Source organism: Bidens hawaiensis, unplaced genomic scaffold (genome assembly GCF_021521415.1).
Source record: "Bidens hawaiensis isolate Kalapana, Puna unplaced genomic scaffold, B.hawaiensis_p1.1 tig00036414_1, whole genome shotgun sequence".
Taxonomy (NCBI): Eukaryota; Viridiplantae; Streptophyta; class Magnoliopsida; order Asterales; family Asteraceae; genus Bidens; species Bidens hawaiensis.
The window spans coordinates 10,636-82,724 of NW_027505412.1; the positions used below are offsets into that span (position 1 = coordinate 10,636).

Consider the following 72,089-nt stretch of genomic DNA (forward strand, 5'->3'; position numbering starts at 1 on the left):
ACTTGTAATGGATTTATACTAGTTTAGATATGACTTGAAAAGGATAATAGTGTAGATTGTTGGTTACGGCCAACATTGTGTAAAAATATGGGGAAAGCTTTTAATGTTAGTTAATGACATTTAAGATTTCACATATACATACATGTGTGTTTTTAATTACATATAATAGTATAGTTAACACACCAACCGGAAATACCACAATGGAAATGGGAACAAATTACCATGGATTTTGTAACACACCTCCATAAAACTTTCCGAGGAAACGATGCAATATGGGTGATAGTTGACCGACTAACCAAATCCGCACACTTCCTTCCAATCCGAACCACTTACTCAACCGAAAAACTTGCTCACATTTACATAAATGAAATTGTATCCCAACACGGCGTACCCGTTTCAACTATTTCTGATCGTGATAGCCATTTCACCTCTCGTTTCAGGCAAGCCGTACAAGAAGCTTTGGGAACCCGAATTGACCTAAGCACCGCATATCATCCCCAAACCGACGGTCAATCCGAGCGAACCATTCAAACCTTAGAAGATTTGCTTCGCGCTTGTGTACTAGACTTCGGTGGGAACTAGGATCAACATCTTCCACTGGTTGAATTTTCGTACAATAATAGTTATCACAGTAGCATTCAAGCAGCACTATATAAAGCGCTGTACGGGCGGAAATGTAGATCACCCTTGTGCTGGACTGAGGTTGGAGATACCCAAATTACACGATCTGACTTGATTCAAGAAACCACAGACAAAATCCGTAAAATCACAAGCAAATTAAAAATCGCCCGAGATCAACAGAAAAGCTATGCTGATGTTAGTAGAAAGCCGTTATCCTTTAAAATAGGCGACAAAGTTTTTCTAAAAGTATCCCCGTGGAAAGGCGTTATTCGATTCGGTAAAATTGGTAAACTAGCTCCGCGATACATTGGACCGTATGAAGTAATTTCTAAGATCGGTCCTGTAGCCTACCGACTGAAATTACCTTTGGAGTTGAGTTCTATTTACGATGTCTTTCATGTTTCGAACCTGAAAAAGTGTCTAACCGACGAAACCGAAATCGTGCCATTAAAAGACTTAAACATAAACGAAAAACTGAATTTCGTTGAAGAACCGGTGGAAATATTAGAGGGAAAAATAAAACAATTAAGACACAACAAAATCTCTCTAGTCAAAATTCGGTGGAACTCAGTACGGGGACCCGAATTCACGTGGGAGCGGAAATCCGAATTCAAAAAGAAATACCCGCACCTGTTTCCAAATAAAGATAAAATTAAATAATCAAATTTCGGGGACGAAATTCTCTGACGGGGGGAGAATGTGACATTTGAGCCAAAAAGGTACACCTCGGTACGTATTTATCGATTAAGCAAATAAACGTTTTTTGCGCAACAAACGAACGATTAACCGAACGGGTCGGGTTATGACCCAGATATCCCGGGAGGGCCATCTATAAGTGATATACGTTTAATATGAGCTAAAATATTAGTAACATGGCCTTAGTTTGATAGCAAACAAGTTAAATGAAAACATGCTCGTTTAACTACCCGCTATAGATTTAAACGCGAAAGATAGTTACAAACCAAGCATTGTATCATCCGTTAAGCCGAAAAATATTTACCAAACACTTATTTGAAATGTTTTAACCGATCCATGAAAATATTTTCGATTTTTACAAACATATAGTATGCTTTTATAATTTTACACAAAACTAACCGAAAAACACTCGTTTTCGTGCTGTTTAACGCACCCGATAAGTTTTTCGCGCCAAAAACCGAACCCGAAATAAATTTGGGGTCGGAATTTCACGTAAGGGTACGAGAAATGAGGCAGATGAGCAAAAGGGGGGGCATGGACCCCACCTTTTGGGGCGGCCGTAATAGGGGAAACCCCCCCCCCCCCCAAGTTTCCTTTAAATATAAATTAAGTGTAAGATATTTTAAGATCATTTTCTTGTGGAAAAATCTGGACACAACCTGGTTCTTTCAAAACCTAGCAAGAACAAGATAAAAAGCTTCATTTTTGGCTAATTTTTAACTCGTTAAAGCTCGTTCAATCACTTGTAAACATAGTTTGATTACTAAAAACCATTCCTAACCATGTAAAAACCCTAAAAATGGTCCATAAACATGTTTGATCATACACATGGCAAGGAACCTGGTTTGATAGTTTTTTTCGCCATAAACACGGATTAAAGGGTTGAAAACGACATTTTTACGGTTCAAAAGTTCGTTTTTGTGCACTATCTGAAACCCTAAGTTAAAGGGCTGTTCTATTGATGAAACTTGCTTGGTTTGTGATATAGGACTTGTATCTAGACTACATAGAAGCACAAGAACTTGAAAAGTTTATTAGAAAGGCGGAAACGAATCAAAACCGCTAAGGTAATGCCAAAACACTCGCTTACGGGCTGTTTAGGTTAAGGTTGTGATGTGCATATTATTAGGCCTTGAAATTTTGCAGGGACATCAGGGACCATGTCATTGAGTCCCTGTTCAAATTTGGTAATTTTTCGACCATCCGAGAATATTTGGCGAATTTATTACCGAATTGGGACGTTTAATGGGGAAAAATAGTTAAAATGCTTCAAAAATTATGAAATTTTTCTGGGAACTCAGATTTAATGTATTTTAATCACATATGAATTTTGGGATCATTTGGAGAAGTTTAAGGGTGTTTTGTGCATATGCGTTCGTGTGAATTTTTATAGCCGAATTTGTGCCGAAAAGAATATTGCACGACCTTTTTACATTCTTGAATTGATATAGGTTGTTTTGGGACATAATTTGAGTATTCAGGAATTTGTTTGTGGAACTTTTGGAAATTGTTTGGGGTAAACGGACGATTTTCAGGTGAAATATAGCTGATAAAATGAATTTTTATAAATTAATAAATCAGTAAATAATTCCAGAAATATTTTTATAAAAATCTACATATTTTAATTGATAAGTTGCTAAATTTTCATAATTTAATGATTAACGGTTAATTAATTATGCTAATTTGAAGATTAAACAAATTCAGTTTTTATAAAAACCGGCAAGTTCGCGACTAACGAACCTGCGGGAATATCAAAACACCAAGAGTGATCAAAAATCATATTTTTGGATTAATTAAGTAAAAATGAATTTTTCTATGAGAAACCTGGACAATCCGGATAGATTGTGCGCGTTTCTTCTTAAATCAAACTGAATAAACGGAAACGGACCCCGTAGCTAATCTGGGACCCCAGTATGTGATCCTTTTTTATAACTTAATCATTTTATTAGCCAAGCTTATTTCCCCATAACTTTTTTCTGAATGCGTAAACGAACAACTTGGCCCAGCTGGGAAAACGAGAATCTGAGCCAAGTTTGGTTTTAAGTATTAGACATTGAACAACATCACAACCTAAGCCTATTGCCACTTTCTGGGCGTTCCAGCTATACCCAGATTAGTTGTACATCCCAGTTTAGTATTGAGATTATAATAATATTAAAATATTAATATTATTATAATATTGATTATAGGAAACCGTGATTGCAAGTTATACAAACCTCGAACCGACGTGCTACTGATTATCTACTAAACAGTGAGTTTCATGACCCCACTTCTAAACAGTTTTACGAACTTTTGGGGTGAAAAGCATGTTTGATTACATATACATACCTGAAACATGTATTGATGTGAATTATCTAAGTGCTAACACACGAAAGTCCCCACTAACACAGTGATTAACTTCGAGACGGTGGCTTGTGAATAGTACTATTGGTTTGACAAACCCAAACGGAGCCGGCATGTGTTGCTGAGACTTTACCCCGTTTACACATGACCATTAATATACAAACATGCTATGTAGTGTTAGACATAGCTACTTGGGGCATATTGTGGGCGGAAAGGGGGCCACAGTGGTTGATTGGGCGTGAGAAATGGATGCACGCAGCACAAATAGTCAAGGCTTCACTGTAGCTTAGCATAATTACATCATTTACATAAATACATACTTATATCATGATTACAAGTGTTAACTTGTGAATATTCATAACTGTTTTCTTGAAACTTTTGAAACTTACCAACTCTAGTAGTTGACCCGTTTTAAACTGCTTTTCAGGTGTACCTAAATCGGAATGACTTGGTGATCTGTTACTTGCCCAAGGTGTGTGGTTGATGCTATGTGAATAAAAGCAAGGGTGCTAGTAGTAAGATCGTATAGTTAACGAACTAGTTTTGTTTGTATCACCTAGACTGTGAAACAATGATAGAACAATGAAATGTAATACAATCTAAATTAGTTTGTAATGTTTCTTTATAAACAATGTTGTTGATACCAGAGGTGTCTGTTACATTCCCGTTTTACGCTTCCGCATTGTGCTAGTCGGGGTGTGACATAAATATATAAAACTTCAATTAATACAATATTTAAAGTTATATTCATAACTTTGTTAGTAATTATATAAATGGAAATAGTATTAAAATTAAATAGCTTATAAAAATTATAATTTTGAAAATTGTTGAGGTGAAATCCTATATAGATAGCATAGTTAAATGACATTATGTGTTGCTTTAATATAGTAGTTAGTTCCCTTAAAACCAAACGGTCTTAATTTACCATCCTTTCATATATTTTACGCATATAGTATAGATTTATGAAAGATATAAAATGTTGGTTTTAGTGTTGTTTCGATTTACTTATTTTGATTCCTCATACACATAAGTACATAACCATAACAATAACCATAACCAAACCATAATAGTAGTTATAGAAGAATCATAACCGAACAATCGATTTATATAAAAATCAAGTAATTTATGAATTAAGCTCTCACTATGACATAATAAATGCTTATGTTTAAAGTTTATTATACTTATAAACTTAACATGGATACTCATTAATAGTAGTTTGATCACTTATAAACCTTTAAAGAAAGTTAATGTATGGCAAATAGATATTTTAAAAATGATAACTGCTTACGGGTTAATATGAGATGCTAACTTTACAAAGCTTTAAATGTAGTAATAAATATTTTAACTAGGAAAATAATTGTTAAATATCATAAAAGGTAAAAATAATTATTTTCTATAATTTAGCTTGAGCCATTTCAACCCGTATTAAAAAGCAACCACTGCCTCAAACTCGGGTTATGACACAAGGCACCAAAACGCATATTTAACCTGAAGTTACATTTGATCTAACTGAACTTGTTAAAGCGGAATACTTTCCCAACCTAAATCCACACATGGTGATCACTGATCAAGAACTTGGGAGACTATTAAATTGCGCTCCAGCATAATGGCATCGACAAACACTAATGAAAGCAAGCTCCATTAGCGGTCCACTTATATAATTTTATTAGCATACAGGTATTACTGTTAGTTTACACCAAGGTACATTACGCGTGTCCGGTCAAAGAAGCCTGACCATGGTCAAACCATGCCCTTCTCTTACAGAGTATACGTATCTACAGATGTGAAAGTCGAATGTGTGAACCAAACCACACCCCAAGTATCCAAACGCTCATGGACCATGGGCTCAGGAAGCTTCAATGACCCACAAAAAACATACAATATTTCACCACAGATCTCTAAATTGGAAGGATTGTTTGCCTACAAAACTCTGTGACTTCTTTTTGGAGGTTAGGTTGTGAACTTGTATCTATAACACACAAGTATTTACGGTTTTAATCTGCACAAGATAGAAAGTAGTTTCAAAGAGTGTTTTGATATGCATTATGAAAGTGATTAGATAATAAGATGTTTGATTGTGTAGCGAATTCTGATTATTCTATCAGTTAATTGTTAAAATGAGAATGAAAATTTTGGTGAACTTAGTATAATTACACTATCCTAGTTTACAAGATAACATTATCAACAAAACAAAAGGCTTACAGTTTGTTTAAGCTGTTCCAGTAATCAATTTCTCCCGTTGATCGAGTTTCTTAACCTTCAGCAGGCCAAACAGAACTTGGAATCCAAAAAATGCACAAAAGAAATATGATATCATTGCGGGAACCTGAAAGAAGACATGAAGCATAATATACTTTAGCATCAAAAGTCCATCAACTTTATTGCTAAATGAATTTATCAGTCAAATAAACTTGGTGCTAACTCTGATCGAATTGAGGTATAAAATAGTTGCCAGGTTGACTAGGCTTCCAGCAGCCACCGCCTGCCATGCATTAAATTTAATTAGAAAAACTATATTATTTATATAATAAGATCATTTTTATTAAATAAAACTTACACTTCCGATTGTCTTCTGAACAACAGCAACGCGCTGAAACGACCTCTCGGACTCCAATGCTCGAACTCGTAACTTCAAATCACCTTGCTCCTATTTCAATATAATATACAAATTTGTAATACAGATAAGGTATGGAAAAATGAAAATGAGAAATGAATTTAATAGACCAAAATGATATTCACCAATCGTTCAATAACTGCAACGAGTTTCTCAACCCTGTCAGCTTGTCTAAATAAGTTATAAAATGCTTGTGCTTGTCTGTCCCATCTTTTTTTAATGTCCTGAAACACAAAGAAGACACCAAAATATGAAATTAGATTTTGAATACACAAAATGCAAAATATTATGAAAAATTGCTTAAAATTAAACCTTGATGACCACTTCAATACCAGCTTCACGAAACCTTAGCAATTCCAGAGCATAGCTAGAAATAAACAAAATATCATGTTACTGTCTTACTGATAACACTAACCACTTCAATAATATGGCCTCTCTCCCTATTAATTTAATAAGTAAATGGGTCAAAATTAACACTCACGGTTTAGCGATTTCAGTGATATCAAAACGTGGGTCGAGACCCTTCCCAATGCCATCTAACACTGTAAGATACAAGTAAACACAGTGAGTTATTCTTTAAATTGTAATTATTATGATATTATTAATACTTAGGTAGTCAGGTATCTAAGTTGAGAGTGCATTTCCCTCTGGTATTAGAAGCAATATTTACAAAAGTTTAGAACCCAATACCTGAAAAAGCTCTAACAACAAAGGTGAAAGTGGCAGGAAATCGAAACGGTTGATCTGCTGAAATAGCCAGTAAATCCTCCCCTAAAATAAATAGCTATTCAACATAATTGCAACTAAAGAAAAAAAATGCAATAACCGATATCACAGTACATGGAAAAAGCATTTTAAATCTGCTATACTAATACCATCAAATAAATCCGCCATTTGCCAAAAATCAAAATAACATAAAGTGAGATTAGTAGATAAAATAATCAATACCAATTGCAGCTAAACGCTCTTTTTTCTTCTCTAACTTTTCCTCTTTGGTCAACGGTTTCTTAAATCCAAGTTCTGCAGTTGCCAATTCCCTCTCTCTTCTTTGTGCCGCAAGGCGTTCTTCAAAGCTGTAAATATGTAGGTTATATTGACATGGGTGATAAAAAAATAACCGAAATATATATTTATATTTATATTACAGGCTTTGAGGATAACCTATTAAGGAAGAATTGTGCAGTTCTTCTGACAGCTGTCATGTCTCCAGTTGGCACAAGAACACCCATTTGAACCATTGCTTGAATAACCTGCATCATAAATCATAAAATTATTATAAATAAGTAATCGTCAATATCTATTTCTTACCAAAAATACAAAAATTTAATCAATGCACCAAAGAGAACAAATCAAAGAGAACCATCTACCTTATTTGGATCTTTCTCATAAACTCCATAAAAAACTTCCAGCAAACCTTCCCTTATGTTTGGGCTTATGCTGCAAGAACTCAAAGGCCAGTATTTTAAAGAAAATATTTTATGATGTTTTCTCATTTTATTAAAATTGCTTAATCATTACCTCCCCATCATTCCAAAATCATAAAATATAAGCCTTCCACCATTCACATCATCAACAGCTATATTACCAGGATGCTGAATCAAACAAGATGATTTTAACCATACACTGCATGCGCATTGTATGTATGCCACCAGAAATAAAAATCCAGAAGAATATACAGAAAACTTACAGGGTCAGCATGGAAGAAACCGTGAGACAGTATCTGTTCCAGATATGATTCAACAGCATACCTGCCCAGCCTGTGGAACATACATATTACCAAACATGTTTAGATGATCAAATCATGCTTAGATGTTCTCATTTTTAATTTTTGTTGTTTTCTGTTTACCTATACATATGATACCTATAATGCTACACTTAGCGTTTAATCTAACCAAGGCACATTTTAGTTTTGCCATAGCAAATATGCATAATAATGTTCTTTAAGCACTAAACTCACGTAAATTTTATTTACATTAAAACTCTTTTATACTTACTTTTTGCGATCAACACCTAATTGATCTAAAGCTTGTATCCTATTGATCTTGATTCCCGGGACATACTCCATTGTAAGAACCTACAGTTGGATCAACATAATAAGCTAAAGAAAATAATATTCGGGATCAATTCGTATATGTACAGAACTATTTACCTGTGGAGTTGTGTATTCCCAATATATATTCGGGACTTTTACATAGTTTAGATCCTTAAAGTTACTTGCAAACAACTCTGCATTTGCAGCTTCTTTTGTATAATCAATTTCCTGAAAGATACACAAATTAGCACTCATTAAAAATAAAAAGTATAGCACAACTGTCACCATTTTAAAATAATGTGGGGTAGAAAAGAGTCACCTGGTACAATACATTAGCACACTCATCATAAATAGCAACCCAATCCCTTTTTGCACCATCAGACTTCGGGTCAAGTTTCTGAAGATTTTCTGCTATTACCTGAAAAAGACAAAAAAAAATGTTAATACGTGATATTGATAACATAAATTTAAATTAAGAATCGACTAACCCTTAGATTTTTAAGATCAATATCGAAAAGATCCTTGAGGCCTGGTCTTTGTACTTTAACAACCAATTCTTGACCCTTTAATCTTGCTCGATGTACTTGACCTGCATTACATATAAGTCAAACCAAGACTATAGCTATATATTGGTTGATTAACATAAGTTTTTCAATGGCGTTGAAATAATCTCGTGATTACCGAGACTGGCAGCAGCTATTGGCTCAAAATCAAAGTAATCAAATAATTCACTAACAGGAGCTCCAAGTTCTTCTTCGACAATGGAAACAGCAGTTTCTGATGGAAATGGAGGAACTTGATCCTGTATGCAGAGTTCAAAGAGTTAGTTCATATGGAAAAATACTATATTTGGTTGATTCAAATAACTATTAGTAGGCAGAAAGTAGTGCTTGTGAAGTAAAACTATCTCATAATTCATATCTTTACAATTACATACTCAAGCAAAAAAATTAATCAAATTACTTAACATAAATCATCAATAACAACTGAGATTTGACAATCAATGAGATAATATACCTGAAGTTCTGATAATTGATCAACATATTCTTGGGCGAGAATGTCTACTCTTGTTGAGAACTGCTGCCCAATTTTGATGAATGTGGGCCCTAATCTCAAAATACTCTCTTTCAACCACTTGGCTAGAGTTTTCCGTCTTTGAATTTTCTTTTGCTCTGTCATCCCCCCTGCAGACAACCAAAGATTTAGCCAAAAATTAATAATAACAAAAAGCGAAACTATAAAAAACTTGCAAATCATAGGCCAAAAGCATAGAAATAGGTTTTTGACCAACTTCTCGATAACAATACCATATAATAATGTAGAATTCAAAACAACATCAAGAAAACTTTAATACTTGAAGAAATTAAAGAGCACAGGCCCTGCCTCAATAACAGTACATGCATCTTTGTGTACCATGATTAAGGTGCCCTTTAAAATCTTCAGATATCAAAGTGTCCTTGCGTTCTTTCCGAATCCCCATTGTTCAGGTGGTTTCTTTCCATTTTCATAAGAGAGAGAGATTGGAAGTGACTTGATGAATGATATGTGATATGTCAATTTATAAGGAAAAAATCCAAAGTTCATACTGTTATCATGATTTTTTCGAACAAATTTGTTGTCTAAATTCATTGTCCCAATTTTAAAGGTCGGATTGAATGTATATATCGTGTAAAAAAATTTATTTATGATATTTATTGGGCTTTATATAGGGACAAAAAGATTTAAGTATCGCTTAAATTTTTTGTTTCTTTTTGCTTGCATATTTTTACAATCTATTAATCATTTTTAACGGTCTGATTGAATTAATGGATGAGCTAATAAACCGTTTATCATGAATACTAAGAAACCCACAGTTAAGATGCAAATAGAAAAGTTCTTCATAACAATGAAAATTCTTATGCAGACTAAACATAAAGCGCTTGACTTAAGCAACATCAAGAGTGAAAAGTGAAACAAATCTTGATAAAGAAGGTATTTGTATTGCATAAATTTAAGAATGAGACACACGCACGCACGCGCGCGTGCACACACACACACACATATATATATAGGGGAGATTTCAAATGAGAACCCTTTAGTTTTAAGAACTCGAAAGAACTCAGTGTAACGATTTTTTTTTTTTGAATTTTTTTTTACACGTGCGTAATATATGTAGGTTACATACACGTAAAGATATTACAAAATTTTTTACGTACCGAGTCAACTTTTTACACATGTGTAACGGACGTAAAAGTTAGTGTAACCACTTACATCTTTATTCTCTCTCCTACTTTTACTTTTTTGGTAGATTTAATCTCAACCACATATTCTAATCCATTTAATTAAATGTGTGGCCTAGAATGGAGTTCTTAAGTTCTTAAAACTCAACATGGTTCTCAAAGATCCCCCCCCATATATATATAGGATTAGGTTCATTTCAGAAGTATTTTAACCAATCACATAATTTCTTTTTAATTTCTGATTATTTAAATACAATGGTACATTAGTAAATATAAAGTGTTTTGTTTTGTAACTCATACTCATTAATAGTTTAGTTAATGATAAATTACTAACTAATGGCAGTTACAAATTATTATTATTATTATTAGTACATAGAAATCAACACAGGTGTGCGTGTGTATTTGATAAAAAAAGGCTAATTTATATGAGAATAACAATAACAATAACAATAATAATATAATAGGAAGGCAACGGCTTGATTAATATTTTTACATAATCCATACCTTACGTTTTTAGGTGTAATAATCCGTAGCACATACAATTATAAAGTTTTTGTGAATATTGTATTCACATACACTTTATTTTGTAAAAAAATTAAAAAGGAAAGGAAAAAAAAGAGAAAACCTTGTTATTATTATGCATTTGATTTAAAATCATTTTATTCTAAAACATGGTTAATTATTATTATTTTTCTATTTGATCTCAATGTAAAAAAAAATTTTCCTCGATTTTAATCAACTAATGTAGTGTAGGTGTTATGTAATGTAGATATACCTACGTAATGTAGTGTAAGCATATTTTTGAATGTTGTGTATCTGTGTAGTCATAATTAATATAGTGTAGGCACACTTTCAAATGTTGTGTAGTCATAACTAATGTTGTGTAGACATGTAATGTATTGTAGGCGAAAATAATATAGTATATGTACACTTTCACATATTGTGTAGACATAACAAATATAGTGTAAGCACACTTTCAAATGTTATGTAGTCATTACAAATATAATGTACACGATTATTAAATTGCATGTCCCTACACAAAATCCTTACACAACCATACTTACACAACCAACATGCTTGGAAAACGATTAAATGAAAAATCACTACACAACCAACATATCTATATAACTTTTTAATGGCCTACACAATGTTTTTTTTTTCTTTTAATCAATTAATGTAGTATAGAATTATCTTTATAACGTAGCTACGTAATGTTGTGTAGGGATACTTTCAAATGTTGTATAGTCATAACTAATGTAGGGCATACATATCTAATTTAGCGTAGGAACATGTTTAAATGTTGTGTAGTCATAACTAATGTAGTACAGACATATCTAATATAGTGTAGGCAAAACTAATGTAGTGTAGACACACTTTCAAATATCGTGTAGTCATAAATAATGTAGTTTAGACATATCTAATGTGGTGTAGACAAAACTAATGTAGTGTAGGCACACTTTCAAATATTGTGTAGTCATAACTAAAACTAATGTTGTGTAGGAATCAGTTTGCTTATGCAATATAGTGTAGCCAAAACAAATGAAATGTAAACTTAACTAAATATATTGTATATAACCATATGAAAACGGATTAAATCCATAATATACATAATTTTAATGAAAAAAATAAAATCATATTAACCATCTAATGAGCATTGATTACTCATGTAAAGTAACCGCTGAACACATTAAAGTCTGGTTTAATGAGGCCTACAGACATATCTACCATTTTTAATTAAATATATGTCATAAATATATGTTTTTAATTACGAATTTGCCATTTTCATTGTAGACCATTGATTAAAAACAATCAATGGTTCAGATTCATTTCTCACACTTCTCGCTATAATATCACTTCTCGCAAGATCCATCCCCTAATATATATATATATATATATATAGAGAGAGAGAGAGAGAGAATAAGAAAAGTGATATCAAGAGGCACGATCTCAAGAGACTAAGAAACTGAATATACATAAGGAAACCAACACAGTTAAACGACTACGAGAGTGAAATACAAAAGTTTTCATCATGAAAAACTTCTCTTTAACATGCCCCCACAAGCGAAACGAGTGACAAGACAGTGAGTTTGGACTGAAGAGTGTTAAACAAGCGGATGCCAAACCTTAGGTCAGGAGATCAACAAGTTGAGCAACAGTAGAGACATGCTTAACATGAAGAGTGCGAGTGAGAACAATATTATAGATAAAGTGCAAGTTGATTTCAATATGACTAAACATATTCTGTCTAATATGAGTAAGGGCATGATATTCCGCCGTTGTACTAGACCAGTAGACGGAGCAACAATATGCTGCTTCTTGGACTGCAGCCAGTAAGATTTTGGTCCTAGGAACACACAGTAGCCGGTGGTAGATTGGCAGTCGTCAGGGCATCCAGCTAGCATCGACATATGCATGAATAGAATAACTGGGAGACCAATGAATGCACAATCCATATGTCAAAGTACACTTAAGAACAGAGAATATGCTAAACTGCAATCCAATGATGATCGGTAGGAATTTGCGAAAATTGTGAGATTTTACTGTTTATTCAGTACTCACAACATAGGCTATTTCATGACTACTCAAGGCGAGATACTGAGGACCGTCAACGATGCCACAATATAACAAGGGGTCATTGATAGAGTCTAGAACCTGGACTCAATCAAATGACTCGATTACTCAAATATAAGACCCAATTCGAGAGGGTTAGAACTCCGATGTAACCAATTCGAGATGGCAAGTCTCCAATTACAAGAACAATTTAGATAATAACTAGGTTAGTGTCATGTGTAACACACGGGTGAAAAATATAGAAAACGTCAGATGCACATATATGAATTGCATAATGAACATTATAATTTTATAAATTACAAGGTATTACATAATGAATATTAATGGATAGGTATTTGCATATTTCCTAAAATACATAGATTGGTAAGAATACTTTGTATGTGTATTTTAAAAGAAATCAAAATGGAAGGTTGTAAATCTATACCTATAAAGGAAAAGAGAAGGTTAGCATCAAATCATCATAGTTGAGTTGGTAAGCCACAAACATTTTAAAAGCAAGGTAGTGAATTCAACTCCCATCAACAACATAGTTTTCATTTTAACAATTTTAATTAAACCAAAATAGATAATAAACTGGAATTTGTTAAATTGGAAACTTGTACACTTGGCATCCTATGTGGAGGGCCTAGTTGAATGACATATGGACAATTGGTCTTCTTTTAATAGTATAGTTGGATTAGATTAGATTAGATAGTCTACTCTCTATTCTCACCCTAAACAACTTTATTTAAAGACATGAAATATTAATGACAGCCATCAATTTCTCCCTGATTAGAGCTGAATATAATTGCAATTAATTGGCCATTTGACTGAGTTATGACTGCAATTAATTGGCATTTGACTTGGTAATTTGGAAATGTACTATTTTGGCCAGAAAATCTACTTGAGGACAAGTCAAAAAGAAAGGAATTGTTGTGCCAAGCAATAAGCCATTCAATTATAGGCTGACTCGCTTTAGAGACCCGTTGTTGAACCAAAACATATTGCGGTTGATAATCGACTTTTGTGCATTTCAAATTTGTGTGTACAATTTTGTGTGTGCAAATCTGCGTTTCAAATTTGTTGTGTGACTTTCCCAGAAATATAGAACCCATATCTGAGTTCTATCATGTGCAAATCTGCACATTTGCGTGCACATTTTATTGTACAATTTGCACGTTTGCGTGTACATTTTATTAATCAAGTCATAACTCAGTCAAAATTGTACCTCTCGAGATGGTAATCAACCCAGAAAACGGGAATCTATGTTATTATTTCAATAAAATAAATCTCGTTTTCAGGGTTCTATCAGTCATCAAGAGGAATACAAGAGTGTCGTGAGAGCTGGCGACCCGAAGCCACAGGATTAGACAAGGGTTTGCATTAACTTAGGCTAATACGTTATAGTAGGTCAAGTAGATATTTGCATTGGAGGTGAAGAGTGTACTCTATGAAGGTGGCCTTGATTCCCAAAAGAGAACTTGGAAAATCCAAGTCTTTGAGAGCAATGGTGAGTGAAGATGACTAATCAGACCAGTGACAGGGTTGAAAGACCTTCCAGTGATAATAATATAATCAACATATGCAAGAACATATCATGTCATAGAGACATGACAATAAACAAATAAAGATGTGCCAGATATGCATTGAGAAAGCCAAATGCTTGAAGAGTTGAAGATAATTTAGATAACCAGGCTCGTTGGGATTGCTTGAGACCCTAGATAGACTTTAAAATACATGCTTAGATAAGTACAGTAAACGAAACCTGGGGGTGAGACATATAAACAGTTTTTGAGAGATCAACACTGAGAAATGCATTGTTAACATCATTCAGACGAATGCCCCAACCACGTTAGAAGGCAATCAAGGGAACTAGATGAATTGTCGTTGATTTTACAACTGAACTAAAGGTGTCGGTGTAATCAATTCCAAAGCCCCAGGTAATCAGTTGGGGTTTGTAACGACCGACCGATGGACCCCTTGGTGTCTCATTTAATGTGGTAAACCCACTTACATCCGACATTGTTAGCACATGATGAGCAGGGAGCTAAAATTCATGTACAAGCAGTTTGTAGAGCAACAACCTCAGAGTGCATGACATCACGCCATTCTTTGGACTTCTGTGCATGGGTAAAAAGCGTGTGGTTCGGTGGCGGGTCGTAAGGAAGCATGAAACAGTATGTGAAGAGGGAACTGTTTGAGCCTACATGCATTGTCACGAGTACAAGTAATCATGTGATAAGGGGGTGGGGTCAAGTCCCGGACCGATAATCAAACACGAACTAAACGAATAAGTCTCGTTTATTAATCTGAAACTATTACTCAAAAAACTGATTACAACTCCCAAACCCTAACTCGGTTTGACTCTTGATGAACCCTAACTTGGTTGCATCTAGATGAACCCCCTAACTCGGTTACATCTGGTGTGTCTCTAGATGAACCTAACTTGGTTGCATCTCACACTCACATTTTATAATGCCAAATCATTACACGGTTTATATAGACTAACCTAACTTGCTAGTCAAGACGGCAACCCCATAAACCCATTACATGTTAATGAATCTCACAGGCCCAATAGATCCAACCTGGTCACTTACACGTACGGGCCTATTAAGTTGGAAATTACGTCCAACAATCACCCCCCTAATTTCCAACTCGAAATAGGTTATCTTTGATTTAAATTTGCCTCCTTTTACATGTGTGACTTGACCTATGATCTTGACCATCTCGACTTTCACAACCCTCTTGGTCCCCATCATCTTGGTCTTCTTCTTATCGGTCTTGACGTCTATTGATCCACAGATGCGTTCTTTCCAACCTGGTCACCTACACGTACGGGCCTATTAAGTTGGAAATTACGTCCAACAATCACCCCCTAATTTAACAATCACCTCCTAATTTCCAACTCGAAATAGGTGGTCTTTGATGGACGTAATTTCCAACTTAATAGACCCGTACGAGTAGGTAACCAGGTTGGACCTATTAAGTTGGAAATTACGTCCAACATGGTAGTGGTGCTAGAGGAGTCACAGAGGATGGTGACAGTGTTGGCTGTGGAGTTGAAAGGGTCTCAGAAGAGAATGATGTAGTAGGCATGGGATTCGAGGTAGGAGGCACAAACAAAGGAAGAACAAAGGAAAGACGGTTGTAGAAGACACATTGATAGTGACAAGTGAAGAAATAGAAAAGCTGGTTTCATGAAATCTGACATGACGAGATGTATAGAAACGACCTGTGCTAGGATCATAACACAGATTGTCAGATACTCATGATGAGCGGGGGTATATCCAAGAAAGATGCAAGGCACAGATTTAAGAGAAAATTTGTCATGATGAATGTCTCCAAGATTAAGGCACTTGTTTAGGAGAAATAATTAATCTGCAAGCACGTGTTTCCTAGATTAATGTGCCCTCTTGGTTTGGGTTGTAGTTTATTTCTATAATATGGCTTGAAATTGCATTTTGTGCCCAAAAATTCCTTCTGAAGACAAGGAAAGATCCAACATGAAAATTGGACAGCTATGTTGTCAAATGTTATCTGTTTTTCAATGTTTTACCTAAGCATATAGATCAGAATTTATCAACCTCTAAAGTCAAACAAATTTCCTTTGAACTGAAGGGAGAAACACAGTATCACACTAACAGAGATCATCATCATCATCTAAGGCGGTAAGAGATGGACAAATAAACCACCATGCAACTGTAACTAACCTCGATATGCAAACTTCTGATTGATGAGCCAGACTTTAAAAAGAAACGTTAGAACAAAACCCCATATTTCGCAAGTCCTTTGAATGGTTGAATAAGTTTTGAATCTGTTCCACCTCCCACCAGGAGCAACAGATACCTACAAAAACATAAAGTCTCTATCAGGAGCAAGTACTACACACTAAAAAGAGGTTAAAATAGAATTTAACAATCATTCAACTTTGACAGATTACATTCCTAAAATAGCAGTAACACCACATTTGAATAACATCATCACCTCATAACCAAACCACCATTCTAAGCTCTTAACAATTAATCCACTCTGCTTATCAATGTATCTATATGCTTATTACCATTTAGCTTTTAAGCTATACATTAACAAATGATTCATTTTATTTCTTCCATGCTCGTTGCCACGCCATTATTGAGCTTATTCTACAAGTGCCCTAAACCCCAAATTTGTGCATGCTCAATTACTTCCTCAACTAAATCTTGAACTCTCTTAATTGTTAAATTAAACAATCAACAAGAAACTGTATAATATATAACATATACCTCAACCTTGCCCTTCCCACCGCGTTTAAACCACGCCTCTTCTTGACCGATCTCCTCGATTGTCTTCTTCTTATTCTTATTCTTCTCCACAACATTTCCCCCAATTCTCATTCCATTACCATTAACATACTTAATCAAGCTCCCATTCTCCACACCATTAAGATAACTAGCATTACCAGCAACATCTACCTTCCCATCCTCCTTGTCCACAATAATCACTTGTTCTTCTGTTGTAACCGCTCGAATTCGACCTCTAACAGCTACTTTTGCAGATAAACGATTCGCATTGCGTCTGTTGGAAGCGGAATTTGGGCGGAGGAAAGTGAGGTTGAGTGAAGCTGAGGCGGAGCAACATGATGCTGCTGCTGCCGCCATGAATAATAGATTAATTACATTGTTGCTGAATTAAGCCCTAAGATAGTGAAGATGTGGTCAAGGACATGACACGAGGACGATGGGTTGATTGGTTGGTTTGGAAATGGAATTTCAGTTGTTTCTTGGCGTTGAAAAGTCAAACCACTGTCAGCCTCAAGTCCATATACGACTCAGTCATCAGTTATTCTTTTATATGTTAAAATAAATAATAACACTGAAATATAAAAAATATGCTTAATATATAAAAAATACAATAAATGATAGAATAAATTACACAACATAATATGAAAATAAAATGTTAGAAAATTTATAAATCTCTAAATATTTCTTTATATACAATATTTGTAATTTAATTTGTAACTTTATCCATCATATTAAAATTAGTATCTTCACTTTATTTTTTGTTTCAATTCTAGATAATGAAACACATAACTAACCATGTGTTAAAACAGGTTGTCTTAAAAACAAACAAACCATTTAAAGTGATTGGCCTTAGCTTTTGTTAATCTTAATTGCAAAACAAACATTAAGTGAAAATTTCTTTCTTTGAAATTTAAATTAATTATTTTATCTAAATCAATGCTAAAATTCGTTACATATAAAATTTAATATTAATAACTAATACAATATCTTTATATAAAACTAAATAATATATTTATGTTGATATTAAATTTTTTAAACCAGGAAATAATTATTAAAAAGAATAAATAACAGATCAAATAAAAAAAAGAATAAGATATGAAACAATTAATAAGAAAAGGAAATATATATATATTTAATATGAGAGAGATATGGAAAAATTTTGTAATGATCACTCATGTGTGATAACATATGACATTAAGACCTGTGTAGAACACAAGTTATAATAAATATATTTATTTAAATAATAACACAATGTGAAATATAAAAAACATGTACAAAAGATATAATGATAATATATTATGGTATAATAAATTACATATTATATAATATGGAAATAAAAAGCTGTTGAAAATTTATAAATCTCTGATTTTTTTTGTATACAATATTTGTAATTTTAACGTCCAAATCAAAATTAGTAGTGTTGTTTTGTTTTTACTTTCAACTTTAGATAATAAAATGCATACCTTACCATCCATTAAAACAGGTTGTCTCAAAAACAAATCAACCATTCATAGTGATTAACATTAGTTTTTATTAATCTTTATTGCAAAACACACAAAAAGTGAAAATTTCTTTCAATGAAATTTGAAATTAACTATTCTATCTAAATTAACGTAAAAAATCGTTACTTATAAAAACTTAATATTAATAACTAATACAATATATTTATATAAAACTAAATAATGTATTTATGTTGGTATAAAAAATCACTTAATAGTTTTGTATTTTATTTTTTTATTTATATAATAAACAAAGTTTTCCAAGTGTCACATGTCATCACCATGATAATCCTTACAAAATTTTCTCTCATCTCTCCCATATTAAATGCATTTCTCTTTCTTATTTATAATTTTGTATTTCATTTTTTTAATCTTTCATTTTCTCTTTTTAATAATTCTTTCATGATTTAACAAAACTAATACCAACATAAATATATTATTTTGTTTTATATAGATATATTGCATTAGTTATTAATATTAGGTTTTTATAAGTAACCAATTTTCACGTTCATTTTGAATAATGATTCCAAAAATTAAGATTTTAAATATTTTATATTAGTTAATTAATATTGAGGTTTTATAAGAAATGATATTATTGAATGAAGAGGTTGCCACACCCTAGAGGTGTTACAGAGGCAAGGTTAATTTACAATTAAAATTTCAATAAACTTTAATTTATTAAATATATATGATATTTACTAAATTATAAGTTTTTTTTTCTTTCTAACCCTTAAAATACAAATTCGCTATTGATGTATTCTTAGTGTTTATGTTAATTTAAACGAGCGGGTGGGGTTTCTTTACCCGGTTAAAGTATCAAGCATGGTTCAACTCAAAACAGTTTATGATTAGAATGAGTTCCGGCGCATTGGTTTTAAAAAAATATATACATTACAACTTCTTTTTTTTATTGAGTTAAAAATCCACAAAAATATAAACACTAGACTACATGTTTTGGTTTTTCGGGTGGATGAGACAACTTCTTATCTTGGGAATATAGATGCTAGATATTAGCACACTGTTAATCAAATGATAAATTGACTTTGTATATCATTCTATTATTAAAGTCTCCGGGAGATTTAAAGTATTACCATTATTCAAATGGTATCTATCAGACATAAAATGATACATTACAAAAAAGTATTAGTTTCATGATATTTTAAATCGTCTCAAAATTTAAGGTAGTCAAGTCATAGGTTAGTCCTGAAAGACGATATTGAAATGATATGGCTTAAGTGGTCAATGCAATGAAACTAAAATACATATGAAAATGCAATATGATAACCGTGTTATAGAAACGGAAATCATATCCGGAAGTAATACCGGAACTCACACTTTTAGTCTTAGAAAGAAAAATCCTACACCTTTAGATAAAATGATTAATTTTAAAGAATGAAATTTTCACTTTGTTTTTGTTTTGCAATGAAAATAATAAAGCATCGCTTGGTTTTGGTTATTCATCACTTGGTTTGGGTAAAATAAGTTAGAAGTTAGAAAACATCAATTATGTGTAACATGCGTTGCCAAAAACAAAGCCTCAAATAATAGGATTGATTAAACATGAGTTAAAAGTTAAAAGAAAAACCATTTGAACAACATGCGAAAACAAGTTACTATAGGCAATTCTTTCAATATTTAAGAAATCCTTTTACAAGCATATCTTCCATTTTGGATATTGGTTGATTATTAACTTGATTAATAAGTTATGTTGTATAAAGTGGTTATGTTGTATGAAGTGGAAATGAGGAAGCCCAAAATACATTCATAGATAACAATGAAAAGAACATGAGTGCTAATGTCAAAGACATTCAATAGTAATGACATATGGATTTTTGTTTGCATTCTAAAATTAAAAAAAACATATTTGTTTGACATCTAAGTACAAATCCTTCTAAATACCAAACACACATCAATATTTCAAAATGTTTTGCGTGCATTCAACATAAATTATAACTTCAAATGACAGTAACGTATACTCGCGTATATAAATTAGTATTACAACTAACCAACTTCAACTTACTGTAAATAACACACATTCAGAATGCATACATATCCATAACATTTAGTCACCAAAATTATACATCCATCCATACATACATACATGCATGCATACATATATTACATTGCATGCATGCATGCATACGTACATACATACATACAAGGTTCGAAACAACATTATTGTCTCTCTTTTCACAAGCAACGCAACCTTTAACAGCCAATATTCGAAAGTACATTATTGTGTCTTTTTCCACAAGCAACGCAACGTTTAACAAACAAAATTCGAAACTGCATTAATGTGTCTTCTTTACAAGCAACGCAATCATCAGTTGTTTATGAAATTCATCAATACAACCCCTTTTATTTTTTAATAATTGTTGTTAATATCCGATCAGAAGCCTCTAGGGAGGATATAATCTCTTATGTAACAACTTAAACATGAAGACAAACAAACAAACAAAAATAAAAAAAAAAATGAAAAATCATCATTCAATGATAAGCATTCCAAACATAAAATATATGTATATTTCAAATGGACTAGTTAAGTGATAACTAAACTATGCATGCATGTATGACTACAAACAATTACTTAAGAAAAATACTTGTTTATATGCATAGATGCTTATCATTTGTTGAAGAAGAAGAATAATGGACCCACAATGAAACTGATGGATCCGTAATGGAAAATTTTTGTGTGCAAAATTTAATGTTTACTTGCTTGCGATTTTTATTTCTATTTTGTTATTATTACATTACATCCTTTTACACCTAAACGGGTCCAGAAAGATTTCTTGAAAGTTTACGAATCTCTTTGTGAAGAAACGTGGATCTACCCACTGGTAGCAGATCTACTTTCCTCGGGTTTTGATTGTACTATTTCACCGATGGTTCTTCTGGATCTGTGTTCTTCCACCTACAAAATGAACAACGCCGTTAACTTACCCCTCAGAAAGGGACAGAGGGGTCCTCTTTGGGGTGACCCTCCGGCGTGAGAATAAGTATATGTAGGAGAAGATAATAATGTGAGAGTAAGGGAATCTGGAGAGTATTGCTTAATAGCTGAATACTGTATATTACTCTGTATGATTGTGTGACTGTGTTTTTGTATATATTTCCTTGTGGAGTTGATGCTGTATTTATAGTGCTAGGGTTTCCACTGATTGAGCTGGGACCAAATTAGGGTTTTGTTGGCCTCCTCCAATCGATTTGCGCCACGTGTCCTTGGAGACACCTGGTGCTTTTTCATTGGTTATAATCACGTGGTAACCCATGAGTCATGCTGAGCTGTCCACCTTTCATTTAGCAGCTGTCAACATCAGCATATCCTTATTCCTTAAAAAGATGCCTTCTGGAAGGTTGTCTGACGTGCACAATCAAGGTTGCCCTAATCCTGATTTGGATAAGGACGAGGTTGATTATGTGCATGTGTGATATGCGCCCATCCTGAGGATGCGCGAGGTCTTCTCTTTATTCTCACGCGCAGATATTTCATGCGCAGATGTGATACGCACAAGCATGTAATACACGTCACGCGCGGATGCCCCACGCGCAGCTGCGCCATGCGCAACTGTGATATGGGTGGGCATGTATGATGCGCGAGTATGTGATATGCGCCGCGCGCGGATGCGCCACGCACGATGTGATATGCATAAGCATATATGATGCGTGAGCATGTGATACGCGCGAGCATATGTGATGCATCAGCATATGTGATGCGTGAGCATATGTGATGCTTGAGCATATGTGATATGTGCAAGCATGTGATGCTTGAGCATATGCGATATGCGCTTTGCGCATAAGTTTTGGCTTTGTGCCTTGATAATATCTTTGATTTCTAATGTCTTGTATATATCTTGTGGGTTGACCCGCCCCGCTCGATGTTGAGGCGGGTACATACCTCTTCACTTTGGAATGTTTGATAACCGTACGAATGTATTGTATTGAAATAAAATGTAGGTTTGTTCAGTTCCAAAATTCATTCTTCTAATAACCTGAAACATACAAGTGTAAACAAATAAAATTCAATTCAATTAAATGACGAACTTTATATATAAATAAAATGTATGTATGCAGGATTGATTAAAACACAATCAAAACCTATGAAGAAATTACAACAACACATTGAGTTAAAGATAACTTTTTGTTTGGCTATGTACTAACAAAATCTTAAATTTATCATCGATAAGAATCTTACTTTACTTCGGTCAAGCACTTGATTGAATGTGATTTAACATGTTACTTAGATATTTATCTTGCTCTTTCTTTGGAATCAAAATGGACAAGAATGAAGTTGAAGAACAAAAAGAAAAAGAAGAAACAAAAAGTGAATGAAGTAGGGTTAGCTAATTTAAATTTAACCCCTATACTTTTATTAGTTTATTATTTCATCTTAGAACTTCATGCCGGTGTGAGAATGATTAAGTAAAAACCACAACCATCACATTTTTATTAGAATAAACTAATTGCATGCACACAATCCTTTAATATTATACAAGCATGCACACACCTACCTACTTTACAATAATAATAATAACAACAGCAAGAACAACAATTTATTATTATTACTACTAATAATACAATCATCAACCTTGATTAACTAGTTATTGTTACTAATTAAGAAGGAGAACTTTAATCATGCCATCCTTTTTCAACCAAAACTGATGTGCCGCGCCATTGGGCACCATTGTGAGCTTCACACGGCCGTCTCTTGTGATGTCCCTGATCGTATTATACTTACACGTCCCATTCTCATATAACGTGTCCCCTAGGGGACATTGCGTCTTGTTTATGTCACTTGAAGAGTTCATTGTTGTTTTCCTAAATAAGATGAAGAAAATACAAGAATTAGTTTTCACATAAATAAATAAGTAAATAAATAAGTATAATATAACTGTAGGCTTACATAGTAAATAACAAAACAAAGCATGCTACCTACTAACTAGCTAGTAACAAAGCAAGGATATATTACTACAACACAATATTGTAATTACATATATGTGCATATGATGCGAAGTTTAACGAAACAAAATCACCGTGTTTTTTTACTAACAACGCAACCTTTAGTAAACAAGATTCGAAACAACTTTAGTGTCTCTTTTTCACAAGCAACGCAACGTTTAACAAGCAATATTCGAAACTACATTGTGTCTATTTCCACAAGCAACGCAACGTTTAACAAACAAGATTCGAAACTACATTATTGTGTCATTTTTACAAGCAACGCGACCATCGGTTCTTTATGAAATTCATCAATACAAATCCTTTTGTTTTTTTTAATAATTGTTGTTAATATCATATCAGAAGTCTGCGGGGAGAATATAATCTCTAATGTAACAACTTAAACATGAAAACAAAAAAAAAAGAAAAATCATCATTCAATCATAAACATTCCAAAAATAAAGTATATGTATATTTCAGATGGAGTAGTTAAGTGATAACTAAACCATGCATGCATATATGGCTACAAACAATTATTTAAGAAAAAAACATGTTTAATAGATGGATGCTTATCATTTGCAGAAGAAGAAGAAAGAGAATAAAGAAGAGAGAAGCAAGAAAAATAAATAAGAAAAATAAATAAGAAAGAAAGAGATAAAAGCTAAAAGTTTACAAAAAATACCTAGTTAACGTATTGAATGCTTGATCAAGTGAATAAGAGGAAGAGAAGAGTAATACAAGTGAAGAACAAGTATAAGAGGACTAATGATGAAGAATGATCTTAACACGTATGTATTTATAAGGAAGTGAATTGGAGCTTTTCAATATTTGGTTGAGGGCATCTTACATTTTTCATGGAATATAATTTATTTAAATAATAAAGCATCACTTGGTTATAGTTATTCATTACTTGCTTTAGGTAAAAATAAGTTGAAGTTAGCAAACATCAATTATGTGTAACATTCATTGCCAAAAAACAAAGCCTCAAATAATAGGATTGATTAAACATGAGTTAAAAGTTAATATCCTTAAGAAAAATAATTTGATAACTTACGGAAACAAAATTACTATGGGTAATTCTATCAATATTTAAGAAATCCTTTTACAAGCATATATTCTATTTTGGACATTGGTCGATTATTAACATGATTAATAAGTTATGTTGTATAAAGTGGAAATGAGGAAGGCCAAAATACATTCATAGATAACAATGAAAAGAACATGAGTGTTGATGTTAAAAACATTCAATAGTAATGACATAAGGATTTTTGTTACATTTAAAAATAAAAAAGCATATTTGTTTAACATTTAAGTACAAATCTTTTTAAATAATACCAAACAAACATCAATATTTCAAAATGTTTTGCGTGCAGTTAACATAAACCATAACTTTAAATGAGAGTAACATACAGGGCCGGCTCCAAGAATTGAAAAAAAAATTTGGGCCGAAGGCGAAAAATATTTTAGGCCTTAAGTAAATAGAGTATTTTGTTTGATTTAAACAAATTAATTTTTAAATTGATTTTCTTGGTTATGATTTAGGTTGTGTAAAAAACTAATATATAAAAACAAGCTTAAACATGTCTCAAATGAGACTAGAACTCACAACCTTTTGGTTGGAAGTCATACCCCTTTACCACTAGACCAAGTTAGTTGTTATGTAATTAAGTTTAAACATTAAGTATACATATTTTTTTTCATAAAAATACATATAATTTTTTTTTACAAAAAATTTTCGGGCCTAACGGGTAATCGGGCCTATGGCCGTCGACCACTCTGCAAAAGCCCATGGCCGGCCCTGGTAACATATACTCGTGTTTATAAATTAGTATTACAAATAACTAATAACTAAAATGCATACATATTCATAAGATTTAGTCGCCCAAATCATACATATATACATTACATACATGCATACATACATACATACAAGATTCGTAACAACATTATTGTCTCTCTTTTCACAAGCAACGCAACCTTCAACAACCAATATTCGAAACTACATTATTGTGTCTTTTTTCACAAGCAACACAACGTTTAACAAACAAGATTTGAAACTACATTATTGTAATGTCCTCGTTTTGAGAATAAATAAATAAAATAATACGAGTTTTATTTTATTTATTGTGTCGTGTAATGTTATTTAATCTAATTAAATAGTAATAAGATTAAAGGATAAGACTTAAGAGGATTACAGGTTTGACAATAATTATGGGCCTAAAGCCTTGGGCTTGGCCTATATAAACAAACCTAAAAACTGTAACACCCGTTAAATTTTGTTGAAAAGGAATCAAGCCTTGTAGAGTTTGTATATTAACCGGGACCGATTTGGCATTCTTAGGAGGCCTCCTAGTCATTCTCGAAAGTCATGCTATCTAACTTTTGGCTCAAGACATCACATTTTGCAAGTTAGAGGGCCAAAGTGTAACAATGGTACAACAAAAACCCTAGCCTCCCTCTCTCTTTCTTACTATCCGATCATAAAGCAGCCCCCACCTCGATTTTCGTGCCACTCCAGCCACTTTACAGCCCTCTCCCAACTAATTCAAGGTTAGTATTATATCAATGAAGGTCTTTTTCACATTAATTCGTCTTATTTGCTCGCTTATTGATCAAAAACGTTCGGTTTAGGCTTAATCGGTGGCTGTCCAATTGAGGTTCTTTCAGGGCTGAATCATTTGAAGTTTTTGCTCCGTCACCATCCTAGGTATGTCACATATATCCTACTATAATATCTTGAGCAATGAAGTTAGTTTGACAGGTCAATTGTTGATAGATTGAAAACTAGGATTTCGGTGTCTAGATTGTTGATTGTTGCGTTTCGCGCGTTGTTTGAGGGAATTAACAAACAATTTTGATTGTGTAGCCTTGATATGATATACAGGCTGTGAAAAAGTTAATTTTTATATTAACGGGGCTGAATTGGTTGTCGGTTGCTCAAACGGGTCGGTACAACGCAAAGTCACGTTTAATTGGTAGTTTGTGCGTTGTACAAGTGAATTGCCGACCCATTCAACCCGTGAGGTCTCGTGTGGATTTTTTGGCTGTAATTATATTAAATTTTATCAACACGGGCCTCAGGAGCTGATGTAATCGGAATTTATATGGATGAGGCTTTAGGTCAATCAAATCATGTTGGAACGCCTCGTAGGATAAGCGAGTCGGTACGATTTAGTTAGTAATCTTTATGTGCAACCCGACATGTTTTTTATTTGTGGGAGTAGTTAGTGGTTCTCTAGCTCATTGCTACCTGTGTGACTCGTGTCAGATGAGTTCATGATGCCCCTTTTTACATTTTTACATTTTGGACTAACATGCACACCTTACTATGTTTTCACTCGTTAAACTATTTAAGCGAATACGTGTGTATTAGATATGTTTTGGGAATGACGTATACATATTACCCTATAGCCTACACATGTTGATGTTATTTAGTTCTTTGTGACTAAGTTATATGCGAGTATGCCTATTGATGTGTGTGCTTGATGATTTGTGGTCAGGTCAAATATATTACTCGGGTTTAACCCGTGGTGGGGAGGCCCGTGTTGCATAATCATGTTTTGGACGGGTCAAATATATTACTCAAATCCTTGACTCCGTGTCTCGTGATTCGTGGTGGGGAGGCCCGTCGTTTTGCTAAACCATGATCGGGTCATATATTACTCGAGTTGTAACTCGTGGTGGGGAGGCCCATATCATGTGTTTAGGTTTGTTAAGCCGTGACCGAGTCAAATATATTACTCTAGTTTGACTCGTGGTGGGGAGGCTCGCGTCACGTGCTTATGTCTTACCGCGTCCGGGTCAAATATATTACTCGAGTCTTAACTCGTGGTGGGGAGGCCCGTGTATGCGTGTTCGACCAAGGAAAAATTATTTAGTATTTATTTATTTAATTGTTTATTATTCCTCTACTGCTTTATATCTATAAATTTTAAACTAAATTATGAATGTTGTTTACAAAAACGTGAACTCACTCAGCTCAAGCTGACTTTGTGTGTATTTTAGTTTGACTTTCAGGTTAAGGATTGGAGGTTATCGCTTGGACGTGTTGGAGACTACTCAGACGGTTGAAGGCACTCTAGTCAAAGATATTAAATAAAACAAACTTTATTTTACATTTGATTTTGGGCACGTTTCCCCGGTTTTGGGATTTTGATACTTATTTATTTTCCGTTGCTTGTCACTCTAAACGGGTTTACTAAAATGAACTTGTTTTTGTTTTTAATTTTTTGAAAAAAATTTTGGGTATGATGACCAACTGCTTGACTCCCGGAATTCGGGGTCTTACAAAAACCCTAATTACCTCATTTTCATCATTTCAACATAATCAGAGACACATACACCCTTACGTATACGCACATACCCTCTGCTCATACACACCAAAACATTTCATCTTCTTATTCCATCCAAGATCTTTAGAGAGCTAACAAAGATTGATTTCCTATTCAAGATCTAATCTAGTCCCATCTACAAGGTATGTTACGTTTAAGATCTATAAATTCCATTCCTCTTCATCTTCATTCTTGTGTCATAAGATAATAGAAATGAACAAATGGATTTGTAAGCTAAAACGGAATGAACCAAAACCAACTGACAAGAATAAACTCTATTTGAACCATGTAAACGGATTAGATTTCAGTTTAAATGAATTGACAAGTGTATACGTAAAGACACATAGTAAGTTCTGCCCTAGCGGAATGAAGTAAGGGGAACCAAACCCGTTTGGGTAAGCTACGGGTTCGAGCCTGGCGATCAAATGGTTATCGAGTCAAGTAAGAAACAAGGGAATCGATTCCAATGCGACTTGAGTAAAATAGATTCAGCTCAATTGAAAATGTATATGGGGATTGGAATTCGACTCTAGTTGGAGTGGATTGGAATTCGACTCTAGTTAGAGTGTATTGATTTGACTCCAATGTGACTTGAGTGGATTGATTTGACTCCTATGTGACTCGAGTGGATTGATTCGACTCCTATGTGACTTGAATGGAACCGATACGACTCCTGTGCGACTCGAATGGGACTACACCCGATTGGAATGGTATACTTGACTCAATTACTTGAGTCGAATGGAAAGCCCTGAGTCGATTAGATTAATGATGGGACTCAACTCGCTTGGGTTTATGGTACACTCGATCCAAGTGAATCGACTAAGGTTAAAGTAGCTCGACTCGAGCCGAATTGTAAAGGAGAAATGGGACTCGGCTCAGTTCAATTAAGAATGAAGTAAAGTCAACTCAAATGTAACAGGAAGAGAACTTCAGCCGAACCCGGTTCAACGAAAACATAAGCCGGACCCGTAACCCGACACAAATAAAAGAGTATACATAGAATATAAACCGAACTCGAGAACTGACTCGTTAAGCAAGTTTAAACATATAAAATCATTAATAATTGTTAACTTATAAAAAATTATATATATGAGAACTTAAACCGAGCATGAGTCAAATATGAACTCGACACGAACCCGACTCATTGAGAAACCACTAGCTCATAAACTCGTTAAGAGAACCTTAAGTTAAAAAGATCGGTTTTGATAAACTAAAAAGTCCGGTTCGTTAAGGTAATAAAGTTAGGATTCGTTAACCCGTGAGTTCGGATCATTAACCGATAAAGTTCGGTTTCATTAACTTAAGAAAGTAAGATATTTAAAGATAGAAAATTAATACGTATAATTATTAAACAGTTAGTCGAGCACAGCTGAAGAAAGGAATTACTATTAACTCGGAAAGAAAGCGTCTATATGTGAGTTCTAGCCCCTTTTATGTGTTATGTTTTCAGGGCTGTGTGCATACTACGATGTGTTAGATTAATACACTTACTTTAAGTGGTAAGTATGTGATAGATATATGTTTGTGTATGTATGTGAACGATATAGAAGGATTAATTAGTATGCACGTAGTTTATATATTTATGTAGCGAATGTATGGTTGTATGGTACGATGTAGGGTGCCGGACCCCTATAATTTCCGAGGTATGTAGGGTGCCGGACCCTTATAATTCCGAGGTATCTAGGGTGCCGGACCCTTATAATTCCGAGGTATGTAGGATGCCGGACCCTTATAATATCCGAGGTATGTAGGGCGAGATACTCTTTAAAAACGTAGTGGTATTAGGAAAGTAATGTAAGTATAGAAGTATAAAGTAAAACGGTATGAACTATGAAAGAATGTATGGACGTATGCATGTATGAATGATAGATGAGCAGGTAATCATTTAATATGTATCTGATGGTTGGGTAAAAGTTAGTTTACTTTATATATTAATTAGTTAATTTTAGGTAAATAAATAAATGAACATTGGTACTTCAAGCATTGCTATGTGTTTTCAGGACATTGGAAGTTAAGGAGCTTAAAAAGAGCTAATTCAGAGCCATTTAGATGAAGATTAAGCAAGCCTCGAGATGATGGAAGCATGGGGAAACATGTATTGAGGGTTAAGTAGGATTCGGGAGAGGATTGGATGAGAAACATGAAGCCGAAGTGAAAACTGAACAACATGGGTTACCAGGAACGTGTGTTTTAGTAAAACGGGCATATCTTGGCCTAGAAAATGAGTTACGGAATCCATAATATATGAATTTCATGTTTCTCAACGAGACAAATTCGAATATGAAGTCAGTTGCATCTTCACGTATCGCGAAGATGCAGGACATGCAACTTCGCGATACGCGATGATGCTCAATATCGGCAAAAATTAGGGTTTTTCACTATATAAACGATTTTTCGATCCTTTTCGGATTATTACGACTTCCATAGGCAGAAGAGGTGTTCTAGGACGATTTTCAGCCATCCCGAAGCTTCCGGTTCCGTCATTGATCATATGTTCATCAAGATAAGTGCTTTAACGATTATGTCGATGTCCGGCTAGTTGTGTGTGTTCGTTCTAGGCTAAGGTTTTGTGTGAAATACTGTTATGATCAGATTCTTATGCTTAATGAATATAGCTTGATTGATTTTATATGAATTTGTCTTGCTTAATTAGTTATTTGGTTGATTAAGGCTTGTGTTTACGATTATTGATTCGTGCAACGTTTGTTTGGTTGTTCATCAACATTTAGGGTTAAGCTCTTGTGTCATTGGACTAGAATCATCAAACCTTATCATTGAGTTAGTTGTCCTAGACATAGATTTGACAATTGTGAAGTCCGGGTTCATTTATGTCAACAATTTGGTTAGGGTATCGTTTGTCATCATAAATCAAACCATAGGACTAGCAATTATTATAAAACCAAAGACTAAAGAATCTGTGATTGATGTATGGAACACATAACCCGAACGTAGAATGAATGCTTTTTAATTAATATTGTTTACAAATCTTTTTAAGTAATAATTAGTTTTAATTAAGTCTTTTTTTAAAAACCGCTTGACATCGTCTGTCCGCTTAGATTAAATAATTAGTTATAAATTAAATAAAATTGCACTTTCCTTGAGTCCCTGTGGAGACGACCTTACTTACCCGTACTAGTTATAGGTGTTTAAGTCTTTAATTAATTGTTTTTTAGTAGACCACGACAACCTACGTCAGTATCTCCGGACGAGTATTAATAAGTAAGTGAATGTAATTTATGTTAATTAACTAGAACTCACTCAGCATAGCTGACTTTTAGTATGCACGCAGGTTAATAGAATGAAGCAGGTAACTTAGATGGAGACACGTGGAAAATAAGTGAAGGCTGGCATCGAAGAGAAGGAAGATTCATGTGTTATTATGTTTAAACGTTTACGACTTATGTTATTTTGCTTAGAACAAGTACTTAAGTTATGATTGAATGTATAACTTTTATTTTCGTAATTTGTTTTAATTAACTCTGATTTCCAAATTATGTGAATGAGTAAATCCAACACCAAATGTAGGGCTGCTGGGAATGGGGCCTGACAATTATTGTTTTTTTTTACAAGCAACGCAATCATCAGTTCTTTATGAAATTCGTCAATACAACTCCTTTTGTTTTTTTAATAATTGTTGTTAATATCCGATCAGAAGCCAAAAGCCTCTGGGGAGGAAATAATCTTTTATGTAACAACTTAAACATTAAAACAAGCAAACAAATAGACAAAAAAAGAAAGAAAGAAAAATCATCATTCAGTCATAAGCATTCCAAACATAAAGCATATGTATATTTCAAATAGACTAGTTAAGTGATAAGTAAACTATGCATGCATATATGACTACAAACAACTACTTAAGAAAAATACATGTTTATATAGATGGATGCTTATTATTTGTTGAAGAAGAATAAGAAGAATAATAATAATAATGGACCCATAATGAAACTGATGGACCCGTAATGAAAAGCTTTGGTGTGCAAAATTTAAAGTTTACTTGCTTGCCATTTTTATTTCTATATTTTTATTATTACATTACCCTTTTACACCTGAACAGGTCTAGAAAAATTTCTTGAAACTTGACGAAATCTCTTTGGAATGTTTGAAAACCGTATGAATGTATTGTATTGTATTATATTAAAATAAATGTAGGTTTGTTAAGTTTCAAATTCATTCTTTTAAAAACTTGAAATATTGACCGACCTATTTCTGGTATTTAATAATTGAACATATACAAGGGTAAACAAACAAAATTCAATTCAACTCAATTAAATGGCGAACTTTATATATAAATAAAATGTATGTATGCAGGATTGATTAAAACACAACCAAAACCTATAAATCAATTACAACAACACACTAGAGTAAAAGTTAACTGTTTTTTGGTTATGTACTAACGGAATCTTAAAGTTATCATCGATAAGCATCTTACTTTACTTCGGTCAAGCACTGACTGAGATTTTGCATGTGACTTAGATATTCATCTTGCTCCTTCTTTAGAATAAACATGGGAGAAGAATGAAGTTAAAGAACAAGAAGAAAATAAGAAGAAAAAGAAGAAACAAAAAGGGAATGAAGTAGGGTTAGCTAACTTACATTTAACCCCTATACTTTTATTAGTTTTTTATTTCGTCCTATAACTTAAAGCTGGTGTGTGAATGATTAAGTAAAAAACACAACCATCACATTTTTATTAGAATAAACTAATTGCATTCATACAACCTTTATTATTATTATTATTATTATTATTATTATTATTATTATTATATAAAAAACCACACATGCACACACCTACCCACTTTACAATAATAATAATAGTAACAACTTATTGTTATTATTACTACTACTAATATAACAAACTTGATTAACTAGTTATTATTACTAATTCAGAAGGCAGGCTTTAATCTTGCCATCCATTTTCAACCAAAACTGATGTGCCGCATTATTGGGCACCATTGTGAGCTTCTCACGGCTGTCTCTTGTGATATCCCTGATCAGCGTATACTTATATGCCCCGTTCTCATATAACGTGTCCCCTAGGGCGCATTGTGTCTTGCTTATGTCACTTGAAGAGTTCATTGTTGTTTTTCTAAATACGATGAAGAAAATACAAGAATTAGTTTTCACTCTTTAATTTAACAAATATAATATAACTATAGGCTTACATAGTAAATAACTGAACAAAGCATTCTACCTAGTAACTAGCTAGTAGCAAAGCAAGGATGTATAACTATAACACGATATTGTAATTACATATATGCACAATTGATGCGAAGTTAAATGAAACAAAATTACTGTGTCTTTTTTATTAATGACGCAACTTTTAATAAACAAGATTCGAAACAACATTATTGTCTATTTTTCACAAGCAACACAACTTTTAACAAGCAATATTCGAAACTACATTGTGTCTTTTTCCACAAGCAACGCAACGTTTAACAAACAAGATTCGAAACTACATTGTTGTATCTTTTTTACAAACATCGCAATCATCGGTTCTTTATGAAATTTATCGATAAAACTCCTTTTGTTTTTTTTTTAAATTATTGTTGTTAATATCAGATCAGAAACCTCCGAGGAGGATATAATCTCTTATATAACAACTTAAACATGAAAACAAGCAAAAAAACTAACAAAAAAAAAAGAAAAAGAAAAATCAACATTCAATCATAAACATTCCAAAAATAAAGTATATGTATATTTTAGATGAACTAATTAAGTGATAGCTTAATCACACATACATATATGACTACAAACAATTATTTAAAAAAAAATACATATTTAATAGATAGATGATTATCATTTGTTAATGAAGAAGAAGAAGAAAGAAAGAAAAGAAAGAAGAAAGAGGAAAGGAGAAAGAGAAAAAAGAGGAAAGAAAGAAGAAAGAGAAAAAAGGAAATGAAGTAGAGTTAGCTAATTTAAATTTAACCTCACATTTTTATTAGTATGACAACCCTAAACATTTTTAGGTTAAAACGAATATCTTATCATCTAAATTTTATTATTTTGTTATTATTGTTATTCTGATGTTTCAACATGATTAGTTGTAGAAAGAAACCATTTAGCTAGAATGCCCGTGAAAAACCTAGACTTTTATAATCTAGGTGGACGGTACAGTAGAAACGTTATGATGGAATTAATGAAAATCGGTCGGAGAAGCACTAAACACGGACAATTACTCTACTCAGAAATATTGATAAAAAAAACATTTCATAATATTTTATTGTCAATCAATGATAAAATATAAAGTTACAAACATTCAAATAGGTATGCTTTGGGCAAACGAACTAAAGTAATGTGACGGACCTACAACTAAGTTGTGTAGGAGTCCATATAAATGCATATATACATGAAATATAATTTTCAAAGCACCAAATGAACATGGGTTAGAATGAAAATGTTGTGACACAAAACCACCATTATATTCGGTATTTATTAAAAAGAACCATTTTAATAGGTGGTCAATTTATATAAAGGAAGATTATGAACAATCAAAAACACAAATTTTATACATTCTTACATATTAATAAAAGTTAGCATAAAAATATTCATGACACTCTAAATGCCTAGTGTTTTTATAAAAATATGCATGTACATAATAATAACAATTATAATAGATGAAAGCCTTAGCGGGAAAGATTAAAAATTTACAAAATATTTAAAATCCAAACCAAACCCCCCTGCTCACCCACCGTATCCATCATCCTCCTCCACCCTATTCCCTACTTTCTTCCCTTTCATCATTATATTCACTTAGTGGTGTTTGTTTTTGCTTAAAACATTTGCATGAGGTTTATGTCTGCGGACGCGTAGACATAAGTTTCTAAATACTGTTTGTTTTTTTTTTAAATAAGATCTGCAAATTGCTTTTATGGTCTTAAAAAAGAAGCTATTGTTTAACTTCTTCACATATCTTCACACTTCTTAACATCCTACCAGCACCCAATGTCCAACACCATCACCACCCATCATGCGCCACCACCACCACCACCACCCATCATGCGCCGCCACCACCACCACCCACCGTCCGCCACCACCACCACCACCCACCGTCCGCCACCACCACCGTCCATCACCGCAGACATGATTGATTTTTTGTCTTTAAAAACAAACTTAAAAGTGCATTTTTTAATATATTATAAATGAACCAAAAATAAAAATTTATAATTTTTAATATTTTCTAGCTATTAAAAGTGCATTTTTGAACCAAAAATAAAAAAATTATAATTTTTAATATTTTCTAGCTATTAAAAGTGCATTTTTGAACTTAATTTAGCAAAAGAATCTATATTTTTAACTAGTTGTCAAAGACCCCAAACATTTTTGAGTTACACAAGTACTATTACAGTAAGTTAGGATGATTTATTAGGAAAAGTAGTGTCATGAAGTCTGTGCCTTAAAAGTCACAAATTACACCCTAAGTTTAATCGAAAACTAGCCAACGGCGGTAACCGACTAGTGAAACGAACATAGGAAAAAAATTTGTATCTTTTGAGAAATAGGGTGAAGAATAATTCATGAAGTCCTAGGATCTGGAGTACTTGGTAATTTCACAGTTAGGAAGGTGAAGAAAATCTATGTGTTTGAACATAATGCAAAAGCTTAACAAAACATAGTAGTAGAACTAGAAGTGGAAATTCACCAAAGTAGAATTCTGAACCAATCCAACCTGAATTATTCCAAGTAGTTACTGAAATATATATGTGCTACTTTTAACATCTCCCATTGTTGTAAGCTAAAAACAAATAAAGTATTGGTTAGCAATATAGCCAAAATTAACGAAATACCCCTTTTATGGGAATGGACCGTAAAGTAAACCGAACATAACCAAACATGAAATTTGGCATTTTACCTACAAATATTAAGCATACACTACTACTTTAATATAACTTTGCAAATTTCATAAACATGAAAGTAGTGCTCACTTTGCCGACCTGATTAAAGTATTAGTTCGTTTCAACACTACAGGTGAGTTTTGTGTGAAGCCCCCTTTTTGAACCGTTTGTTTTGGGTTGACCACATGCTCTTATTTAAACACATTAGCAAGTGAACAATTGCTGAACTGTCCCACTATGACACAACCATTAGCTTCGGGGTGAAGCCTATAGTTACATGGATAATATACTATTTGGGAGACCTCATGTCCGGGAAATAATTCCGTTCAATCGGTAAACCCCTCAGATGCATGGACACCACGGCATGTGACTGGAACATTCTCGTACTTCCGCAGGGTATGAATGAACATTGCGACTACATTCGGTCACTGGGACTATGTATTTAGGATTGGTTGTGGCTTGTTATAGAGACATTATCAACTTGTTTACATTTGCAGTGAAAGATTATTTAGTAATTTTGAGTAAACTAAACCGCGAACTCACCAACTAAAAAGTTGACACACGTTTTCTTTTGAGCATGTTTTCAGGTAACAAACCCGCACCTTAAAAGCTAGCATCTAGTATTGGGATAAGGCAAGCTAGGAAGCCAAGTTATGAATTAAAAGTTGGAAGAATGATTGTTTTGCTAAGACTTGTATTAAGTTGTTTTATGTTGCATTGTGATTTTAAGACTTGGACTTGTAATTGTAAGTTGGACCTGTATGTTTTAAGTCATATGCCTAATTATCCATAATTCTGCTGCTACGATCTCATAATGAGCTGATACGTCCCACCTCCCGGCCGGGGTGTGACAATTAGTTTATTATTTCGTCCTAAAACTTAATGCTGATGAGTGAATGATTAAGTAAAAAACACAACCATCACATTTTTATTAAATAAACTAATTGTAAACATACAATCCTTTATTATTATACAAACAAACACATGCGCACAACTATCTAATTTACAATAATAATAATAACAAAAACAACAACTTATTATTATTACTACTACTAATACAATCATCAACCTTGATTAACTGGTTATTATTACTAATTCAGAAGGTGGGCTTTAATCCTGCCATCCTTTTTCAACCAAAACTGATGTGCCGTGCCACTGGGCACCATTGTGAGCTTCACACGGCCGTCTCTTGTGATTTCCCTGATCATATTATACTTACACGTCCCGTTCTCATATAAAGTGTCCCCTAAGGGGCATTGCGTCTTGTTTATGTCACTTGAAGAGTTCATTGTTGTTTTCCTAAATAAGATGAAGAAAATACAAGAATTAGTTTTCACACAAATAATATAATATAATATAATATAATATAATATAATATCTACCTATTCTAATAAAGTAAAATAAATAGAGACATTTGTCATGTTTTGGTTAATTCTTACAATTTTTTCCCTCAAAAACTAATATACACTAATATATGTAATAAATCAATAATTATTCACTTTCCTTTTACACTATATTTATATAATATCTATATATTTTATAGATATAAATATTAACATATTATTTTACTATATATTTCAAAATACTTGGTGAATTTCAAAAATCAACAACAAATCATGTTTCTCAAATGAAAATTGTTTTGGGTTTTTGTGGAAGTTAAATTTGATTTTATAGATCAAAAGTTGGTAAATAGATTGTTTGGTACAAGTTAACTACATTTAGGCCAAATTTTGTTACGGGTCAAAAATGAAAATTTTGAGTATTTTTAAAAGTTTGAGAATGCAAAATAGATTTATCGTCAAATTTGTTATGAGTTCAAAGTGTTGACTTTAAAATGTCAAAAGTATGAAAGTTAGAATTTTATACAGGATTCGGGTTTCAAGTTTATTTTTAATGGCATTTTTTAAAATAATCAAAAGGTTCAGGATTTGACAAATTGACTATTTTTCCCTTAACTATTAAAACTTAAGAAAAGATTGCGAACACTTTCGACATGCCACCCCCATGCCTATCAATGCTTCTAACTTTTATCAAATTTCAAATATTTATGTCAACATTAATTTTTCCTAAAATGGTGATCAAAACGTTGTATAGGAAGTATGTCATGCAAAACTATGCTCAAATGAAACAAAGTATTCACAAAATTGAATGGGTTTACATCTTATTTTTTATGTTGTCATTATGACAAAGTCGAGAAGCCCTCTGAAACTTATCAAATCTTTTTTATGGTGTAGCTCAGAAAAACATACTTCTTGAAGAACATCTATTGTTACAATTTAATATCCTATTTTCTTTTGATGGATGGTAAATTGATAAATATATCAATAAAGGTAACGCCTCTTTTGAATTTAGGCTGAGTAGTTAGAACTACTATCGTATGAGAAGTCTTATTTTCGAAATTGGTTCATAAACAAAATTCTTTCAATTATACATATATGACACCGATAATGAATTTTTCAATAGAAAGAAGCATTCTCGGGTACGATTTTGCACGGACATTTTTTTATTATGTTCATTTAAAAAATCATTTTGTGATATAAATAAAATCAATTTATGTACATATTGTATAGATACAGGCATATATGTAATACATTTTTCTTTCATATACGCCATGTAATTATTTGTTTTACTTATAATTTTATAATTTGAATTATCCCGTGTGTAACACGGGCTCTAAAACTAGAAATATAATATAACATAACATAATATAATATAATATAATATATTATATTATAATATAACTATAGGCCTACATAGTAAATAACAAAACAAAGCATGTTACCTGCTAACTATTTAGTAACAAAGCAAGGATATATTACTACAACACAATATTGTAATTGCATACATGCGCAAATGATGCGAAGTTTAACAAAACAAAATTACTATGTCTTTTTTACTAACAACGCAACCTTTAATAAATAATATTCGAAACAACTTTATTATCTCTTTTTCACAAGCAGCGTAACCTTTAATAAACAATATTGAAACTACATCGTGTCTTTTTCCACAAGCAACATAACATTTAACAAACAAGATTTCAAACTACATTATTGTGTCTTATTTTTACAAGCAACACAATCATCGGTTCTTTATGAAATTCATCAATACAAATCCTTTTGTTTTTTAATAATTGTTGTTAACGTCAAATTGCAAGCCTCTGAGGAGGATATAATCTCTTATATAACAACTTAAACATGAAAACAAACAAAATAGAAAAAAAGAAAAAATAATTGTTCAATCATAAACATTTCAAAAATAAAGTATAATATTTCAAATGGACTAGTTAAGTGATAACTAAACCATGCATGTATATATGATAACAAACAATTATTTAAGAAAAATACATGTTTAATAAATGAATGCTTATCATTCGAAGAAAGAAAGAAAGAAAGAAAGAAAGAGGAAAGAAGAAATAGAAAAAAGATAATGAAGTAAGGTTTGGTAATTTAAATTAATCCCTATACTTTTATTAGTTTATTATTATTTCATCTCAAAACTTAATGCTAATGTGTGAATGATTAAGTAACAAACACAACCATCACATTTTTATTAGAATAAATTAATTGCATACATATAATTCTTTATTGTTTTATAAACAAGCACACTGGCACACACCAACCAACTTTACAATAATAATAGCAGCAACAATAATAATTATTATTACTACTACTAATACAATCATCAACCTTGATTAACTAGTTATTATTATTAATTCGGAAGGCGGGCTTTAATCTTGCCATCCTTTTACAACCAAAACTGAAGTGTAGTGCCACTTGGCACCATTGTGAGCATCACAAGGCCGTCACTTGTAATTTCCCTGATCATATTATACTTACACGTCCCGTTCTCATATAAAGTGTCCCCTAAGGGGCATTGCGTCTTGTTTATGTCACTTGAAGAGTTCATTGTTGTTTTCCTAAATAAGATGAAGAAAATACAAGAATTAGTTTTCACACAAATAAATAAATAAATATAATATAACTGTAGGCTTACATAGTAAATAACAAAACAAAGCATGCAACCCACTAACTAGCCAGTAAACAAAGCAATGATATATTACTACAATACAATATTGTAATTAATATATGCGCATATGATGCGAAGTTTAACGAAACAAAATTACTGTGTCTATTTTACTAGCAACGCAACTTTTAGTAAACAAGATTCGAAACAACTTGTAAGGCCCCAAACTCCGGGAACCCTACAGTTGGTATTCACACAAAATACTTAAACTTGAAAATAGTTATTTCCATTAAAATAAACGTCTCAGAGTATAATTCAGCGGAAAACCATAATTAATGAAACAAGTTCCCGAAACCCGGGAGTTATGCCCAAAACCAATTTAAATGTATTTAAATAAATGTTGAAACGAAAATGTTTATTATTATTGAAACATTCGACTAAGCATGCCCTCCACCATCCAAGTAGCTTCGTGCACGTCCAAGCGGTAATGCATCCATCTCCTAACCTGAAACTCACACTAACATGCACACAAAGTCAGCTTGAGCTGAGTGAGTTCAAGTTTTAAATAAATAACATCAATAAATAATAATCATGATAGTCATTCCAAGAATTGTAAAATAGACGGGATATAACATTTAGGCTATCATCAACAATAAATAATCATACTTAAATATATATAAACATCTTTATAAGTACATCCATATATATATATATATATATATATATATATATATATATATATATATATATATATACACATACATACATACATATAACATCCAAGTAATAACATCAGGGTCGAGCAAACGTACAACCCAAACACGTAACATATCATCAACGTATGCAAACACAAAGTAGGCATACGTAACATCCGTAGTCGATAACAACATCGCCAGATATTGGCCATATAATAATACATACATACTATAACATCCCAAGGCCTACCATATACAAGCAAGCCTATATAAAATAGTTTAAACGTTTCATCAAGCAAAATCGCTTAGGTGTGCATGCTAGCCCAAAATTTAAAAAGAGTTAAAAGGGGGCATCATGAACTCACCTGAAATCAAACAAACACCAGCAACGAGCTAAAGAATCTCTAAGTGCACACTCACAAGTAAGAGCCTGTAATTTGTACACAACGCGTTACTAAACTAGCCCGTAATAACACACTCGCCTAACGAACCGTCTAAACCCAATAGTTTTGACTCGAGGCCTAGCCCATACTCATTTACTTTACCTCAGCCCCTAAAACCTTTCAATTAACCAAACCCACCCTACGATCATGGTCGGGGCTAACCATGATGCACAATTCACCCGTTTGTATGCAAATCGAGTCGAATACGCGCGTAATAAATCCTTAAACCAATTGCCAAGCAAATCAGCCCCATATGGACCAAATTCCCATCTTAACCTGCTCATGTATCATAATTATGTCACACGAGTCGACATGGTTGGCGGTTCCTTTACACAACACTCAAATTAACGTTTCGACTCGATCGACTAATCCCCAACGAAATCAGCCCCGAGTACAAAAAAAAATAATTTTCTCACAGCCATTAAATCCATCTAGGGCTATGAAAACTGATTCGGTTGGAAATTTGATCGATTAACGCATCAAACTCAACAATTGACGATTCTACACTCGATAAACCCTAATCTTCGAACTAAAATCAATTGACCGACCTAAACACCTTCAATGACCCCGAAATTTTAATATGATGTAAATGCCATACCTGGGAATCTTTCTACACCAGAAGCCCTAATTTTTATCCACGGGAAGCTGGTCAATTGATCCTTAGCCGAAATCTGTCATACGAAAAGAATCGGCAAAATTGAGCATCAATACGACTAGGATTGAACGAAGGGAGTGTTGGGGATTGTAGTACATATCTTGAACCACTTCTAGGAGCTTGAAATTGATCAAAAAGTCGAAGAACAAAGGGGTGGGGGCGGCTGCCTTGGCCGATCGGAAATAGCAAAAGGGGGGAATGGGGTTAGGGTTTATGATATAAAGAATTTTCACATTCAGCCCTTCAAGTTTTAAAGTATTAACATCTTGGTGGAAAAGTTACATATTTTAACGTACCGGGTTGATGAGAAGGCCAACGAAATATGCCGGATAACTCCCAAGAAATATACATACTTTACATGCTTTAATTCTTTAAACCGGAAATTAACGGGTGTTACACAACTTTAGTGTCTCTTTTTCACAAGCAACGCAACGTTTAACAAGCAATATTCGAAATTACATTGTGTCTTTTTCCACAAGCAACACAACGTTTAACAAACAAGATTCGAAACTACATTATTGTGTCATTTTCACAAGCAACGCAATATCGGTTCATTATGAAATTCTTCAATACAAATCCTTTTGTTTTTTTAATAATTGTTGTTAATATCATATCAGAAGCCTCCGTGGAGGATACGATCTCTTATGTGACAACTTAAACATGAAAACAAACAAAAAAGAAAAAAAAAAGAAAAATCATCGTTTAATCATAAACATTCCAAAAATTAAGTATATGTATATTTTAGATTGTAACATTCGTTACTTTTCAAACCTGAAAACCCGACCCATTTCAAATTTTCGGTTTTGTTTATAAATATATGTGTGTAAGTATATATTCCTCAAATTCGTTTCGATGTATTTTATCTATTATTCCTCATTAATAAATACCCTCGATGATGTCGTTTGTTCGTTTATATTCATTTTTGTTCAAATAACGAAACACCGAGATTTAAAGTTATTGAAGTTAATCAATTCGCCAACTAACTGGTATAATATAATATCCACATATATTAACTTTCATTTCATTAATTATAACATTCTCAAGTTGAAGGTTCAAATTGTAATTATAATTTAATTTTAAGTTTTAAAGCAATTAGAAACTCTAGGGGCCAAACATGTAATTGTGTTTAAATTATATTAATATAATATGAATTACCCCACCCCAGCCGTCCCCTCCCCGTGAAACCCGGTTTTCCGGCGACGAGCAGTCTCCAGCAAAGCTTGAAACTCGCCGTAAATCTCGTTTTTGACTAAGTATCTTATGGGAATGACCTTAGACTTTGATATTAAACGCCAATCAACACTTTAATCGCGATATAACGGCTTCAAGTCATCCCGCGACCACCGTAACCATCGCCAGATAACTGGCAACACCATTAACAACCATTTATCACTGTTACGTTTCAATTAAACTATAAATAGGGCCTCAAACATTCGTCTAAACTCGCTCAGATCATCACTTTAACCTATTATGCTCTCTGAAACACGAAATTTTCCGTCCAAATCGTTTTTTCCGGCCGACCGTCGTTCACCCTCAAATAATAACGTTTCCAGGTAGCTTTCATATGGTTTTTGATAGTTTTTCAATGAGAATTAAAACCCCTAACTAAGATTAAACGAACATGGATCGGTTGTGAAGAATTAAAATCTAGGGTACATGTGGGGAAGAAGATGAAGTTTAAACTAAGTTTATAAGGTTTTTGTTTTTGTTTATATCACAACACTAGCTCATGGTCTAGTGGTTCAGTTTGTATTACGTTAAACCACATACCCGGGTCATAGCAGTTGATGTTTTCTTTTTTTTTAAGACCTTGAAATATTATATAAAAATCCATTAAATCTTTTAAAAAAAATCATAATAAATGAATAAAGTTATTTTTTTTAAACCAAATAATTTTATTTATAAATTAACTATAAATTATATTTCATCACTTTTCCACTTAAAAATCAAACTTTCATTTCCGTAACCCTATAATTTAAATTCGATCGTTAGCATGAACCGCAAACTTTAATTGTTTAGATTATTTTATTAAAACCTTTAAATATAATTTCGATTCGTAGACGTTAATCCAAGTCTTAGGAATATCATGTCTTGTATATCTTCCCATTAAGATAGTAATCAAATAATAATAACCCAAAATTTTGTTAAACGTAAAATATTATTAAAATAAAATGAGTAAAAATAATAATTAACTCGTTAGCTTTAATCCGTTAATCTCAATTCTTGGAGTTAAAATTCGTTAGTTTTAATTCGTTAACATAATTAATTTTCAAAATATAATCCCCATTTAAAACGTACATTAATATTGTAACTCTCATATTAGTGTTAAATTATAACTTAAATAATAAACACCGCTAAAACTTCGTTAAACTCAAATATAATATTATATTATAATCTTCCATAAAAAGCTATAAAAATATATTAAAATCCCTTTATCTAAATTATTGTTTTCATCAATTCCGTTAGTTAGTCTTTATTCTTATTTATTTATAGTTCGAGAAGTTCAAACGTTTCGGATGCTTTAAATGCATTTTCGATCGCTTCGGTTTTGTTATTGCGCTATTGGCTTTTATTATAAGTTTATCTTCGCATTCGAGGTGAGTTTTTCACCACCCCTTTTTAATGTTTTAATGTTTTGGGGTAGCATATGTATCCTTATAAAAAATTCAAGCATTGTTTCTTTTATTACAAACTACAATTCGTATATGGACTTGTGTGCTACTTGTATTACTTGCACGATTGGGAAACCTCATTAAGTATGATCATACGCCCCTTTGCACTCCGGTCCATTTGTATCGGGTGGAAAAGGGCCTCATTATCCAAGTACGTTGGTTGTTACCAGTTGGAAAGGACCTTACTTGCGCGATTACCCAAGTACGTTTGTTATTACCAACTGGAAAGGACTTACTTGCTCGTTTATCACTTGTCCATGAATTGTGTGGTTTTTACGTACATACTTAAACTGTGGAAACTCACCGGCTATTTATAGCTGACTTTATTTTATACATATGTTACAGGTGTAAAGATACGAGGATGAAAGTTAGAAGACACATAGCATGCCTATAGGATATTCAAAAACAACTTATCATTTATTTATTTATTGTTTCAACTTGTATTATTTGATAAACTTGTGTTACATGATGATTTAAATGAAATAACGTTATTATGGTCACTTAATAGTGTCACGTGTGTTTGAGCAATCTGTACGTCACACTCAGGCGTTTCCGCTATAGCCGGGGTGTTACATAGATGGACTAGTTAAGTAAAAACTAAACCATGCATTTTTCCACACGCAATGCAATGTTTAACAAACAAGGTTAGAAACTACATTATTGTGTCTTTTTTACAAGCAACGGAATCATCAGTTCTTTATGAAATTCATCAATACAAATCCTTTTGTTTTTTTAATAATTGTTGTCAATATGAGATCAGAAGCCTCCGGGGAGGATATAATCTTTTATATAACAACTTAGACATGAAAACAAACAAAAAAGAAAAAAAAGAAAAATCATCGTTTAATCACAAACATTCCAAAAATAAAGTATATGTATATTTTAGATGGACTAGTTAAGTGATAACTAAACAATGCATGCATAGACTATAAACAATTATTTAAGAAAAATACATGTTTAATAGATTGATGCTTATCATTTGTTGAAGAAGAAGAAGAAGAAAGATTAAAGAAGAAAAACAACTTATTATTATTACTACTACTTCTAATACAATCATCAACCATGATTAACTAGTTATTATTACTAATTCAGAAGGCGAGCTTTAATTTTGCCATCCTTTGTCAACCAAAACTGATGTGCCGCGTCATTGGGCACCATTGTGAGCTTCACATGACCGTCTCTTGTGATATCCCTAGTCATCTTATACTTACGCATCCCATTCTCATATAAAGTGTCCCCTAGGGCGTATTCCATCTTGTTTATGCCACTTGAAGAGTTCATTGTTGTTTTCCTAAATAAGATAAAGAAAATACAAGAATTAGTTTTCACACAAATAAATAAGTAAATATAATATAACTGTAGGCTTACATTGTAAATAACAAAACAAAGCATTCTACCTACTAACTAGTTAGTAACAAAACAAGGATACATTAATACAACACAATATTGTAATTACATATATGCGCATATGATGCGAAGTTTAACGAAACAAAATTACTGTGTCTTTTTACTAACAACGCAACCTTTAGTAAAAAAGGTTCAAAACAACTTTATTGTCTCTTTTTCACAAGCAACGCAACCTTTAACAAACAATATTGAAACTACACTGTGTTTTTTTACACAAGCAATGCTTAACAAACAAGATTCGAAACTACATTATTTTGTCTTTTTTACAAGCAACGCAATCATCAGTTCTTTATGAAATTAATCAATACAAATCCTTTTTTTTGTAATAATTGTTGTTAATAGCATATCAGAATCCTCTGAGGAGGATATAATCTCTTATGTAACAACTTAAACATGAAAACAAACAAAAAGGAAAAGAAAAGAAAAGTCATCGTTTAATCATAAACATTCCAAAAATAAAGTATATTTATATTTCAGATGGACAAGTTAAGTGATAACTAAACCATGCATACATGTATGACTGTAAACAATTATTAAAGAAATATACATGTTTAATATATGGATGCATATGATTTGAAGAAGAAGAAGAAGAAGAAATAGAAAAAATGGAATGAAGTAGGGTTATCTAATTTAAATTTAACACTTATACTTTTATTAGTTTATTATGTCGTTCTAAAACTTTATGTGTGAATGATTAAGTAAAAAACACAACCATCACATTTTTATTAGAATAAATTAATTGCATACATATAATCCTTTATTATTATACAAACAAACACACAGGCACAAACCTACCAACTTTACAATAATAATAATAATAATAACAACAGCAACAACAACTTATTATTATTACTAATACTAGTACAATCATCAACCTTGATTAACTAGTTATTATTCATAAGGCGGGCTTTAATCCTGCCATCCTTTTTCAACCGAAGATGATGTGCCGCGTTATTGGGCACAATTGTGAGCTTCACACGGCCGTCTCTTGTGATCTCCCTGATCATATTATACTTACACGTCCCATGCTTATATAAAGTGTCTCCTAGGGGGCATTGCGTCTTGTTTATGTCACTTGAAGAGTTCATTGTTGTTTTCTTAAATATGATGAAGAAAATATAAGAATTAGTTTTCACCCAAATAAATAAATAAATATAATATAATATAATATATCTGTAGGCTTACATTGTAAATAACAAAACAAAGCATTCTACCTACTAACTAGTTAGTAACAAAACAAGGATACATTAATACAACACAATATTGTAATTCCATATATGCGCATATGATGCGAAGTTTAACGAAACAAAATTACTGTGTCTTTTTTACTAACAACGCAACCTTTAGTAAACAAGATTCGAAACAACTTTATTGTCTCTTTTTCACAAGCAACGCAACCTTTAACAAACAATATTGAAACTACACTGTGTTTTTTTACACAAGCAATGCTTAACAAACAAGATTCGAAACTACATTATTTTGTCTTTTTTACAAGCAACGCAATCATCGGTTCTTTATGAAATTAATCAATACAAATCCTTTTTTTTTTGTAGTAATTGTTGTTAATAGCATATCAGAAGCCTCTGAGGAGGATATAATCTCTTATGTAACAACTTAAACATGAAAACAAACAAAAAAGAAAAGAAAAGAAAAGTCATCGTTTAATCATAAACATTCCAAAAATAAAGTATATTTATATTTCAGATGGACAAGTTAAGTGATAACTAAACCATGCATACATGTATGACTGTAAACAATTATTAAAGAAATATACATGTTTAATATATGGATGCATATGATTTGAAGAAGAAGAAGAAGAAGAAATAGAAAAAATGGAATGAAGTAGGGTTATCTAATTTAAATTTAACACTTATACTTTTATTAGTTTATTATGTCGTTCTAAAACTTTATGTGTGAATGATTAAGTAAAAAACACAACCATCACATTTTTATTAGAATAAATTAATTGCATACATATAATCCTTTATTATTATACAAACAAACACACAGGCACAAACCTACCAACTTTACAATAATAATAATAATAATAACAACAGCAACAACAACTTATTATTATTACTAATACTAGTACAATCATCAACCTTGATTAACTAGTTATTATTCATAAGGCGGGCTTTAATCCTGCCATCCTTTTTCAACCGAAGATGATGTGCCGCGTTATTGGGCACAATTGTGAGCTTCACACGGCCGTCTCTTGTGATCTCCCTGATCATATTATACTTACACGTCCATGCTTATATAAAGTGTCTCCTAGGGGGCATTGCGTCTTGTTTATGTCACTTGAAGAGTTCATTGAAAATATAAGAATTAGTTTTCACCCAAATAAATAAATAAATATAATATAATATATCTGTAGGCTTACATTGTAAATAACAAAACAAAGCATTCTACCTACTAACTAGTTAGTAACAAAACAAGGATACATTAATACAACACAATATTGTAATTACATATATGCGCATATGATGCGAAGTTTAACGAAACAAAATTACTGTGTCTTTTTTACTAACAACGCAACCTTTAGTAAACAAGATTCGAAACAACTTTATTGTCTCTTTTTCACAAGCAACGCAACCTTTAACAAACAATATTGAAACTACACTGTGTTTTTTTACACAAGCAATGCTTAACAAACAAGATTCGAAACTACATTATTTTGTCTTTTTTACAAGCAACGCAATCATCGGTTCTTTATGAAATTAATCAATACAAATCCTTTTTTTTTGTAGTAATTGTTGTTAATAGCATATCAGAAGCCTCTGAGGAGGATATAATCTCTTATGTAACAACTTAAACATGAAAACAAACAAAAAAGAAAAGAAAAGAAAAGTCATCGTTTAATCATAAACATTCCAAAAATAAAGTATATTTATATTTCAGATGGACTAGTTAAGTGATAACTAAACAATGCATACATATATGACTATAAACAATTATTTAAGAAATATACATGTTTAATAGATGGATGCATGTGATTTGAAGAAGAAAAAGAAGAAGAAGAAGAAGAAAGAAAAGAAAGAAGAAAAAGAACAAAAGAGGAAAGAAGAAGGAAAGAAGAAAGAGAAAAAACGGAATGAAGTAGGATTAGCAAATTTAAATTTAACCCATATACTTTTATTAGTTTATTATTTCGTCCTAGAACTTAATACTAGCGTGTGAATGATTAAGTAAAAAACACAACAATCACATTTTTAATAGACTAAACTAGTTGCATACATACAATCCTTTATTATTATACAAACAAGCACATCTGCGCACACCTACAACAACTTATTCTTATTACTACTACTAATACAATCGTCAACCTTGATTATCTAGTTATTATTATTAATTCAGAAGGCGGGCTTTAATCCTGCCATCCTTTTACAACCAAAACTTATGTGTCACGCATTGGGCACCATTATGAGACTCACACAGCCGTCTCTTATGATTTCCTTAATCATCATATACTTACACACCCCGTGCTTATATAGCGTGTCCCATAAGGCGCATTGGGTCTTGTTTATGTCACTTGAAGAGTTCGTTGTTGTTTTCCTAAATAAGATAAGATGAAGAAAATATATTAATTAGTTTTCAAACAAACAAATAAATAAATATAATATAGTATAACTATTGGCCTACATAGTAAACAACAAAACAAAGAATGGTACCTGCTAGCTAGCTGGTAACAAAGCAAGGATATATTACTACAACACAATATTGTAATTACATATATGCCTATATGATGCGAAGCTTAATGAAACAAAATTACTGTGTCTTTTTTATTAACACCACAACCTTTAATAAACAAGATTTGAAAAAACTTTATTGCCTCTTTTTCACAAGCAACGCAACCGTTAACAAACACTATTGAAACTACATTGTGTCTTCTTCCACAAGCAATGCAATGTTTAACAAGCAATAATCGAAAGTACATTATTGTGTCATTTTTACAAGCAACGCAATCATTGGTTCTTCATGAAATTCTTCAATGCAAATCCTCTTGTTTTTTTTAATAATTGTTGTTAATATCATATCAGAGGCCTCCGGGGAGGATATAATCTGTTACGTAACAACTTAAACATGAAAGTAAACAAAAAAGAAAAAAAAAAAGAAAAATCATTATTCAATCAATCATAAACATGACAGAAATAAAGTATGTGTATATTTCAGTTGGACTAGTTAAGTAATAACTAAACCATGCATGCATATATGACTACAAACAATTATTTAAGAAAAATACATGTTTAATAGATGGATGCTTATCATTTGAAGAAGAGGAAGTGAAAAAATCATCATTCAATCATAAACATTCCAAACATAAAGCATGCATATTTCAAATTAACTATTTAAGTGATAACTAAACCATGCATGCATATATGACTAAAACAATTATTTAAGAAAAATACATATTTAATTGGATGTATGCTTATCATTTGTTCAAGAAGAAGAAGACAGAACATGGAAGAAAGAAGAAAGAGAAGAAAGAAAAAATAAAAAAAAAAGAAAAAAAAAGAAAGAAAGAATAAGGAGAACAAAGCTAATAGTGTAAAAGAAATACCTAGTTAACTTGATGAATGCTTGATTAAGTGAAGAAGAAGAAGAAGAAGAGTAATACAAGTGAAGAACAAGTACAAGAAGACTAATGATGCAGAATGATCTTAACACACGTGTATTTATAAAGAAGTGAATTGGAGTTTTTCAATATTTGGTTGAGGGCATCTTACATTTTTGATAGAATATAATTCTTTTAAATAATAAAGCATCACTTTATTATGGCTATCCATCACTTGGTTTGGGTAAAATAAGTTGAAGTTAGCAAACATCAATTATGTGTTACATACATTGTTGAAAACAAAGCCTCAAATAATAGGATTGATTAAACATGAGTTAAAAGTTAACATCCTTAAGAAAAACCATTTGACAACGTGCGGAAAAAAAAATTACTAAAGGAAATTCTTTCAATATTTAAGAAATCATTTTACAAGCATATCTTCCATTTTGGCATTGGTTGATTATTAACTTGATTAATAAGTTATGTTGTATAAAGTGGTTATGCTGTATAAAGTGGAAATGAGGAAGCCCAAAATACATTCATAGATAACAATAAAAAGAACACGAGTGTTAATGTAAAAAACATTCAATGGTAATGACATCAGGATTTTTGTTTGCATTCGAAAATAAAAAATCATATTTGTTTAACATCTAAATACAAATCTTTTTAACTAATACCAAACACACATCAATATTTCAAAATGTTTTGTGTGCATTCAGCATAAACAATAACTTCAAAACTTCAAATGACACTAACATATACTCATGTTAAATTAGTATTACAACTAACTAATAACTTCAACTTACTGTAAATAACGCACATTCAGAATGCATACATATTCACAAGATTTAGTCACCTAAATCATACATATATATGTTGCATTACATGCATGCATACATACATACATGCATACGTACGTACATACATACATACACACACACATACATACGTACGTACGTACATACGTACGTACACACATACATACGTACATACATACATACATGCATGCTTGTATACATACAATATTCGAAACAACATTATTATCACTTTTTTACAAGCAACGCGACCTTTAACAAACAATATTCGAAACTAAATTTTGTGTCTGTTTCCACAAGCAACACAACATTTAACAAACAAGATTCGAAACTTCATCATTGCATCTTTTTTACAATCATCGTAATCATCAGTTCTTTATGAACTTCATCAGACATCTCCTTTTGTTTTTTAATAATTTTTGTTAATATCCTATCAGAACCCTCCACGGAGGATATAATCTCTTATGTAACAACTTAAACATGAAAACAAACAACAACAAAAATGATAAAAATCATCATTCAATCATAAACATTCCAAAAATAAAGTATATGTATATTTCACATGGACTAGTTAAGTGATAACTAAACCATGCATGCATATATGACTACAAACAATTATATAAAAAAAATAAATGTTTAATAGATGGATGTTTATCATTTGTTGAAGAAGAAGAAGAAGAAAGAAAAAAGAAGAAAGGAGAAAGAAAGAGAAAAAAGCTAAAAGTATAAAAAAATACCTAGTTAACTTGATGAATTCTTGATCAAGTGAAGAAGAGGAAGAGAAGAGTAATACAAGTGAAGATCAAGTACAAGAAGACTAATGATACAGAATGATCTTAACACACATGTATTTATAAAGAAGTGAATCGGAGTTTTCCAATATTTGGTTGAGGGCATGTTACATTTTTATAGAATATAATTTATTTAAACAATAAAGCAACACTTGGTTATGGTTATTCATCACTTGGTTTGTGTAAACATAAGTTGAAGTTAGCAAACATCAATTATGTGTAACATACATTGCCAAAAACAAAGCCTCAAATAATAGGATTGATTAAACATGAGTTAAATGTTAATATCCTTAAGAAAAACCATTTGAAAACGTGCGGAAACAAAATTACTATAGGCAATTCTTTCAATATTTAAGAAATCCTTTTACAAGCATAATTTTCATTTTGGCATTTTTTGATTAATAAGTTATGTTGTATAAAGTGTTTATGTTGTATAAAGTGGAAATGAGGAAGCCCAAAATACATTCATAGATAACAATAAAAAGAACATGAGTGTTAACGTCAAAAACATTCAATGGTAATGACATAAGGATTTTTGTTTGCATTCGAAATAAAAAGGCATGTTTGTTTAACATCAAGTACAAATCTTTTTAACTAATACGAAACACACATCAATATTTCAATATGTTTTGAGTGAATTTAGCACAAACCGTAACTTCAAATGACACTAACATATACTCTTGTTAAATTAGTATTACAACTAACTAATAACTTCAACTTACTGTAAAATAACACTCATTTAGAATGCATACATATTCACAAGATTTAGTCACCTAAAGCATACATAAATACGTTACATTACATGCATGCATGCATACATACATACATACATACATACATACATACATACATACATGCATGCATACAATATTTGAAACAACATTATTATCTCTTTTTTCACAAACAACGCATCCTTTGACAGACAATATTCGAAACTAAATATTGTGTCTGTTTCCACAAGCAACGCAACGTTTAACAAACAAGATTCGAAACTACGTCATTGTGTCTTTTGTACAATCATCAGTTCTTTATAAACTTCATTAGACAACTCCTTTTGTTTTTTAATAATTGTTGTTAATATCCTATCAGAAGACTCCGGGGAGGATATAATCTCTTATGTAACAACTTAAACATGAAAACAAACAAAAAAACAAACAATAGAGAAAAAATATGAAAATCATCACTCAATCATAAACATTCAAAAATAAAGTATATGTATATTTCATGTGGACAAGTTAAGTGATAACTAAACCATCCATGAATATATGACTACAAACAATTATTTAAAAAGAATATTGTTTAATAAATGGATGTTTATCATTTGTTAAAGAAGAAGAAGAAAGAAAGAAAGAGAAAAAAATCTAAAAGTATAAAAAAATACCTAATTAACTTGATGATTGCTTGATCAAGTGAAGAAGAGGAAGAGAAGAGTAATACAAGTGAAAGAACAAGTACAAGAAGGCTAATGTTGTAAAATATCTTAATACACATGTATTTATAAAGAAGTCAATTGAAGTTTTTCAATATTTGGTTGAGTACATCTTAAATTTTTATAAAATATAATTTATTTAAACAATAAAGCACCACTTGGTTATGGTTATTCATCACTTGGTTTGGGTAAACATAAGTTGAAGTTAGCAATCTTCAATTATGTGTAACATACATTGCCAAAAACAAAACCTTAAATAATAGGATTGATAAAGTCAGTGGCGGTCCAACAATTTTGATAGCCTAAAGCTAATAAAAAATCCACTCCTTATTAAAAAGCAGTTTGTACTTTTCTTTTTATGCAGTCTATTTTAATTATAGATGAATAAAGTAAATATAAAACCAAAATAGTTGTATTTCTTTTTAGGTTTATTAGATTTTAATAATCCATATTGACTGGTATTGGCCGATAATAATCCTTATTCATTTTATCACCGCTAGCGGTCCCAAATTTAAAAAATTTGGCCCCCAATGGTCCCTCGTTAAAAATGACTTAACGGCGTTATACTTTATTCCGAATTTCAAAGTAAGGTTTTAGGGTTTTTGATCGGAAGGAGGATACGAGTCGATTGATATAATAAAGCTTCGTTCGAAACGGTGCTCCAAAACGACGAAACAATGCTTCAATTCGGTTGTTGAACTTACAATTAACAAAAATCAAGTCGTTTGGATCACCGTTTCGAGCTAAGTTTTACATCAATCGACTCGCATCCTATTTTCGAACAAAAGCCCTAAAACAATAGTTTGAAATTCGGAAAAAAGTATAACTCTGTTAAGTCATTTTTAATGGGGACCACTGGGGGCCAACTTTTTTAAATTTGGGACCGCCAGATGTGATAAAATGAATAGGGATTATTATCGGCCAATACCAGTTAATAGGGATTATTAAAATCCAATAACCTTCTTTTTATACGTTCTATTTTATAACAGAACCTAGTAGATGATAATTTTAGACTATCTCTTTAAAGAAACAAAACAAAAAATAAATGTATTGAAACATGAAAATAATGTAACTTGATTGAAAGATAATGAAAAACATCTTGTTGATAAAACCACATGCATTAGACATTTTTAACGTGGATATTTATAATTATAATATTTGCATATCATTCTAATATTGTAAAATAATGAGCATAATAATTTACAATATTGAATTTAACCTTCTAAACTTGAAATAGTTTTTGGTGTAATTAATAACTATTGTATACACTCAAGTTATCTACTTTAATTTTTTTAAAAGAAAAACGAAAAGTATTTGAGCTATTAGTTAAAATTATTGAACTAATCCTTTACTTAAAAAAAATGTATTTGAAATTGAAAATATGAGCGGTTTTAAAAGTATAGGAAGGCTAAACTTGGATTGGGATTCGATCCCAAGACATCCAGCCGCCAACAGAAGGTGATATTAACCACTGCACCAAAGGAGTTTGTGTCTTGGAATCAACTTAATAATTTTATATATAGATATATAATTTTTATTTATTTTGAAATAGGGGCCTTAAATATTTGCGGGCCTAAAGCCCTAGCTTTAGTATGATATGCATACGGGGTGGTCCTGGATAAAGTGGTTATGTTGTATAAAGCGGAAATGAGGAAACCCAAAATATATTCATAGATAACAATGAAAAGAACATGAGTGTTAATGTGAAAAACATTCAATGGTAATGACATAAGGATTTTTGTTTGCATTCGAAAATAAAAGAGCATATTTGTTTAACATCCAAGTACAAATCTTTTAAAATAATACCAAACACACATCAATATTTCAAAATTTTTTGCGTGCAGTCAACATAAAATATAACTTCAAATGACAGTAACATATACTCGTGTATATAAATTAGTATTAAAACTAACAACTTCAACTTACTGTAAATAAAACACATTCAGAATGCATACATATTCACAAGATTTAGTCACCCAAATCATACATACATACATACATGCATGCATGCATACAAGATTCGAAACTACATTAGTGCCTCTTTTTTCACAAGCAACGCAACATTAACAGACAATATTCGAAACTACATTATTGTGTATGTTTTAACAAGCAACGTAACGTTTAACAAACAAGATTCGAAAATACATCATCGTGTCGTTTTTACAAGCAACGCAATCATCAGTTTTTTATTAACTTCATCAAACATCTCCTTTTGTTTTTTAATAATTGTTGTTAATATCCTATCGAAAGCCTTCGGGGAGGATATAATCTCTTATATAACAAATTAAACCTGAAAACAAACAATAAAGAAAAAATATAAAAATCATCATTCAATCATAAACATTCCAAAAATAAATTATATGTATATTTCAGATGGACTAGTTAATAACTAAACCATACATGCATATATGATTACAAACAATTATTTAAGAAATATACATGTTTAATAGATGGATATTTATTATTTGAAGAAGAAGAGGAAGAAGAAGAATCATCATCATTCAATCATAAACATTCCAAAAATAAAGTATATGTATATTTCAGATGGACTAGTTAATAAATAAACCATGCATGCATATATGATTTACAAACAATTATTTAAGAAATATACATGTTTAATAGATGGATATTTATTATTTGAAGAAGAAGAAGAAGGAAAGAAAGAAAGAAAGAAGAAAGAAAGAAAGAGAAAGAAAGAAGAAAGAGGAAAAAAAAGCTAAAAGTATAAAAAAAATACCTAGTTAACTTTATAAATTCTTGATCAAGTGAAGAAGAGAAAGAGAAAAGTAATACAAGTGAAGAACAAGTACAAGAAGACTAATGATGCAAAATGATCTTAACACACATGTATTTATAAAAAGGTGATTTGGAGTTTTTCAATATTTGGTTGAGGGCATCTTACATTTTTATAGAATATAATATATTTAAATAATAAAGCATGACTTGATTATGGTTATTCATCAACTAGTTTGGGTAAACATGAATTGAAGTTAGCAAACATCAATTATGTGTAACGTATACTTCCAAAAACAAAGTCTTAAATAATATGACTGATTAAACTTGAGTTAAAAGTTTATATCCTTAAGAAAAAACATTTGACAACGAGCCGAAACAAAATTACTATAGGCAATTCTATCAATATTTAAGAAATTCTTTTAAATATTGATAGAATTGCCTATAGTTATCATGTAACTAGTCCATCTAAAATAACGTATGTATGTATGATTTGGGTGACTAAATCTTGTGAATATGTATGTATTGTAAATGTGTTTCATTTACAGTAAGTGGAAGTTATTAGTTAATTGTAATACTAATTTATATACACGAGTATTTGAAGTTATATTTTATGTTGAATGCACGAAAAACATTCTGAAATATTGATGTGTTTGGTATTATTAAAAAGATTAGTACTTAGATTTTAAACAAATCATCCTTTTAATGTAACACCCGTTAATTCGGGTTTAAAAATTTAAAGCATGTAAAGTATGTATAATTCTCGGGATTTAACCGACACTTCTCGGAAGCCTTCTCGTCATCCCAGTACGTTAAGTCATCTAATCTTTCCTCACAAGTTGCCATATCCCTTAAATTAGAAGGGCTAGTATGTAACATGTTTATTTATATCATAAAAAAAATAAAAACCTAACCCTAGCCTCCTATTCAGCGCCGATCGGACCAAGAGACCCTCCCCCCCTTGCGAATTTCTTCTGTGCAGCCAAGGTTAAGCCATAAAACTTCAATTCAAGGTTAGTTTTATGATTCCCCAAGTCTTTTACACCTTAATTGATCTTTATATCACGCGTATTGATCGATTAACGACTTGTTTTAGGTTAACCGGGTGGCTGTCCAATTGAGCATTTCCGGGACTGTTTTGGTTGAGGTCTTTGCACCAAAATCTTCCTACGTATGTCTAGTATAACATACTTAGAAATCATGTTCGTTGGTGTTCGTTAAGTTGGTCAACTAGTTGTAGTTTGATTGTTATGTTCGGTTGACTAGAATTGTAGTTTGGTGCGTTTAACGCTAGGGTTGAAGTGATTAATGACCAATTCAGCTCGGGGACACTCGGTTTGATGTACGGGCTGTTGAAAAATCATTTTTATAAGTTATGAGGCTGAATTGGTTGTCGGTTACTCCAAAAGGTCGGTACAACGCGCAATTGCGTTTATTGAATAGTTGGTGTGTTGTACTTGCGAGTTACCGACCCATTTGACTCGTGTAGCGTCGTGTGGACTTGTTGGCTGTGATTTTATCATATTGGGTCCACACGGGGCTAAGTTGGATGTTAACGGCCTAAACGACTCTTAAACGCGCGTGTTAGTGTCACCTAGTGCTTCCGGGGGGGGGGGGGGGCAAATTGGGAATTCTTTATTCCCGGGAGTACCTAAGGGTCGTTTTGGTGAATGTGAGGCCTCAGGGGCTGTTGTGATTTAGTTTGATGAGGTCAAGGGTTTAGGTAACTCGAACCATGTTAGAACGTCTCGTAGGATAAACGAGTCCTTTCGATGTCGATTGTAATGTTGTATGTAAACCGACAGGTGTTTGAGTTTTGGGATTACTTAGGGATCATCTGGCTCGTGGTGAATACATGTCTTGTGTCAGGTGAGTTCATGATGCCCCTTTTTACTCTTTTTGAGTTTTGGGCTAGCATGCACACCTAAGCGATTCTGCTTGATGAAACGTTTAAACTATTTTATATAGGCTTGCTTGTATATAGTAGGCCTTGGGATGTTATAGTATGTATTATTGTATGGCCAATATTTGGCGATGTTAGTAGTCGTTATCGACTACGGATATTACGTATGCCTATTTTGTGTTTGCATACTTTGATGAGATGTTACGTGTTTGGGTTGTACGTTTGCTCAACCCTGATGTTATTACTTGGATGTTATATGTATATAAATATATATATATATATATAAGAATGATTATTTATTGGTGATGATGACCTAACTGTTATATCCCGTTTATTTTAAAATTCTTGGAATGACTATCATAATTATTAACCATTGATGTTATTTATTTAAAACTTGAACTCACTCAGCTCAAGCTGACTTTGTGTGTATGCTAGTATGAGTTTCAGGTTAGGAGATGGATGCATTGCTGCTTGGACGTGCACGAAGCTACTTGGACGGTGGAGGGCATGCTTAGTCGGATGTTTCAATAATAATAACATTTCTGTTTCAACATTTATTTAAATACATTTAAATTGGTTTTGGGCATAACTCCCGGGTTTTGGGAACTTGTTTTATTAATTATGGTTTTACTGATGAATTATACTCTGAGATGTTTATTTTAATGGAATGAACTGTTTTCAAGTTTAAGTATATATATATATATATATATATATATATATTAAGTATGATTGATGAATACCAACTGTAGGATTCTCGGGGTTCGGGGTCTTACATTTAAATATTGATAGAATTGCCTATAGTCATCATTCAATCATAAACATTCCAACAATAAAGTATATGTATATTTCAGATGGACTAGTTACGTGATAACTATATCATACATGCATATATGATTACAAACAATTATTTAAGAAAAATACATGTTTAGTAGCCGGATGTTTATCATTTGAAGAAGAAGAAGAAGAAAAAGAACAAGAAGAAAGAAACAAAGAAGAAAGAAAGAGAAAGAAGAAAGAGAAAAAAAACTAAAAGTATAAAAGAAAATACCTAGTTAACTCGATGAATTCTTGATCAAGTGAAGAAGAGGAAGAGAAGAGTAATACAATGAAGAACAAGTACAAGAAAACTAATGATGTAGAATGATCTTAACACACATGCATTTATAAAGAAGTGAATTGGAATTTTTCAATATTTGGTTGAGGGCATCTTACATTTTTATGGAGTATAATTTATTTAAATTATAAAGCATCACTTGGTTTGGGTAAACATAAGTTGAAGCTAGCAAACATCAATTATGTGTAACATACACTGCCAAAAACAAAGCCCTAAATAATAGGATTAATTAAACATGAGTTAAAAGTTAATATCCTTAAGAAAAAATATTTGACAACGTGCGGAAACAAAATTACTATAGGCAATTCTATCAATATTTAAGAAATCCTTTTACAAGCATATATAAGATTTTGGACAGTAGTTGATTATTAACATGATTAATAAGTAGCCATTTACATATCTTCCCTTCCTAAGTTAGTTTATTACATATATGCCCGACCTTTAAAATCTATAACATATTTCTCCTTACTAAACCACATATATAAAATTAACACTTTAAATGACTATTCTACCCTTAATGAACTAACTAAAGAAGTATTTACGTATATCTCTCGTAATAACATCAAATACATATATTATTCACCACCAAACTAGACTTAAATTTTATCATAAAACCTAATCCACTAAAGCCAACAACAACCACTTTGATCTACAGTAACTTAAACCTAAAAAGCTGCAACCAAAATCAATACCAACCACTAAATCCAACAGTTACACAGCACATAACACACGTATTTTGACTCCAAATACACATACCAATTGCTAGAAACATTATACGTGCTAGAAGACTACAAAACTTACGTTCGCTGTCGCCGTGCGCCGTGCGCTGAGTGGCTGGCTTCTCCAGGTGGTGTCACCGTGCGTCGATCGTCGTGCGCTGTGCGCCGTGCAGATGGTGTTGCCATGGTTGTCCAGATGGCGTCTATTGGATTTCTATTGGGATGGAGGGATGGAAGAAGACTAGAAGAGATGTAAACTTATGTTTGGTTAACGAAAGAAGAGGGTAAAGGGGTAATTTTCAACGATTTGGGGAAATATGTAATTTAATTTTAGTATTGGGTAAATATGTTATTAAGAAGGTTAATAAGGGGAGATATGTAAAAACCCCGATAAGTTATGTTGTATAAAGTGGTTATGTTGTATAAAGTGGAAATGAGGTAACCCAATATATATTCATAGATAACAATGAAAAGAACATGAGTGTTAATGTGAAAAACATTCACTGGTAATGACATAAGGATATTTGTTTTTATTCAAAAATAAAATAGCATATTTGTTTAACATCTAAGTTCAAATCTTTTTAAATAATACCACACACACATCAATATTTCAAAATGTTTTGCATGCATTCAACATAAAATATAACTTCAAATGGCAGTAACATATACTCGTGTATATAAATTAGTATTACAACTAACTAATAACTTTATATAAAGAAAATATATTTGTGGTTATGTTGTATAAAGTGGATAAGTGTCTTCAATACTTCAACTAGCTAACTAATAACTTTATATAAAGAAAAGTATATAAATTAGTATTACAACTAACTAATAACTAATAATACCACTTTATACAACATAACCACTTTTATAGTAAATTATATAAAGAAATATATTTGTGGTAAAAAAAAAAACTAACTAATAACTTTAACTTACTTTAAATAAAACAGATTTAGAATGCATACATATTCACAAGATTTAGTCACACAAATCATACATACAAACGTAACATTACATGCATACATACACGCATGCACGCATGTAAGCATACATACATACATGATACATACATGCATGCATGCATGCATACATACATGCATACGTACATACATACATTCATACATGCATACATACATACATACAAGCATGCATACATGCATGTATACATACATAAATGCATGCATACAAATATACATACATACATAAATACATAAATATATACATACATACATACAAGATTCGAAACAACATTATTGTCTCTTTTTTCACAAGTGTAACACCCCGGCTTAAGCGGAAACGCCCGAGTGTGATATACAGATTGCTCAAACACACGTGGCACTATTAAGTGACCATAATAACATTAATTCATTTAATAAGCCAAGTAACACAAGTTCGAAAGTAACAATATAAGTTCAAACCAAAACATAACCATAACAATAGTTCTTTTATTGAAATACCCTAAGTAATCTAAGTGTCTTCAATACTTCAACCTCTAATCACGGTACCTGTAACATATGTATAAAATATGGTCAGCTATAAATATAGCTGGTGAGTTTCCACAGTTTAAATACGTACATAAAAACCATACAATTCATAGACATGTGATAAACGAGCAAGTAAGTCCTTTCCAGTTGGTACAACCAACGTACTTGGATAATCGCGCAAGTAAGGTCCTTTCCAATTGGTAACAACCAACGTACTTGGATAATGAGGCCCTTTTCCACTCGATACAAATGGACCGGAGTGCAAAGGGGGGGCGTATGATCATACTTAATGAGGCTTCCCAATCGTGCAAGTAATATTCGTGCAAGTAATACAAGTAACACACAAGTCCGTATACGAATTGTAGTTTTGGTAATAGAAGAAATAATACTTGAATTTTTATAAGGATACATATGCTACCCCAAAACATTAAAACATTAAAAAGGGGTGGTGAAAAACTCACCTTAGTAATTGAAGTGAAAAAGGAATAAGAATAGCTTGAAGGCGTCAAAGGAAACCGAAGCGGTCAATAGGTACGAACTATAAATAAGAATAAACACGACTTTTAACGGCTATTCTAACGGGATTTTAAAGTTGATTAATTGCATAATAGTTTTAGAAGATAGTTATTATTTTAATATAATTTATTACCAATTCTACGGCCATTTGATTATTATATTATTATTTATGTTTTAACAGAACTCAGTTATTAATATGGTTTAAGTATTTTAACGGTGGGGATACGAAGTTTGTAAGTTTGAAATACTTGAACTAATGTTTACAAGTCGAAAAATATAATTTTTGTTTTAACGAGATGATTTTTAATATATTAAAATTTACGTCGCAATTAATATACGATTTTTAGTTACGGCTTACGAGAATTAAAAACTCGGTTTCTAGTGTAACATGGTGAGATACATTTTATAGTTAATTTATATAATTTTTATTTAACTTAAAAAAAGTTTTTATAATTTTATTTTGATTTTTAATTGCTTAAAATGATTTATTAGTTATAAATAAATAAACTGTTATAAAAAAACGTGACTGACCCGGGTTTCAAACCCGGGTCCGGAGGTCATTAATTTCATGTTTAACCAACTGAGCTAGGCCTCATATTCGTTATGAACATGGTTTCAATTATATATATATAGTATTAGTTTTTAATAGTTTTAATTAATAATAATAATAATAACAATGAACAGTTTACAAAAAGAAAAAGCTTGACCCGGGTTTCGAACCCGTGTCTGTTGGTTACCAGACAACGAAGTTAACCAGTTGGACTAGCAAGTAATTCGGTTAAGGTACAAGAAAGAATATATATATAATATACTTCAGGTTCATCTTTTTCACATGAACCCTAGATTTTTAAATCTCAGTTTCTGTTTCAAGTTTGTTAAAATCACGTTAGGGGTTTTGTTTGTTAGATCAAAACTGATCAAATGCATGTTACAATTACCTCAACTGGTGTTGATTTGGTGAAGAACAAGAACTCGCCGGAGCCGAAGCTTTGCCGGATTATTACGGCTATTGTAGAGAGGATTAGAGGGAAAGAAGGTTATGAGCGAGTTGTAATAAGGCTTAGGTCCCTATTTATACAACTAATCGGAGCGTATACGCATCAATGCATTAATGTGATTTACCCGGATTTTCCGGCGATGATTACGGGGTGATTTACGGCAAGGAATCGCAATTAATTAGTCGGTTAATATTTTAGGTTAACGGAGAAACATGTCTATATAATTATTTGGTTAAAACAATAAGGTTTGGTGGTGTTTGGGTCACCTCCGGCGCCGATTCCGGCGGCCGGAGGGTGGCCGGAAAAACGGTGGAACAGGGGGGGACGGGATAGGGTTGGGTTGATTTAAAAAATAATAATAATTTAATAGTATTTACATTTCAGGTCCCTTGAGTTTCCTAAACATTATAAATGAGGCTTAATATATTTTAAGTTATAAAAAGTATTTAAAGTTTACGTTTTTAACCCTAAACTTTATATTTAACATATATAGTTTCGGTTTTGAATTATTTACGCGTTTAAGCGTGTTATCGATAAGTCTCGAGAAATTGAACGTAGAAATAAAAGAACGAATGTTTTAACATAAATGTCGGGAACACTTCTATAAAATGATCAATAATACATTGAAACGACCCATCGGGTCGGGTTTACAAATACAAATACGAATCCCAAAACTTGACGAACGTCACAGCATTCCCTACTTTTGAAAATTTCGTCCCGAAATTAATTTAAAGAATCCGTTTCAAACAAATGGGGGTACTTAGTTCGCATTTGGTCTTCCCGTTCCCAAGTAAATTCAGCGCCTCGTTTAGATTCCCAACGAACCTTTACCAGAGGTATACGGCTACGTTTGGTCTCTTTGTCCATGTGGTCCATGATTTCCACCCGCTTCTCAACAAAGTGCATAGATTCATCGATGCGCACTTCGTCAAGTGGTATGTGGAGATTTTCCTTGGCTAAGCATTTCTTAAGGTTCGACACATGGAACGTCGGATGAATATTCGCGAGTTCTTGCGGAAGTTCAAGAGTGTAGGCCACGCTTCCAACACGATTGAGAATTTTGAAGGGTCCAACATATCGAGGAGATAGTTTGCCTTTCTTACCGAAACGAACAACACCCTTCCAAGGAGATATCTTGAGAAGAACACGATCACCAACATTAAACTCTAGAGGTCGTCGACGATTATCCGCGTAGCTCTTTTGACGACTACGAGCGGCTAACAGATTTTGTCGAATTTGCGCAATTCGATCGGTGGTCTTTTGGACAAGTTCGGGACCGGTGATTTGGGTCTCACCAATCTCGTTCCAACAAATCGGAGAACGACACTTACGACCATAGAGTGCTTCGAATGGAGCCATACCGATGCTCGTATGAAAACTGTTATTGTATGAAAAATGTTTAATTAAATGTCGGGAACGCTTCTATTAAATGATCAATAATACATCGAAACGACCCATCGGGTCGGGTTTACAAATACAAATACGAATACGAATCCCAAAACTTGACGAACGTCACAACAAGCAACGCAGAATTTAACAGACAATATTCGAAACTACATTATTGTGTCTATTTCCACAATCATCGTTTAACAAACAAGATTCGAAATCATTGTGTCTTTTTTTTTCAAGCAACGCAATCATCAGTTCTTTATGAACTTCATCAAACATCACCTTTTGTTTTTTAATAGTTGTTAATATTCTATCAGATGCCTTCGAGGAGGATATAATCTCTTATGTAACAAGTTAAACCTGAAAACAAACAAAAAACAAACAATAAAGAAAAAAAATATAAAAATCATCATTCAATAATAAGCATTCCAAAAATAAAGTATATGTATATTTCAGATGGACTAGTTACGTGATAACTATATCATACATGCATATATGATTACAAACAATTATTTAAGAAAAATACATGTTTAATAGCTGGATGTTTATCATTTGAAGAAGAAGAAGAAAGAGAAAAAAGCTAAAAGTATAAAAGAAAATACCTAGTTAACTTGATGAATTCTTGATCAAGTGAAGAAAAGGAAGAAAAGAGTAATACAATGAAGAACAAGTACAAGAAGACTAATGATGTAGAATGATCTTAACATGCATTTATAAAGAAGTGAATTGGAATTTTTCAATATTTGGTTGAGGGCATATTACATTTTTATGGAGTATAATTTATTTAAATTATAAAGCATCACTTGGTTATGGCTATCCATCACTTGGTTTGGGTAAACATAAGTTGAAGCTAGCAAACATCAATTATGTGTAACATACACTGTAAAAAAACAAAGCCCTAAATAATAGGATTAATTAAACATGAGTTAAAAGTTAATATCCTTAAGAAAAAAACATTTGACAACGTGTGAAAACAAAATTACTATAGGCAATTCTATCAATATTTAAGAAATCCTTTTACAAGCATATATAACATTTTGGACATTGGTTGATTATTAACATGATTAATAAGTTATGTTGTAAGTGGTTATGTTGTATAAAGTGGAAATGAGGTAGCCCAATATATATTCATAGATAACAATGAAAAGAACATGAGTGTTAATGTGAAAAACATTCAATAGTAATGACATAAGGATTTTTGTTTTCATTCGAAAATAAAATAGCATATTTGTTTAACATCTAAGTTCAAATCTTTTTAAATAATACCAAACACACATCAATATTTCAAAATGTTTTGCATTGCATTCAACATAAAATATAACTTCAAATGGCAGTAACATATACTCGTGTATATAAATTAGTATTGCAACTAACTAATAACTTTAACTTACTGTAAATAAAACAGATTTAGAATGCATACATATTCACAAGATTTAGTCACCCAAATCATACATACATACATACGTTACATTACATGCATACGTACACGCATGCACGCACGCACGCATGCATGCATACATACATGCACGCATACATACATGCACGCATACATACATACACACATACATACATACACACATACATACATACATACATACATACATAATGCATGCAAGATTCGAAACAACATTATTGTCTCTTTTTTCACAAGCAACGCAACCTTTAACAAACAATATTCGAAACTACATTATTGTGTCTGTTTCCACAAGCAACGTTTAACAAACAAGATTCGAACTACATCATTGTGTCTTTTTTACAATCAACGCAATCGTCAGTTCTTTATGATCTTCATCAGACAACTCCTTATATTTTTTAATAATTGTTGTTAATATCCTATCAGAAGCCTCCGGGGAGGATATAATCTTATTATATTAATAAAAGAAAATGTTAAAGTTTAGGTGTCAAACCTGCATTTCTCTTAATTTCTAATCTCTCACCTCATTCATTCTAGCTATTTATGGGTTATAGGTCAAAATCATTTTGTCAAGCGGGTTATAACATAGTGTGGATTTTATAACATAGTGTCATTGTCATACCTGAAGTTTGACCAACTACGCAAATTTAGCACATTTTTTAAATTTCTTGCAAATCAACACATGATGTTTCCAAAAACCCGTTACTTTAATAATTTTCGTTAACCCGTTTGTTTTTTTCCTTCAAGACTACATAAAGTTAATTCATCAGCTAGTCCCTTATGTAACAACTTAAACATGTAATTTGAACCTATGGAAGAATACTCCGCTGCTGGTCTTTTGAAATCATAGTCTGCGGTTGCTACTTTTATTCTGCTACTGGTCTGATTAAATTGCTAGCGTCAATGGTCTACAACTGTGCTGCGCCACTTTTGAAAGTTGCTTAAGAATTATTTCACGAGCTCAAAGTTAGTATTCATCTTTGATCAAGCAAGGGTCTGAAGTTGCATATGGATCCAAATTTATTTGAAAGTTCTTTGCATTTCTTATTAAATTATGTTGCACCTTCACAAAACTGTAAGTTGATTCCTTTCTTTTTCTTATTATCATATTTTCTTAAGAAATGGTTATTTGGGTATTTGGTTCTCAATACATGGTTTGGTTCTTAAAAAGTAGAAAAAAAAAAAGAAAAAAAAGGGGGGATTGAGCCTGGTTTTTTTTTAATTTATTAAACGTCCACCGTGTTTCTTTAAGGAAAAAAATTTATTTGTTTTCAAAAAGGTTCTTCACAATTAAAAAAAAGAAAAAAAAAGGTATTGATGTCAAATATCTTAAGCCATTTTCACTTTAAAAGTAAGCTGGTTTATTAAAATAAAGAAAAAACTAATCTTTATTAAATAGAGTCATGTTTTTTAAATAAATGGAACAGTTAAAAATGTTATTCCTTGTCTGAAAGGTGGTGTTTTTTTAATAAGCTAGTTAAATGGTTAGAATGGTAATCTGCTCGTTTTATAATGTTTGACAGTTTTGATCACTTTGTAATGAATTAAGGGGGTGTTTGGTAGAGGGAATTGAGGGGTGAGAAATGAAATTGGAAAGAATTCTCTTGTTTGTTTATGAAAGAAAGATGTGAGAAATGAAAATAAACCATTTCCATTTCTCTGATTTTGTTTCTCTAACAAAAGCGGAGAATTGGATTTCTCTACGTTCCTTTCTCCCATTTTCCTCCTTTTCCTTTCAAACTCTTTCTTCTGCAAATGAAAGGCTCTCTCGACGTTCATCTCTTCCGATGACGGTCGTTGCCGGCTTCCATTTTTGAATCCTAGGCAACAGAGATGACGGAGGTAAGATGGTGATGTTTCATTGGACTTCTAAATCTGCTTTCTCCATCGATGATGGCCGTTGCCGGGTTTCGTTTTGGAGCTCTAATCAACGGCGGTGGTGGTCTCGGGTAAGCAGTTAGGTTATTTGGCGTAAGCACCAATGGCCGACGGCGTAAGCACCTACCAGAGCGGCGGCGGAGCCGGCGGAAAGCTCCGGAAGAAACCTAGCCGCCGTAGTTCTCACGCCACGCCGTACGATCGACCTTCAACCGCAATCAGAAACAATAATAATAATAATAACAATAATAATAATAACCCTAGCTTGTTAGCAAAGCTTGTGGACCCTGCGTCTCGGCTGTTATACGCCGGTGCTGATAGGTTATTTGGCGTGTTTCGTAAGCGGCTTAATTCTCAACCTGTACAGCGTCTGACAGGTTAAAAGCTTTTTTTTTTGTTAGGTTAGGGGTTAATTGAATTTGGATGTGGAATTAGGTTAATTGATTTCGTGTATTGTTTATGTTGATTGTGTCTATTTGCTTAAGAAGCTAGGGTTTGTGTGACTGTATTTGTTAATACCTTGTAAAAGTGCTTATTTTTAGTGCCAGTTGATAATAGTTATATTATTATGGTGGATTGTTTTGCTATTGTTTGTTACAATGGCTTATATTTGGTTAGGTTTTAAGAAAAGGTGTGTTTTTAATTATATAGGGTATACATTTACATTTGAGTGGGCCTAGTTTTGCTATTAAATTGATGAAATTTTCATAGTGTTTGCCAGGTTAAAAGCTTTTCTTGATTAATAGGGTATTTATATTATGTGGAGGAATTAGGTTAATTGATTTTTGTGTACGACTGTTGTTGGAATTAGATGTGGTTTTGTATGGTTTATTGGTTGTTTATGTTGATATGCTTAGGGTTTGTCTGACTGTATCTGTTACCTTGTAAAAGAGCATATTTTTGGTGCCACTTTATAGTAATTCTATCATCATGGTGAATTGCATGTTTACATTGGCTTATGTTTGTTTTGGTTTCAGAAAGGCCTGTATTAATTGTAGGGGTGTGCATTTAGATTTGAGTGGGGCTTAGTTGAGCTGCTATTTGATTAAAGCTTTAGTGGGGATTTGTTTCATGGATGAGAATTGGGAATAGTTTTTCTGTTAATACTAAGTTTGTTGTTATGTTTGTGAATGTTCTTTAAAATCACCAGGGGTATGTACTATGTAGGTCTCTGTAGATGCGATAATGGAATGTGCTACATACAATCATACATCTTATATCTTATTGCTCAGTTTTTGTTTCACTTATGTTTATACCTCACAGCATAAATGATGGTTGTCTGGTTTTATTTTGTGCTCATTATGTTCATCTTTGTAAGCTTGCCATTGAGTCAAAAGCGACAGACGTGTAAATTAAGTTGATATAGAAACATAGGTTTTCAATAAATTTGGTTTTAAGAAAAGGCATATGTATGTATATATATTCTAACCAAATCATGCTTGACTATCATAACGAAAGACCTTATATTTTTTTATTTCACTTTTGTTAGAGCAGCTAATTAAGTATCTAGCTTACAGGACTATTTATGAGTGTGACTGTTTTGTGTTGACTTGAAATGATAATAAAGGAGAATGATTAAAAATGTTGATATCATTATTGATTTGGTAATTGCTAAGCCAATAAATTCATAACCCATAGTAGAGGTCACATCGTTGGGGGATATAACATCTAAGTTGTATGGACTTCATTGTTGTTTGAAATTTTAACTGAAACAGAGTAGGGTCATTAATCAAAAAGCTGACATTATTTCTATTCACATTGCAGAAGTTTTTAAAATATGTATTACTATGGGTCATAAAGTATGCATCAGTCACTAAGATTAGACAAATTTTAATTATAGTGTTAGAATATTTACTGTGGGCAACCAATCAAGTTTTTATCATTATGATATTTGATAAGTGGTTTGATACTTTCCCGCTACCTGTTTTTTTAAATACATATATATATATTTTAATTCTTTTTACGTTCCTCACTATGACTTTATTGTGATCAGGGACTAATGAAGAACCAAGGAATGGATCTCAGGATGCAGTTCTAAATGTAAGTTTATTATTTTTCTAATACATTTTTTCTTCCCAAAAGTTACTTTTGCTTTGTTGTTAATAGATACTCTTTTCATCATCATAATCTTTATATGTGTTTTTGGCAGTCTGCATTAAAGAATTCTGCTGTAGTAGTTGAACCTAGCACCAATGAAGGTGCACCTGAGATATTAGATCTTGAGAATATGCTTAGACAGAAGACTTTTACCAGGTTAGTTTTGTTGTTTTTGGGCCAGTTACAAAACATTGCTATGATCTGTTCTAGGGTCTAACATACAACAACAGTAGGAAATAAACTGAAGTAAGCTTACGAGAATTGCATACTTGTGCAGATCTGAAATTGAGCGTTTGACCGCATTGCTGCATTCAAAAACAACAGAGTCGAATGTTGTTGAAGCGGATAAAGCGAAGTTTCCCAGCACATCATATTATGTTTCAAAACCTGATGCATTCACAAGTGGCACATTGATCAAACATGTAGAAGAGAGGGATATTGTGAACTTTGATGCTGCAATTTCTACACCTGTTGTCAATTCAAGAGTAAGTTGTATTATATTGCTTGTGGTTATTTGTTTTAGTTTTGAAACTTCATCTGTAATTGGATCATCATAGGCCTTTGAAGATGATGTGGCTTCACCTGCTGAGCTGGCAAAGGCCTATATGGGGACTAGGCCTACAAAACTATCGCCAATAACCCCAAGGTCAAACAGCCATGTACCAAGACAAGATTTAGTGTTGCTTAATAACACAAACACTTTTCTCAAAACACCTACCACATCAAATACACCAAAGACTGCAGTTGCTACCAAGGCTTATGAAAATGGTTCAACAACCTTTAGATCTCGAGGCAGATCTGCTTTATACAATATGTCACGCACACCGTATTATAGAGGTCCTTCAACTTTAAGTCAAAAGGTTAGATGAACCAAAAGCCTAATCTTCTTTGACCTTGTGTAGTTGTGTTATGATATCCTTTTGACCTTTTATTATTTCGCTTGATTTTAGGGTGTGGCTTCACCATCTGCTTGGGAACATGAAGGGTCAATTGGATCAAGCAGAATGGTATCTGTTTACTTGATGTACTATTGTTTTAAAAGTTAAAACTTAAACGTTACACCAAATATAGGGATCTAAATGGGTTTGAGACTTTGAGTTAGCTTTGATTCAGATGAAACCTATCTCACAAAAGACTTTTTTGCACAGGTTGGCATGAAAGTGAAAAAATAATGAGATAGCCAATGACATCCAAGTAGTACAGGAGAGGAAATCCTTTGGTCGATAGGGACTCTTTTAGCATGCAAAAAAAGCATTAGCATGGGTTATAAACTCTTCTGGTGTTTACTTGAAATTCATTGTGTAACAACTGATATTGCGAGTTATGATAAAAACGGTTCAAAGCAGCTCATTTGATTGGTAAAGATGTGGATCTAGGACGTTCTTTTCTTGCGTTGACAATAGAAGAGAAAATTGAGATGGTCGAGTTGTATACCGATGGTTCAATGGGATAGTTGTGTGTGGTTGAAGTATGTTTTGTATGTGAATTGGTTTTAACTATGGTTGATGTTTTTTGCTTAAAAACTATGTTTTGTATGTGAATTGGTTTGATCAATGCATATTTTGGTTGGAATTTATGCATCTTTTTATATGTTTTTTTATTTTTTAATAAATATTTGTTATGAAAAAAATACTTGTGCTAATGATAAAGTTGATATAATTCTCTGTTTATTTTCTATGTACCAAACAAGAGAAATGATTCTCAGCTATATTTCTCTACTGAAATCTCTGTACTACCAAACAGAACAGTCAATTCTCATTCTCCAGACCAATTCCCTTTCTCTGCAATTCCATTTCTCTACAATTCCATTCTCTGTACCAAACACCCCCTAAAGGTTATCTTTTAAAAGAATCGTACTATCAGTATTGTTATGTATTTGGATTATTGGCAAGTACTTCGATCAGTGTGGTAAAATATTTTTATTAAAATGATTATAGATCTGATCATGGTTTTTCGATTCATCTGGTTCATCTCTCGTACAACTGTGCCATTGTCTTATTTGTTGCAATTTCATGATTTTTTTATTGTTAAAAGGTTTCTTAGTTGGCTTGCTCTGCCATTAAAATTTTGTAATTTGGTGCAAAAAAAAAAACAGCGTATGATGCTATGAGATGTCTAGTGCTTTAATTTTGCCCTTCCCAGCTTGAGTTTTCTTTTTGGCTCATTATAAGCTTCTAAAATTAACGATTCTTAAATTTTGAAAGTACAATATTGCGTGTTGGTTTTAGAAAGAAAAGTGTTTTCCAAATTGCTTTTTAAAGTGGTTAATGTTGTCTTCCGTTGCCTCTTAAGGTCAGTTGTTTATGGTTTTTTTTTTGGTATTATTTCTTCTTGATGCCTTTTGAAGCTTATTGAGAGGTTATGTTGGTTTGTGGTGATTATTAAGGGTCAAAATTGTTTTAACAAAAAAGGGTAAAAAAATATATAACTTCTGGTCTTGATTAAACAAGCTACCTTCTTATAT

At 32.2% G+C, this 72,089-nt stretch overlaps 1 protein-coding gene across 1 annotated transcript; it reads right to left on the reverse strand.

Moving 5' to 3' along the window:
• Positions 1 to 5,359: 5,359 nt before the first annotated feature.
• On the reverse strand, positions 5,360 to 17,712 carry LOC143613031 (protein ACTIVITY OF BC1 COMPLEX KINASE 8, chloroplastic-like). The gene is made up of 21 exons (XM_077086862.1): positions 17,338 to 17,712; positions 16,786 to 16,921; positions 9,324 to 9,490; positions 8,988 to 9,108; positions 8,795 to 8,895; positions 8,626 to 8,724; positions 8,424 to 8,534; positions 8,269 to 8,348; positions 7,962 to 8,031; positions 7,793 to 7,866; positions 7,642 to 7,711; positions 7,436 to 7,524; positions 7,223 to 7,347; positions 6,965 to 7,045; positions 6,756 to 6,816; positions 6,587 to 6,641; positions 6,400 to 6,498; positions 6,218 to 6,307; positions 6,083 to 6,142; positions 5,863 to 5,986; positions 5,360 to 5,659 (listed from the first exon to the last, which is right to left on the reverse strand). The coding sequence occupies exons 1-20, from the start codon at positions 17,710 to 17,712 to the stop codon at positions 5,870 to 5,872; spliced, it is 2,181 nt and encodes a 726-aa protein (XP_076942977.1). The 3' UTR covers positions 5,360 to 5,659; positions 5,863 to 5,869.
• Positions 17,713 to 72,089: the final 54,377 nt, after the last annotated feature.

Bases quoted from the DNA above. Each gene is read 5' to 3' on its own strand.
- LOC143613031 (XM_077086862.1), bottom strand. From the start codon at position 17,712: ATGGCGGCAGCAGCAGCATCATGTTGCTCCGCCTCAGCTTCACTCAAC. The intron at 8,725-8,794 runs GTTAGTCGATTC...TGTCTTTTTCAG, and splicing joins TTGATCTTAAAAATCTAAGG to GTAATAGCAGAAAATCTTCA. The intron at 7,348-7,435 runs GTTATCCTCAAA...ACATATTTACAG, and splicing joins GCACAATTCTTCCTTAATAG to CTTTGAAGAACGCCTTGCGG.